This window comes from Urocitellus parryii, unplaced genomic scaffold, assembly GCF_045843805.1.
Source record: "Urocitellus parryii isolate mUroPar1 unplaced genomic scaffold, mUroPar1.hap1 Scaffold_43, whole genome shotgun sequence".
Taxonomy (NCBI): domain Eukaryota; kingdom Metazoa; phylum Chordata; class Mammalia; order Rodentia; family Sciuridae; genus Urocitellus; species Urocitellus parryii.
The window spans coordinates 3,004,667-3,076,755 of record NW_027553833.1 but is presented as its reverse complement, the minus strand read 5'-3'; the positions used below and the strand labels follow the sequence as shown (position 1 = coordinate 3,076,755).

The 72,089-nt window shown below is 38.0% G+C and overlaps 1 protein-coding gene and 1 long non-coding RNA gene across 2 annotated transcripts; both read left to right on the top strand.

Annotated features, from left to right (window-relative positions):
* The first annotated feature begins 31,727 nt into the window (after nt 1-31,727).
* Nucleotides 31,728-36,728, top strand: LOC144252444 (uncharacterized). The gene is made up of 3 exons (XR_013342999.1): nt 31,728-31,880; nt 34,757-34,843; nt 36,676-36,728. It is a non-coding gene; the product is annotated as an uncharacterized LOC144252444 (long non-coding RNA).
* Nucleotides 36,729-36,737: 9 nt separating this feature from the next.
* Nucleotides 36,738-61,497, top strand: LOC144252443 (transport and Golgi organization protein 1 homolog). The gene is made up of 25 exons (XM_077794763.1): nt 36,738-36,973; nt 38,399-38,602; nt 40,767-40,912; nt 42,862-42,993; nt 45,238-45,259; nt 46,183-46,271; nt 46,512-46,589; nt 46,676-46,786; nt 48,016-48,087; nt 48,266-48,370; nt 49,015-49,137; nt 49,236-49,341; nt 50,362-50,417; nt 50,506-50,596; nt 50,768-50,906; nt 55,104-55,205; nt 56,066-56,126; nt 56,242-56,277; nt 56,354-56,421; nt 56,541-56,641; nt 56,823-56,960; nt 57,941-58,017; nt 58,143-58,214; nt 59,606-59,756; nt 60,678-61,497. Exons 2-25 carry the CDS (start codon nt 38,401-38,403, stop codon nt 60,995-60,997), a joined length of 2,598 nt encoding a protein of 865 aa, XP_077650889.1. The 5' UTR covers nt 36,738-36,973; nt 38,399-38,400; the 3' UTR covers nt 60,998-61,497.
* Nucleotides 61,498-72,089: the final 10,592 nt, after the last annotated feature.

Sequence of the window (72,089 nt, the reverse complement as noted above, 5' to 3'; positions counted from 1 at the left end):
TTTTTAATTATCAATATGAAGTCTTGAACCATTCTGTGTATGGCAAAGCCAAATGGTTAAAAATAAGTGATTGTAGAAAAAAAATTATACTTAACCTTAGGATTATTAAAATGTTTCAGTTTTAAACATTTTAATGAAAACTTCTCTAAATTATTTAATTTCCTATGTCATAAGAAATTAGTGAATATTCACTTTTTAGTGAATAATTACCTTTGAAATGACTTTGTTATTGGTGCAGGTGGAGGTAGTGTCTGGATCTTGATCCTATTTTTGGAAATAGTTTGAGTATCAGTTTCCCTTTGTAGAAGTTCCCTTCTATAGAAGAAGAGTACAGAGAATTATGGCTATATCCCTTTCTAGGGAGAAAGAGAAAGCTCCCTTTCTAGGAAATGGTTTTATTCAAAGGAAGAATATAAGGGGAATGAAGGGAAGGGAGGGGAAATGGTAATAGGAAGACAGTAGAATGAATCAGACATAATTTTCTTTTATTCATATATGAAGACATGACCAGTGAAACTCCACCTCATGTACAACCACAAAAATGGGATCCTAATTAGAATAAGTTATACTCCGTGTATGTATAACATGTCAAAATACACTCTACTGTCATGTATACCAAAAAATAACAAATAAAAATGCTATTTAATCTGAAAAATTAACATGTTATCTTGCTTGGGCAAGTAATTTATTGGCTCCATTGTTTCTGTCAAAATTCTTTGGTTATCTCGACATTTTTAAAGTTCATCAAAAAATCATTTAAAGAATTGGTTAATAATGACTTTTATGGGTAAATCATGCAAGATATTACAATTTGTGTTGAATTTTTGCATGAAGAAAGAAATAGGATTTTGACTATTTTTTCCGTTTCTTAATTTTGATTCACTCTCTTTTTGGGAATCATGGGGTAATACCTCTTTATATATAGTTTTTATGTAAGTGCACTCTTATTTATCCCTAGATATGTGAACTCTATGAAATGATATTTTAATATATTGAGGTTAGTAGAGCTCAAGTAGAAATAAATATTTTAAAATTAATTTTTAAATTGAAATCAAGCATTGAGGTTGCATTTTCATATTCACAGTATATTTTAAAGGACCTGAAACCATAACAGAATTTTTTATGTAGATTTTTAAAGTATTCATATAAGTAGCATACATTTTATTTATATTATTATCTTTCAACAATCTATTTAGAACTAATCCATATATAAATTTGTAATCCATATATAAATTTGAAGTTTCTTAAGTCCAGCTAACATTGTCTTATAAACCAAGTCTTTATGTTTGTACATGGTACACAGAGAAGAAATGCCTATGCTAATGACTAAATAGGTTGTGTGGATTCTAACCTTTACTGTTCACTATAACTTTCAACATCTAGTGAACTACATTATTTCTAAAAAAAATGAGTCATGAAATTTTCACTAATCGTTTTTAAAGTGATAGCTTGCCTTGTCACATCATGTTTAGTTACCTAGTTTAATTTGTCTGAATCATATAAAAGTTGGTTGCTTTTTCCGGTGTACCAGTTAACTCCCAGTTCCCCTTACAGTGGAGGAGGATGTTCGAGCAATTGCGATCCCAGTGGTGAGGCTGCATGGAACTTATGGCATTGTGACTGCTGATGCCATCTCCCAGAGCTCCTCTGCTGTTCCAGGGGGCATCAGTTATATGCTGCACAGCAGTTCAGTCACCTTTCAGCATGGACAGAACTTAAGTTTTATAAATGTCTCCATCACTGATGGCAGTGAAAGGTTGGTAATCCAGGAAACTGTGTGGGCCCACATAAAACATGATATTGAGATCTGACTCTAACATGCACCCATAATACATGTGCCCATTGAGAAAGAGCAGATGAAAGACTTTAGGGGATGTTGGGCATAGGGAAAGGAGTCCCGGGACCATCATTGTGTATGTCATTTCCTTTCAAATAGAAGAGATAATTTCTATTTCTGGAGACTTAAAAACTCTAATCAGAATGTGGAAACATCCTTCAGTGCACTTCCTTAAGCCTTAAGCAACTGAAAAGAGAGGAGGAAAGTCTAATAACTGTCCCAGGTTATGTAATATTGATGCTGATCATTCATGCTTTCAGTTAAGCACCCTCCTCTTCCATTTGGAGTCTGAATACTGTGCCTTGAATATGTATGATCAATTTGGAAAATGACTAGTTATTTGGATTTTACAAGCATTTTAATATGTTTAGACTCAGAATTGCTCCTTCTCGCTATGCAGTGAATTTGAGGAGCCTTTTGAAATTCTTCTCACTGGAGTTACTGGTGGAGCGATCCTTGGGCGCCACCTAGTGAGCAAAATCACCATCAGCAAGAGTGAATCTCCATTTAGCACTATAAGATTTCTCAATCAAAGCAAAATTTCTGTTCCTAACCCCAAATCCACAATGATTTTATCCTTGGTCCTCGAAAGAACTGGAAGACTCTTAGGAAAGATTCAGGTAGAGTTATTCTTTTTTTTGGTTTTAAAAATAATTTTTGATAGATTGTATATGATTTTGGATTTTCTTCTCCAAATATATATGCTTATTCACAATCAATAAATAGTATTTATTAATTACCTTGTATGGGTACAATGGTTTCTGGATAAGATGAAGTACATAAAAGTGTATTGGACATACATCTATCCTCAAGGAATTCTTGAGAGCAAGTTAATTGTTCTGTTTAAATTTATAACTTCAACAAATATTTTTTTTTATTTTTATGTTTTTTTTCCCGGTACCAGGGATTGAACTCAGGGGCACTGAATTGAACCAAGTGCCTCACACATGCAAGGCAAATGCTCTACCAACTGAGCTACTGAGGCCCCAACAACATTTTCTTTTTAATGGGTGAATGGTTAAACTGTAGTGTGTCCATGCCCTGAACCACAACTCAGTAATAATTAAAAATAATCTATTGATACATATGACAACCAGAGTCACCTCCACATGATCATGCTAAGTGAAAAAAATCCCCAAATTATATACTGTATGATATCATTTATATAATATTCCCAAAATTAAAAAATCATCGAATTGGAGTTTAGTGGTTTCCAAAGATGAAAGAGGGGGTGGCATAGAGTGCAGACAAAAGTCAACTGAAGGATTCTTTGAGGCTGAGGCAGGAGGATCACAAGTTCAAAGACAGCTTTCAGCAATTTAGCAAGGCCCTATTTCAAAATAAAGAATAAAAAGGGCTGGGAACATGGCTCAGTGGTTAAGTGCCTATGGGTTTAATCCTTGGTACCAAAGAGAAAAAGAAAAAAAAATGTCTTGATAGTCTTGTCTATATTGATGCCAGTACCCTGGTCATGATTTATATTATAGTTATGCAAGATGCCACCAATAAGGGTTACTAAATAAAGGGTGTAGGAAATCTTTTTATTATTCTTATAACTGCATGCTAATCTACAATTATTGAAAAGTAACAAGTGTGATTTTAAAAAATCAAAATATAATTTTACCTCTCTGGTGTTTCATTTCATTTGCATAACTTCCTGTTGTTTCATTGCCCTGCCTTTCTTTCTTTCTGAATTTTAGGCATATTGCTAGAAGATAAAGCTGTGTAATTCTGCTTTCCGAGAACTGGCAAGATGAGAACACAGTAATGAACCAAGTCACCATTTTGTTATGATGATAATGATTTTCACTTTACTTAGGAGAGATTAGTGAAGTTAGAATAGTCACTATAACATCCATATACTTTGTTAGGTCAGCATTCCCATATACATAAATACATTCCCATATACATAAATACAGGCAGCATATATTCTACAATATTTAAGTCTTGATGATATAAAGAAGGAATTTTCCATCCTAATTACTTGAAATAATGAAAAGATCACCCATTCTAGTTAAGCTTCCATTAAATAGGCCTATAGCTAAACCAAATTTGAAAACAGATTCTAATCATCTATATTTTAAACCAAATTTGAAAACAGATGCTAATCATGTATATATTTGTGCAATAGCTCAGAGTACACAAGTTCAAGAAACATTGTGAATTTACTTCTTATTCTTATAATGCCTGTTTATTCAAATGTTTCTATATTGACTTTCCAATAGCATACTGCTGATTGTTTGTGCCACATTTTTATAAATATAAGAACATTTTGATTTTTTTACTTCCTTTAAATATTTGAATTATGAAACAAATTCTACCAGAAAACAGTGGACAAAATGTATATATGCAGTTCATACTAATCAAACACCACCACCTCTGTGAGAAATCCAGCTTTACCAGGAATTTAAAACTAGGGGCCATGAACCCCTCTCTGATATAAGAGGTTATCTTACAGATAACCTCTATTCTGAATTTCATGTTTAACTACTCCATTGCTTTTATCTGTAGTTTTACCACCCACCATATGTTTTTGGGGTCTACCTGTTTAGGAAGTTATGCAAATTAAATTCTTGAAATTGTGTTCTGAGGCATGTTGGTCTGAGGCATCCTTATTTCATTCAACAATGTTTGTTAAATAACCATCCAACTTGTTCTGATTTTTGTTATATAATATTCAATGCATATTTGTAGTGTAACCATTTAAAATACAAAAGCCAATAAGCTTTTGAGTAGTTTCCTTCAGTAAGGTTTTTGTTCTATCATTGTTCTGCAGATGATTTTAAAAGACTGTCTTCATGGACTGTTCATTTTTTGAAATAGTTGATTACTTCCTCTTCCCGAAGGATGCTGTTCCCTTTGGGTTTCTAGGTTGAGGTACTTTCCTGCTCTTAATATTACCTCACTGGGAGTTCCTCTCTGATGTAAATGTAGGTGATGATGCCTGTTGGAATCTACCCAGACTCACTCTCCAGGCTATACTATGCAGACCTATAAGTGTTACCTGAAAGCTGAGGACTCCCAAATTTTTGTCAATTGCCTCCCCCTTTCCAGACTCATGTATCTGATTTTTCTTACTTGAAATCTTTGCTTCAGTGTCTGAGGCATCTCAGACTTAATATGTATGATAATTGACTCTTGATATCTCCTTCAACAATATTTCCCCTAGCTTTCCATCATTCATGCAGTTACTTATTCATCAAAGCCAACTGCTAGACTTTATCCTCAATTTTCCTTTTCCTTTAACCCAGCATTGAATTCATCATAAAGTCCTCTTAACTCTATATTCAAAATACATTCCCAGTCTGGGTACTTCAAATCTTTCCACTCCTGGGACCCTAAATCAAGCTACCACTATTTCTCACATGAACTATTGCAAAAACGTGTGCCTTCTTCCTGCCTCTGTGCTTATTTTCTGTTAAAAGACCAATAAAGATAACAGCCTGAACGCTGATGAAAATATTGAATGAAGTGGGCCACTTTCTTGTATTTTCCATGTTTCCAATCATGTGCCCACCCCAAATGACCCCTTCCACCTCTCATGTGAGCTTCCAGTCACGATGGCCTTCTGGTTTCTTCACTTATACTAAGATGGTTCTTACTTCAGGGACTTTGTGATTGCTCTTCTTCCTGCCTAGAATATTTCTCCTGATATCTAGAATATTTCTGCTGAGATCATCATGTAACCTATTTCTTTACTTCACTGAGGTCTTTTTTAATATCAGCTCAAGAGCTTTTGTAACCAGCATTATCTAAAATTGTGCCCTGACCTTTCCCTTCCCGTACTTCATCTATTTTTTGTCATAAAACACCATGTATTAATAGATAATTAATTCCATAGCTCTTCTGTTTTCTGTAAGTCTTCACTAGAATAATAGTTCCTATGAGTGACCTGCTCTTTAATTCTGCATCTATATTTTGCAATCCTGGGCTATACTCTGAGTTTCACAGTTGTTGGCTCAGTTGTAAATAAATGTGAATTCCTTTCATTCTTCCGTGACTAAGTATTCATGCTTAACTTTCTGAATACTTTTTAATAACCAAACTGAAAACATGAGAGATATATGCACTTAGGACCTTATAACACATTCCTGTATTCCTGTATTTAAGTGTGAGCAAGAGACCAGTTTATTCTTCCTTCTCCTTCCTTCTCTCTGCCTCCTCCTTATCCTCCCTACTTTACAACTACCTCTCCAACAAATTTCCAGGTAGGAATGAAATGTTAATATTTCTTTTGTTCCTTCATACGTATGTTCCCCAGCATGTGTAAGCTAAAGCACAACTTTTAGTGTGTTCACCTGGGAGACATTTATGGGGAAAAAGCAACATTTCTTTTCTAGTTCTCTTCTTTGATATGTTCACTCAAAAGAACCTGTCTTTCCAAACTCCATTACTGTATGATGTATGTTTATCTCTACAAATTATTAATTAGATTAGAAAACATATAAAGCCCTATATTGCCCATCAGTTTATTTAACAAAATAGAAATTTATTTTTACAAAATAAAATTTTGTTTATGTCATGTTCAGAGACATCATTGTTTCACTTATATGTTATTGTTTCCTTTGCAGGAGTTGAGGAGTGCTGAAACAATTGGTCGTACTCTCATACTGTTACTGGAAAGGATTTTATGAGAAATGAAGGCACATTGGTCTTTGAACCTGGCCAGAGCAACACCATGTTGGATGTCAACCTAACGCCAGATATAGGGTCTTCAAGTCCATTTCCTAAACACTTTTAGATTGTGCTTTTGGGCCCAAAAGGTGGTGCCAGAATTGATAAAGCATATGGTACTGCCAACATTACTCTTGTCTCTGATGCAGAGTCACAGGTGATTTGGGGCCTTGCCGATCAGCTACATCAGCCCCTTGATGAAGACATTCTTAACAGAGTGCTCCACAACATTACCATGAATGTAGCCACAGAGAACACGGACGAACTGCTCAGTGCTGTGGTGCATCTAATAGAAAAGGTAAGAAAAACTTGCAAATGGAAACACTTGGTTTAATAAAACTTGACAAATTAGAAAACCAACACAAAAGTTGAATTCTATTATATCACATACATAGAATTGTGATAACACTAAACTTCTAAATATAAGAGTAGAATTCATCATACCTGACAATGAACTTTTGTTATGATATGAGGGATGCCTGTTTGACACCCTCAGTATTCAATTTCCATAATCTTGTGCAGCAGAAAAAAATAGTTCAAAGTCTAAAAAGGCAGAACAGATGTTGGAAACTGCAGGCTCTTTCTGATTCTCCAGAAGCTGTTCACTTGTCTTTGGCATTTGATCCTCTATTGTTTTTGCAGTCATAAAAAGAGGACTTGCACCAATGTATAGTCCCACTAGCAATGTATGAGTATGCCCTTTTCCCCACTTGCCAACACTTATATTTGTTTGTATTCTTGGTAACTGCCATTCTGACTGGAGTGAGATGAAATCTTAGAGTAGTTTTGATTTGCATTTCTCTAATTGCTAGAGATGTTGAACATTTTTTCATATGTTTGTTGATTAATTGTATATCCTCTTCTAAGAAGTATCTATTCAGTTCCTTAATCCATTTATTGATTGGGTTATTTGTTTTTTGGTGTTAAGGTTTTTGAGTGCTTTATATATCCTAGAGATTAGTGCTCTATCTGATGTGCTTGTGGTAAAGATTTGCTCCCATTGGAACCACCATTTGACCCAGCTATCCAACTCCTCGATTTATACTCAAAGGACTTAAAAACAGCATTCTACAGGGACACAGTCATCTCAAGGTTTATTATAGCAGCACAATTCACAATAGTTAAATTGTGGAACCAACCCAGATGCCCTTCAGTAGATAAATGGATTGGGAAGCTTTGGTATATATTCATGATGGAATATTACTCAGCATTAAAAGAGAATAAAATCATGGCATTTGCAGGTAAATGGATGGAGCTGGAGAATATAATGCTAGGTGAAGCAAGCCAATCCCCAAAAGCCAAACTGAATGTTTTCTTTGATATGAAGAGGCTTACTCATAATGGTGATGGAGTGGAATATGAGAGGAATGGAGGAAATTTAGAAAGGGCAAAGGAAAGGGATGGGGAGGGAGGGAATAGGGGGGTAGGAATGATGGTGGAATGAGTTAGACATCATTACCCTAAGTACATGTATGAAGACACAAATGGTGTGAAAAATACTTTATGTATAATCAGTGACTTGAAAAACTGTGCTCTGTGAATTGCATTCTGCCATCATGTGTAATAAATTAGAATAAATAAATAATTTAGTTTTAAAAAAAGAGGACTTGGAGTAGGTATTCATCCACATAGTGCTTTTAGTTTAAATTCCACGAAACAGGAACAATTATCCACTGCTTGTTCTCTGTTTCTCTTGGGCACTGGAAACTTTCCCAGAAAAGGAAAAGCTATGGGATGGCCAGATAACTTTAGGCATTCAATTTGGCCTGGACGTGGACCAACTAGGTTTTGTTTTAAACCCATTTATTTATTTACACTTCTGAAAATGATGGAGTTAAATGGAGATATGAGCCCAAGGACATACATGAAAATAGATAAATAAAAAGAGTTAGTACTAGAGGAAAACATGAGAATGTGTGTGTGGGATTCTTACCAAGATATTTTATAGTAGCACATTTACATATTAGTATAAAAAGTTTTGATCACATATGTATGAATTTATTAATACTATATTTCTAACATAGTGACCTTTAAATATTTAAAATGTTTACAGCAGGGACTTAGAATATCATGTCTATTCTATTTTCCATGATATTTCTTAAAATATAAAGCTCAAAGTATAAAAAAAGAAAATTGTTATGTATATAGGTAAGAAGAAGAGGCCATGCCAAGTAGCTTGTAAAGCAGAGAAGTGGTTGTTATTTCACATAGAGAACATTCTAGAAAATAGTGATCTCACTCCAGAAAATAATGTTACTTAAATTTTTTTAAATATTGTTTTTAGTTATACATGGACACAATATCTTTATTTTGTTTTATTTATTATTTTTATGTGGTGCTGAGGATTGAATCCAGTGCCTCACATGTGTGAAGCATGTGCTCTGCCACTGAGCCATGACCCCAGCCCATGTTACTTAAGTTTTCTAATGATGAAATGGCATGGGACATCAGCAAGTTGATTTTTGGCCAAGACAAGGGAAAGCATATATGAGAACAATGTAGGGTAGAGCAGAGAACTTCAGATCAAATTTTTTGTAGAAGATATAAGAAAATTCTGCTGCCCCTTTTCCTCAGTAAGTTATATAAGATGGTTATATACCATTGGTCAAGAATCAACACTGAGGGTTGGGATGTGGCTCAGAGGTAGAGCACTTGCCCAGCATGAATGAAGCACTAGGTTTGATATCAGCACCACATAAAATAAAATGAAATGAAATAAAATAAAGAGATTGTGTTCACCTATAATTAAAAAATAAATATTTTTTAAAAAAGAATCAACACTGATTTAAGTGGTTATCAAATAATATATCTTGATTATTTTGTTATGATTATTTGTGTGCTTTACCAAAAGGAACTTTCTATTTCCTTTTAATATGGGAAAAATTGGGGTACCTCTGAAATTCTTGGGTTATAACTTTTAAAGCTTGTTCTAGATGAATACCTAATGGGTGTTGTGTTCAAACAGAACAAATGGGTTTGGGAACATTTGTTCAAATACCATGTATGGCAGCAATGCTTATTTTAGCATTACTTACGGTAATGACAAAAATTGAAACAAAAAGTTGCTATCGAGGGGGGCCTAGTTCAATAAATTCTGGTGTATTGATGAAATACAGCCATGAATGAACCACACAAAAACATTTTAGCCAATAATGGACCACATTATGGTGTTTCCATAAGATTACAAATTCCTATTAGTATTTTTACTGTAGATTTTCTGTGTTTACATTTGCAAATACTACCATGTGTCACCTATAGTATTAAGTACAGTAATATGCTGTACAGATTTGTAGCCTGGGAGCAGTAGGCTAAACCATGTATCCTGCATGTAGGTACTTATCAGATAGTAAGTACTCTGTGATATTCACAAGGACAGAACTATCCACAATGCATTTCCCAGAACATATCTCCCTTGTTAAGTTATGCATGACTGTATGCCACAAAATAAATATTTCATCTTTTAGACATAGTTATATAATTAGACTACAAGAATAATAAAACAAAGCACTGAAGATATAGATAATCACATATGGATAAGGTTATAAAACTTAACCAATAAAATTAAAGGATGCCCAGTTAAGTTTGAAATTCAGATAAACAACTAAATTTTAAGCATATATACATCATAAAATACTTACTTGCCATACTTCTTTAGCAACCAGTTATTATGTGCTCATCTGAAATTCAAGGAATCCTATACTTCATCTAGTAACCTTTCATATATATCATGTTAAACTAACACTTCAACCTCAGCTTCAGAAGTTACAGCCTAAATCTGCCAGGGCTGAATAGAACTTGGTTACATAAAATCTTGTATTGCAGGTAAAACTGTTTCTAAGTTCTAAGTTTCCAAGTTCTTTGAAACAGAACCCGCCCTACATAATGTTTGTTTTATTTTCCATAATGTTTTTTTTACTAAAATCTCAATATCTTAGATAAGATCACACACTCTAGAAGTGTTATTTATTCATGTTTGCATGATACAAATATTGTCCTAAAAAAAGCAATAGCTTTAAATGATTCATATGAAGACTTCTAGATAAAATCCAACAGTGGGGTTGGGCATATTTTTGCAATAACATGATATTCTCGCCTCTGATTTTCCCACGCATGGTACAGTAAAAATAATTTTAAAAGCTGTCAGTTGCCTTAATAACACTATCAGTCTTTTAAAACCCTGCTGGATTTGATATTACAATTTTAATTTTACCAGATTTAGATTTCTTGGCAATTGGAGGTTAATAAAACATGAGTCAGGAGGCCTAATTTTGTGTTCTGGAAAACTTGAAAGAGCATATGAATAATTTGTTTTGTGGAAGTTTGGTAGACCATCTCCCATTTCCAATGGTTGCTTCTTTTATTTTTAACCCTGACAGGTTTTTAATTTTTTCCCATGGTTGTTTTAAGTCTTCTGCTTGTTTTTAAGTCAATTTCTATAATTTGGATGTTTCTTTTGTATCTGTTTATGTAAAATGTCCTTAAAAAGCCAGACTATTTATTTTTTATCACACTTTTAATATTATGCATTTGATGCCAAGATTATTTTGTACCTATAATTTATAATAGTACTAACTGGCTTAGATTTCAATCTGTATTTTACTGACTGATTTTGTATTTTATAATTGCAATAATTTTAACTAAGTTGTCTGTGACCTGAGTCAATCTATGTTGTTTTTTTTGACAAGCCTGTGGGGGATTTGGGCAGTCAGTGCAGGTATCTGTCAGGAACACCTCCTGGGTTTGGCCAGTCACCAACCCTGTGTTTTGGCTGACTTAAGTTATTTTCTTTCTGAATCAGTTTCTTTCCCTGGAAATGAAACAAAGATCATACTAAGACTTTCCTCAGAGGATTCTTGTGAAGATTAAAGAAGTTAACATAAAGTTCTAAGAACTCTGAAGTGCCCACAATAACCAAGCTTTATATAAATGCCCTTTTTGTTTTATTTTGTGCACTCTACTAAAAGGAATTGTTTCCTTTGAACATGGATAACAGTTTGAAAAACTCTAGAAATTTTGGATCATAACTTTTAGTTCTTAAAATTATGTACCTGTGTCTCTGTTGGCTTCTGGCATTTCATTTTCAGAAATGCCTCATGTCAGATTGAATTTTTGTTTCTCTGTTACTATGTTTTATTTTGATGATTTCTAGTATGACTTTTTAAAAATATTTTTAAAAAATCACTCAGACATTATATGTCTGGTGTTTTTTGTTTTCTTAATTTCCTCTGATTGAAAGTAATCTCTGAACTTTTAGACAGGAGTGTCTCTTTAGCTTATTAAAGAACTTTGGTATTTTTTTTTCTTGTATCTGTTCTTTCGTATGCTTGTGTCTGAGGGATTTGTCCTACTTGTCTGTTACATTTTCTTTGAGTTCTAGGAGAGTTTCTTGAGCTTATTTTCCATTTGTTATGACCAGTTTGCTTGTTTCAGTGTCCATTTGTTATGACCAGTTTGCTTGTTTCAGTGTCCAATCAGCTGTTCTTTCATCTTCCTTTGTAATTTCCTCATTCTTAAATTGTTATTCTGTTCCTTTCGTTGTATTTCCCCTGTGGATTATTCTGCATTCTCCCTTCCTATCTTTGAGGTGGCTACTATATATTCAGATCTTGAGTTCTTCTTTGAGTTTGGAATGTTACTAAGTCACACACAAAAAAATATGGAGAACTCCCTCATGAGCTCCTTTAGCAGGAGAAACGGGTTAGTCATTTCAAGGCTAATATAAGTTTATGTGCAAGTTGATAATGTATGTTGGCAGGAAGAGCATAATGTAGAATATAGAGAAAGTGATGACTTGGAGTTTAAAAAATTAACAGGAACTTATTAGATATATTAAAATAGAACAAAATAAGTCAGTGGCTTCATACCATTGCTTAGGTATTAGTTGAGATGCGGGCTCCTTCATTCTGGCAAGGAAAAACCATGAAGGTGATTTTCCCCTCTATTTTTCTTAAGACTACATTTAATGAATAATGTAGTCTTCCAAAGTAGGAAGGGTCATATTTCTGAAAAAGACAAGGATGCCAGGTGGTTTTGAGTACTATTGGTTGAAAATAATTTCTTGATTTGATTATTAGAATTTAATGACATGTGGTAGCTTCTGTTCATTGAAAAACAGACAAAAATAATCCTACTTCCATTATAAAAAAATATTCTCTAGGCATTTATTTCTTTATATGCTAGTCAAAAGAATGTATGTTTTGGGGGGTGGTGTAAAAATGGGACTTGTTTTAATTCATCAGGCTAACTATTGTAGTTAAGTGATCCAGGTGACCATTTGGGCTATTAAAGATTAAATAGAAAATATTTTGGCTATTGTGTCTTTTTAAAAATTAAATGTTTATTTTTGCATTTTAAAGCGCAAATGTATGTATTTGAAATACCAGTTTCTCTTAAATGCTTCATAGGTTCATGTTTGTAAACATTAACAACTGTTAATATAGATTTTATGTAGTATGTAGATGACATGTAATTTAAGAAGTTTATTTTTGAAGTATATATTTTTATACTTGAATTTTTTCTAGATAACTGTTGAAGGAAAAAATCAAGTTTTCAGTACCAAAAGCAGAACTCTTTTCTATGAGATTCTTTGTGCTCTTGTTAATCCAAAGTGCAAGGATACAAGAGGATTCAGCCACTTTACAGAAGTGACTGAAGATTTTGCCTTTTCTCTGCTGACTGATGTTACCTGTGGCTCTACTGGTGAAAAGTAAGTATCTTCTAATACATCAATAGTACCTTACATGCATTTCTTCACTGTTTACCAAGCAACATGTGATGCAAATTGACATTGACATGATATAACTCAAAATTATTTGGCCAAAGCATTGTACCTGTTTGGCAAATTAAGCAAATTGTTTGAAAAAAGCCTAACAGTTCCATGAAGAAAAATGAATGAGTACTGTTAGCAATATATTCTTATTATTTCAAAGTGTGTTTTAAAAGTTGTAAACAGCCATGTCTCCAACTTTTATGTATTCAATGAATAGAAGATACACTCTGAATAGGACCAAAAAAAGGGGAGCTGATTCTGAACTTTAGGGGTCTTTTTTATTAATATCTTTATTAATTTTATTTTCGTGTGGTACTAAGGATTGAACCCAGTGCCTCACACATGAGAAGTGAGTGCTCTACCATTGAACTCTATAGCCCCAGCCCTGGGAGTGTTTTGATATGCTACTACTTGTGCTTCCAAAGACAGCTCTCATACTCTGTTGAACTTCGGGCTGGAGTGTCATGGCAAGAAGCTAGCCAGAGGAGAACGAAAAAATAAAATACAGTGCATTTAGGGACCTAAAAAAATGTTTTATTTTGTTTGACAACGTAAAAGTGGCCGATAATAGAACATGCCTGGAAATTGAAATTCAACTTGATTTTCACAGAAAAAATAGGATCTAGAATTATATTTCAGAGGGATAGTAACAAAAACAGCATGGCATTGGCACCAAAATAGGCATTAAGACCAATGGAATAGAGTAGAAGACATAGAGACAAATCAATGTAAATAAAGTTTTCTTATAGTAAGATAAAGGTGCCAAAATATATGTTGGAAAAAAGATAGCCCTTTTAACAAACAGTGATGGGCAAACTGGAAGTCCATATGTAGAAGAATGAAACTAGACTCTTACCTCTCACCCTGCACAAAAATTAACTGAAAGTATAACAAAGAACGAGGAATTAGACCAGAAACCCTGCACCTGCTAGAAGAAAATGATTTCCTTAACAAGACTCCTAAAGTGCAAGAAATAAACTAAAAATATCAATAAATGGGATGGTATCAAATTAAAAGGTTTCTGCTTCAAAGGGAAACAAGAGCATGAAGGGGGAGCTTACAGAATGGAGGAAGATCTTTCCTACCTGCTCCTCAGGATGTTAATATCCAGAATATGCAAAGAATTCAAAACACTTAACACCAAAAATCCAAATAACCCAATTAATAAATGGGCAAAAGAATTAAACAGATACTTTTCAAAAGAAGAAATACAAATGGTCAACAAATAAATGAAAAAAATGTTCAATGTCTCTAGCAATTAAGGAAATGCAATCAAAACTACATTGAGATTTCATCTAATTCCAGTCAGAATGGCAATTATCCAGAATAAATTATAAGTGTTGGTGAGGATGTGGGGAAAAAGGTACATTCATACATTGCTGGTGGGACTGCAAATTGGTGCAACCACTTCAGAAAACAGTGTGGCAATTCCTTGAACAACTAAGAATAGAACCACCATATGACCCAGCTTTCCCACCCCTCAGTATATGTCCAAAATATTTTAAATCAGCATACTATAGTAATGCAACATATTCATGTTTATAGGAGCACAATTCATAGTAGTCAAACTAAGGAGCCAACTTAGATGACTTTCAATAGATGCATAAATAAAGAAAACGTGGTATATGTACATAATTGTGTACAGATACACAATACTCAGCCATAAAAATGAATGACATTATGGTGTTTGCCGGTAAATGGATGGAACTGCAGTAAGACAGACTCAGAAAGTCAAGAGTTGAATGTTTTCTCTGAAAGGTGGAAGCTAATAGAAAATAAGGGATTTTAAAAAAGGAGAAAGAGAAAGGGGAAAAAGTAAGATGAATTTCATCAAAATATAGGAGACATCAGTAGAGTTGAGATTGAGAAGAGGATTTAAAAGGAGGAAGAGATGGGAAATGGGAAGAACAGTGGAATGAGTATGACTGAGGTTTCTTATGAGCATGCATGAATGTGGCATGGTGGTTCCTGGCACTGGGTGTATTCACAGGATGCTAATTAAAAAAAAGTAAACTCTAAATGGATTGAAAAAGAATAGGTGGAGTAGAGGGAGCAGAGGTGGGGAGTGCTGGGGACTGAATTGGAGCAGGTTCTGTTCCATGCTTTTGTGATTATGTCAGGGTGTATCCTGGTGTTGTATGTGACCGAAAAGAATAAAACAACAATAACCATTATTTAATGAGTGACATCTGCTTAAGACTAAGTTTATGTAAACCTTTTAACAATTTTATTATTTATTCTCAATGAATGCTGTCATCAGTGTTTATTACATTGAAATTTAGAGATATTCTGAAGACTACATTTAAAAACTCATATAATAATTTAAATCATCTCTTTATTTATAGATACCTTTATGAACTCTGGCAGGTTAACTAAAATTCCAGTTGAATACCTAAAACTTTTAATGTTAGTTTTTAAGTCCCAGGACATGCAAAGTTAAAAGAGATGGTTAATACAGACATAAAAAGGTTTGTGGTAGCCTTTTTATCAGGGAGAGCAAGATATAAATAATAACATAAGTGATCTTAACTGTACACCTCTGCTCTAGTCTTGACATAGTTTTGCATTAAAGAATATGAGTGGATTATAATATTGAATATTATAATATTGAAATTTATATAAGGTTCAACTTAATCCTCACCAAAGGTTTTATACACACACACACACACACACACACACACACACACTATATTTTAATATAGTTCTTTTAAATGTTTTTGTTAGTTCATTGTAACCCATAACAATCAGTTCGTTTTGACACAGTCATACATGCATGGAATATAATTTGCTCCACTTTAATCCCCAGTATACCTCCCCGCTTCCCTCCTCCCATTTTTCATCCTCTATTGTACTGGCCTCCCTTCTATTTATTTATTTTTTCATTGGTCACCAGTCTATGATGAAGTATGGACTCACTTCCAGGGCTACTTGACCCCACAGTCCTGCTTTGTAACAACTCCCTTCCAACCTCATGGATCCTAGGTGTTCAGACTTTCATTCCACATGAGTGCCAGTGGGTGACAAGGTTAAGACAAAGAACCAGCAACCTTTTTCCCTGTACTCTTCCTTTAACCTTGCAGGGTGAGTCCCAGTGTTTGAGGTTTTTATTGAAAAATAAGCAAGGTATCAATAACTTCACAGGTGCCTCATTTCAGGAGGCTTCTTCTCTTTACCACTGCTCCTAGATGTCTATCTGAGACCAATGATTACCAGTTCCTTCTTAGTACCTTTGATATATGTCTTTAATCCTGTCTTCAGAAATCTCTGACATGGATTGCTTATTTGTTTAAAGTAAGTTCCCACTTAAGCTACAGAATGTTTCTGTGTGTGTGTGTGTGTGTGTGTGTGTGTGTGTGTGTGTGTGAGAGGGGTGGGTGGGGGAGGAATCAGATTTGGTATTTTAGAAGCATCATGTTGAAGAGGTTGTTGAAATTAAAGAAGAGGGAAAGCAAGAAATAGGAAAACTAGGTGGTAATTCCAGAGACTTGTAAGGCTGAGGTAGGAGGATGGTAGGTTCCAGTCAAGCCTGGGCAACTTCATGAGACCTGTCTTAAAAAATAAAAAGAAATTAAAAGGAATGAAGGTGTAACTCAGTGGTAGAGTTCCCCTGGGTTCAATCTCCAGTAGGAGGAAGGGAAGGATTGAAGCAAGGGGAAGACTACATAGGGGATAACTGTTGAGTGAAGATGAATGTTCAAATTAATGGAACATAAAAAATGAGAGAGATCACTATTATTTTGTTTTGCTTAAGTAACTCCAAAGACAAAGATAACCATAATTATGCATATCTATATATTGTCTTAAGCAATATCAAGAGCATCTGCTGAGAATAGAAGATGTGGGAATTGAGCAAGGATAATGTCAAAACTGATGAAATTCAGAACAATCACCTGAAAACCAAATAAAACAAATGTCATGGATTGTTTATTGTTAATTCACTGTGACCACTGAGGTTGGTCACAGTGAATTAGTATAGGGGCCATTCAACATTGACAATTGATCAACATATTAATATGCCCCCCACACTTAAGTCTAGGTATGAAGTAGCTTATAGGATTGACCAAGATGAGTGCATTTGAAGGGCATCAACATAAAAGGTTAGGTGCCAAGAAGGGTTGGTTTTTATCGAGGGTGGGGAGAGTCATTGTGATATAATTGTGATATAATGTCGGTTTGCCAAGATTGAAGAATCTATGGTAGTGTTGACTGGTCAGATTCTCAGTAGATTACAGGTCGAGGAGCCTAAAATGTGTCTGTGCAGCAATGGGGGGTGGACTTCATTGGTCTTAGTTGCTTTGTGGCCTGGTCACGGGTTCTGTAGTGGCAGCTATTAAGCGGGGAGTCCCAATGATGATTTAGGAAGCTGAGTGGGGAGACTGTATTGGATTTTTGACAAGTTGTGTGGAGGCATGTGTGGCCGATGGAAATTGAAGTGTTTTCATAGAACACTGGGACCTAGAGCTCTGGATAAATGGTGGGTTAGGTATAGATAATTGAAGGTGCAGATTCAATTGTGGTCATTTAAGCTGTGGAAAAGTTTTGGGTTTTTTTAGAGAAGGGTATATAGTTAGAGGAAAAAGTTATCCTTTGCTCTTTCCTTTTGTTTCTCAAATCTTTCATTTAAAATTCTCTTCATTTACTAGCTTAGGGTGTCTTGGCAAGGTATCATTTAGATCAATGGCCTAATTATATATACTCTACATCTGTTGTGGTCCATGTAACTTAAACACTTAATGCATAAATCTTATACTAATGACCTGATGTTCTCTATAATTTTTAAGGCATGTTTCAGATCTGATTTATCTTTGTTTTTCTTCATTGTTTGCAATGATAATGGGTTCACAGGTTGCAACAGATTCTCTGGGTGACTGGTTACAAATCCAGATTCCTAGGACTGCCAACCCCCTCTTGTGAGTAAGATTTCTGAGTTAGTAAGTCTGAGTATAAACTAGATAGCTCTATTTTAAGCCAAGTTCCAAGTGATTTCGACACATATTGAGGTTTGAAAGTAATTTCATTGCACACAGGATCTTATCATACCTAGGAGATCTTCAAATCTGAACTATTAAATGAATAAAGCCCACTCTTCAGAGCCGTTTTTCTTACCAAATGGTTATATTAGTTCAAATGCTCTTATGGGTTAGAAAGGCATGAGGTACCCTCTAGGTGAAACATGGCTCTTGATATAGCTAAGGTTTAAGATGTTCTTGAATCAAACAGTGCTTCAGTTTAGTGGGGATACCCTTTTCTTACCCTGTTACACCAATACTGATGTGACGAACACAAAAAAGTACATTTTACAGCCATAGATTGTATCTTGATATCCATTAACCAGCTTTAAAAAAACAAAAACAACAACAAAAAAAAACCTTGTTTTAGGTTACAGGGAGGATTAGTCAAGAGGATGTGGAAAGTTTTGTGGAAAAGTTCATAACAGTTAACCATAAAGGAACTGAAAGCAAATTTTACCTAGTGCTCCTGGGCTGGTAATGTCATTGTTATGTATAAAGAGCAGAATCCCAATGTAATACATTTAAGTGGATATATGGTTGTAAATACTCGCCATTTTAGCAGAATCTTTTTTATTTATTTTTTCTTGCAGAAGCAAAACCATCCCTTGACAGTTGCCCATACTTGTCAATACTGGCTCTTCACTGGTATCCTCAGCAAATCAATGGGCACAAGTTTGAAGGAAAGGAAGGGGATTATATTAGAATTCCAGAGAAGTTATTGGATGTCTCAGATGCACAAATAATGGCTGGGAAAAATTCATGTAAATTAGTCCAGTTTACAGAGTATAGCAGTCACCAATGGTTTATAACTGGTAACAATCTTCCTGCTCTGAAAAAAAAGGTAATCTATCATTTTAAAAATTATGTTGTTAGAATCTCATGTTTTCTTTAGCAGACATCTGATAGGAACACATCTCTTTGATCAGAGTTTTGGCAGATACTATATGTGGTGAATTAATATAAGTAGTCTTTCATGTTCATGAACCATTTATAGAATGTTTAGTTTCAGAATAGTTGGAAATGTCTCTTTCCTGTTTTATTGAATTACTTTACTCAATATATGAGTTGTATAAGATATATATATATATATATATATATACACACACACATACACACACATATGGAAAGTAACAAAATATAGCTTTCTCTAATATCCAATTGTATACCTCACTCTTGATAAAGTTGGCAAATTATAGTTAAAGTGAGTGCTGTTAGCTGAATATCACTGAATGAATGAAGCAGAGGTAGAATGTGCATGATGGAAGACCAGTCAGATATCCTGCATTGATAAGTGAGCTCTCTATTAATACTGGAAGAAAATAGATAACTATTATGAAAATGAAATATAGTTTAGAATACGAAATTCATTCTTAACATTGATTCGAAAGTGTCATTGAATTTTCTATTCCTTTTGTTATTACAGGTATTGTCTTTGAGTGTGAAAGATCAGAGTTCACAACTCCTGACTAACAACAATGAAGTCCTCTACAGGATTTATGCTGCTGAGCCTAGAATTGTTCCTCGGACATCTCTCTGTCTCCTTTGTAATCAGGCTACAGCAAGGTACTTATTAACAACTTTTGAAGATTAGAGTTTAGTCCTTCCACACACCAGCACCATTAAACCTATTTTTTTTTGAACTGGATATAGAGGTGGCACTCAGTGACCTAACACCACAGAATAATCTCTACAATAAGACAGAGGAGCATAGGGAATGGTCTAGCATCGTTCAGATAGCAAGCTCAGGCAAGTGATTTAACTGTGTGTAGCACATTTATTTATTTATTATTGCTCCTTTTGTAAAAGGTTGTGACATGAGTCCTGCTCAATTCAGATAACTTTTCTGAAGTCATCAGTTTGTTTGCTGGAAAGGAAGGAAATTCATTATTTGTCTTCCTTTCACCTGGGCTTGTGGTTCAGGAGCTGACACTCTATGTTTAGAGAGAACAGCAGGATTTATAATTCTAGTCCAAACATGTTGGATATATTTTAGGATTAAAGCCAGGTATAGGAATGGGAAGAAAAGCAATTATTTCTTTTCTCTTGACCTAAGGTCTCAAGTTTCTGAGTAGTTACTATCACTCAGATCTCAATCAATGGTGCAGGGCCAGGCAATGCTGGCCGAGAAGGTCTAGGATTGTGTATATTATTGAGTTTTAGCCACAAAAGCTAAAATTATAACTAAATTTAATATCTTTGTTGGGCAACCAACTGTCTGCTGAAACAGCAAAATTTTGGTTAGTCTCTTTCTTTTTCTGTGAAAAAAACATTTTGAAGTGAAATTCCTATGCCTGAAGGCATATCTCAAACCTAATGCAGATGGTCCGTGGCTTAAGATGGTTCAACTTAGTATTCTTCTATTTTAGAATAGAGCAGAAGTGATATACATTCAGTAGAATTCATACTCAAATTTTGAATTTTGCTCTTTTTCCTTATGGATGGTATGTGACATGATACTGTCTCATGATGCTGAGCTGCAACACTAAGCCACGGCTCCTGGTCAACTGCATGATTATGAGGGTGCACTGTGTAGCTAAGCTATGATATGCAGGAGGTTGTATAGGTTAAGTGCAGTTGTAGCTTGTAATACTGTAGACTTATGATGGGTTTATCAGGAGTTAACCCCATCATATGTCAAGGAGCATCATTACATAGTCTGAAGTCCTCAATGTATAATTAGAAATGAAGGTTTCAAGCCCAAATGAAAAGTTTCAAGCTCAAATCCACAGTTGAGGTTATGAAGTTATATGTCCTTAGAAAAGTCATAGACTCAAGATGCATTAAAAGGGAAGGGAGCATAAACCTGTAATCTCTGGGAATGCAAAATGAGCCAAAATTTATAGAGTGAAGCATTTGAAGTACATTGGAAAACATATATAATCGGCTCCAAAAAAAATTTTTTTTTTTAAAAAGGTGAGGAAGGAATCTTAGAAAAGCATACAAGTAAATTATGTGGTTCAAAATACAAGAACTTGTGAAATCATATGGAAGGGCAAGAACTACACATATCATGGCTATGTTATCTCTTAGGATTTTAGAGTGATAGAGAAGAGTGGGTCTGTCTTACATTTATACGCAGGGACTGGTATTACTGTCGGAAGACCAGCTTCTTTGGTACTGGGAATGCTGTGGCAGGTGTGGTTGCATTTAGACTGTTTCTTAAGGTGTCTGGTGGAATTTGTTGGCTCACATCCTGGACAAGATGTTCCCTTTGGTATTCATTCTTCAAAACGTGGTCTGCTTAGGTCTTGAGTAAAGAACACTTAAGTTCAGCAAGTAATTTTTCTTCAAAAAACATTTCAACATCTTAAGTACTGACGAAAGAGGAATAGTGACTATTGTGTTTTGTTCCAGCTGGTTGTCTGACAGTCAGTTTTGCAAAGTGGTTGAGGACACTGCAGATTATGTGGAATGTGCCTGTTCACACATGTCTCTGTATGCTGCCTACACCCAGAATGACAACTTGTCTTCATACAATGAAGCCTTTTTCTCTTCTGGATTTATATGTATATCAGATTAGAGATAGTGTTTTCAAGTCAATAATTTTAAATAATTGTGAGAATGAAGGTCTGTTTTTCCATAGTTTTTTTTCCCCAAAAAACAATGTCAATTGATATTTAGAAAAAATATTTACTACACTTATTTCTGAGTTCAAATAGTATATTTTTGGTTTACTTGTCTTTGTACTTTATACAAATGAAATCATATAGTTCATTTTGGCTTTGACTTTTCCCATTCAATATATTATCTGTGAAAACCATTCATGCTTTACACGTGGGTTGGTCATTTAAAAAATATTTTCCACATTTTTTATTGGTGTATCATAGTAGTACATATTGATGGAGATATTTGTTATTACATATTTGTATGTGCACACAATTAAACAATATAACTTGACCAATATCACTCCCCAGCACTTTTCTCCTCCTTCCCTCCCTCTCTGCCACTCTATGGTTCTTTGTATATGCAAGATATGAATATCATTAATCGTTTCCTGTTGTTTTTCTATTTGTTTTATTCATTAATTCACAAATAGATATTTATGGAGGGCCACTTATACTACAGAGTGAGTAAAAAGTATAGGACTTAGTCCCAACTCCTAAGGAATATATATAACACAGTTTAAGAAGCTAGATAGTAAGAAAGGTTATAATTTGCTGGTTTAGAGGGCAGGTTCTGTGAGATAGAATGTCAGGATTATTTGAGATAATACAGTCAAAGAATTTTGTATTTCAATAGTTAAAAAAAAAACAACCCTACCCTTTGGTTGATTTGTATTCTACAGCTTAACCATTTTAAATATGGCAAACACTGTATTAAAAAATCATCTATCATTATTACCCTATGTACATATAAAATTACATAATTGGTGGGATTCTACATCATGTATAACCAGAAGAATGTGAAATTATATTTCATTATACATGATGTGTCAAAGGACATACTGTCATATATAAATAATTAAAACAAATAGAAATTATTTTAAAAATTATCTATCATTTTCCATATCCAAGCCACATTTTGGGCATTAATAGGAACTTAAATTGTATTAGTACCTGTCAAACTAATCAATAGAATTATTCTCACCTACTATATTAATTATATGGTTGGAAGTCTGAGAATTCCTTACTGTATATTTCTGTCCCCCATCTTCAGCACTTCTGTGCCTTAATTCACTTTTTAAAAGGTCCACAACTCTTTCTGTGAACAATATGTTTATTCTACAGAGAATTCTATTCTACAGAGAATTCAGTTCTATTCTACAGAAAACCCACATCCCTTCTCCTCACTTTATTCTCCTCTGTCTAACCTAAAACAAGTCTATTCTTCCCTAGCCACTTTTTACTTTATTTCTTTCAACATTGAAAATTTGGAAATTTTTCTGGATGATGAATAGGTGCTTATATTTTGTCCTTTTCATAATACTTTTAATATTTCATAAATTTGTAAAAAAATGAATTTGTTTTGTCACCAGCTTCTCTTTGATTAATATACTATTAATATACTTTTCACATTTCTTCTTTTTTCATTGTTTGCTTCACCTCTCAAGAAAATGGCAATAGACACATTTACAGGGGTCATCATTTCTTCCGAGGTAACACAGACTGAAAGATGATATCTTAAAGTGGTCCTTATATGACAGATAACTGGCTGGGCTAGCAATATTCTAAATAGGATTGCTTCAGAAAATTAACATCTTGATTTTTATTATTATAAGTAAACAAGTTACTTACAATGAAATTTTAGTTACAAGTATAAATAGTATAATTTAAATAGTAATACCATCCAATTTATAAGAAAAGACATGTTTTTTAAAAATAGGAAAATTTTGATCACCTCCTTGGCTAATGATATGTGGGAGATCTAACATTCTCTTGACACCAGGCAGTGGTAGCCATCTGCAGCTCCAGGTCAGGCACTGGATCATGAGGCTAACCAACACTTGGGAGTGTCCTGTTGCCAGTATTGTTTGGTTCAGGTATTCAATAAATCACATGAGATATTCAGAAATTTATGATAAAATAGGCCCTTTGTTCATTGATTTTTCCCTAACTATAAACTAATGAAAGGTGTTCTGAGTAGGTCTAGGGTAAGCCAGGCTAAATTATGATGCTAGGAGTTCAAGTGTATAAAATGCATTTTTAGCTACTGTAGTTCCAGCTTATAATGATTTTATAAGGACATATCATCTAAGATTGAGGAACATCTGTATATCAGTGAAATTGTATTTTGATGTAACATGAAAGTACCCTGTTTCTCAGTTTTGAAATGATGTTTATTTTAGATAATACCATAAGTTAATTGTAACATAGAAATGAAAATATCATAAACCTCCTTCCTATCTATCATAAAGCCATGTGCTTATCTATGTATATATGTAACATTTAATTAGGCAAGCAGTAATATATTTGTAGTAAATAATTAATGTAATGAAAATGAGAACCTTGATTCTAAAATGAGAAAATTACATATTTGCTTACCTTATCTGATAATTTAAAAAATCTATATTGAAAAGTTATGAGATTAGAGTAGAAAATGCAACTTAAATTTCATCCCTTAGGATTTAAATATTAAAGGGGGAAGTATCCTGAAAACGCTGAGTAGGACTCTAGTTTGTAGATTTGGGTGTAGAGTGTCATAGAATCTTTCATAGACTTAAATCATTACCTTCTCTCTTTGAAGGGTTCATTTCTCGAAGTATTACAAGACTCCATATGAATGTGAATTCATCTTTTCTTCATATTTCCTAACATTCTTCGTATAGTCAACTTTTATTGTTTTGAGGAAAATCTTTGAGTGTCCAGTACTCTTTCGTTCAAAGTTTTCAAAACAATTACGGTAACTTCTGAGATTATTTCAATGATGTGAGAATAGAATAAGTCTCTATTAGTCTCTTAATTTCCCATATGCCAAATTAACAAATTCTAATATCATTCAGACCCAATGATTTGAAAATTAGGTAAATCATGGAAGCAATAATCAGTTTTTCAAAAATTGCCTTGTCGATGTTGTTATGGTTGAGATATGGGGTGTTCCTCAAAAGTGCACATATGACTCAATGCAAGAATGTTCAGAAATGAAACAATGACGTTATAAGAGGTGTAACTCTAATTAATAGTGGATTAATACACTGATGTAGATTAAGGGTTGTAACTGTAGGCAGGTAGATGTGTTTGAAGGAAATAGGTCACTGGGGTCATAACTTTAGGGGTTTATGTTTTGATGAGCAGAGCTTACTGTGTTTCCTCTGTCATGAACCAAGCAGCTTTCCTCTGCTGCAGTCTTCTGCCATGATGTTCTGCCTCAGGCCCAGAGCAATGGAGTTGACTGACTATGGACTGAAATCTCTGAAACCATGAGCCAAAATAAACTTTTCCTCCTCTGAGTTGTGTTCTCTCTCTCTCTCTCTCTCTCTCTCTCTCTCTCTCTCTTTCTCTCTCTCTCTCTCTCTCTCTCTCTCTCTCTCTCTCTCTCTCTCTTTCTCTCTCTTTGTTTTTAATATTTATGTTTTATGTGGTGCTGAGGATTGATCCCAGGGTCTTACATGTGCTAGGTGAGTGCTCTACCACTGAGCCACAACCCCAGCCCCCTACGCCCTGCTCTGAGTTGTTCTTGTCAGATCTTTTGGTTACAGTGACACAAAGCTGACTAAAACAATGTATAATGGGAAGACACAGTATACACATTTAACGTGTACAATTTGAAAATTTGACATGTTTTCACCTATAGTAATTATCAACACAAATCAAAGTAATGAACATAGATAGTCACTATCCTCAAAAGTCTTCTGTTACCCTTTTTAGTCCTTCACCTCCCATCTCCAGTGAACCAGCAATCTGCCTTCTGTCACAAAAGATGAATTTTCATTTTCTAGAATTATATATATTAATTTTTCAATGACAAATTCCAACCTACTTTGTAAAAGTTACATATTCATTCCAAGGGATTCTTTTATACTTATTTGTGTCCTTTAGACACATTTAGACAAGGCTAGGATGTTAACAGGGCCAAGTGGGTTTCAGGATAATGTCATAGTTATCTATTGCTGCATGACAAATTATACCAAGACATGACAGCTTAAACAACAAATATTTATTGCCTCACAAAATTTCTGAGGGTCAGCAGAAATTTCTGAGACTTAGCTGAGTGGTTTTGGTCTAGACTATCTTGTAAGCTTACAGTTTGTCTACCAGCAAGGCCTGGAGATAACTGAATGATTGCCTAGGCTAGAAATTCTATTTCCAAGACGGCATATTGATGTGACCATTGGCCAGAGGCTCCAGTTCCTTGCCTGCTCTCTTGTCAGAAGGCCTCCAATTCTCATCTTTTGCCCTTTTTATAAGACCATTCAACACAGTATCAGGATTCCCCCAGAGTATATGCAGTGAAGGCTATGACCAAGATGAAAGCCATATTTTATTGGATTACCTAGTCTTGATTACTATCTTTTCTTCCATAGTCCATGTTTGAGACATAACAGCCCTGGTCCATGTAGAAGGGGACCACAAAAGAGTTTTACTAGGAGGTAGTGATATTTGGGGCAATATTGAAGGCTGGCTACCATAATATGTTTGTCTGTATAGTCAATTCCCTTGTGTAATTAGCCTATACGATTCAAACCAGCAGTATCCATTTGCCATAATTTATGAGCTGATTACATAATAGTTTTAAAATTTATTGAATAACAGTTTTCAAAGCACATAAAAGTCATTGCCTTTTATTTGGAAATGGGAAGCTATAGGAAGATTTTGAGCAGAGAGACACGATCAAATTTATATTTAAGAATATCACTCTAGTTGCCATCAGGACAATAGATATTGGGGAAAATGAGGGCAGAAGCAAGGACAGAAGAAGGCTATGGGAATCATTAAGGTGACTTATGATGTGGGTTTGGCCTGTATATTGGCTTAGCAGATGCAGAGGAGTGGTCAGATTCTGGGCATGTTTCAAATGCTTATTTGGAAAGAAGGAAGTCAGAAAAATAAATAAATAAAATGCTATATAATTTATATCAAATTCTAGAAAATGCAAAACAATCTATAACGACAGGAGATGTTTGGAGACAGCCCAGAAAAGGAGAGGGGAGGGATTACAAAGAAGGATGAAATACTCTTTTGATTTTGGTGTTAGTCTCATAGGTATATTCATGTCAAAACTTATCAAATTGTACACCTTAAATGTGCAATTTATTGTAGGTCAACTATATCTCAATAAAATTGTAAAAATAAAGACATAATATTGTCTAATGGAATGGAGTTGGAATGTGAGAGAAAAGAGATCAAAGATGGTTTGTAAGTTTTGGGCTTTGAGCACCTGGATAATGGGAATAAATTGTCATTCTTATTTCTGAGATAGGGAAGACTGAAAGGAGCAGATTTTGAGAGAAAAATGAGTTCAGTTTTCAACATGTTGTTAGAGATGCCTACTAGATACATTTTATAACATAATAAATACATGGTAGAAAAGAAATGAAGAATGACTCAGATAGACAGTTTCTCTCTATGATCCACTGGTTCTCCAGAAAGCGCAGAAGTACACTGGACCAACCGGGACCTCTCATGGCCCCTGTAGACAAATGTTTATGCACACCTTTTTTCCGTCGTTTTCTTTATTTAACATTATGAACATGGTGGACTAGATTTTTTTCTCTAAATTTTAAAGATTCAGTTAATTTGGGGAAACAACTGATGGGTTCATTGTTGGAGGTTGATGAATAACCTTAGCAGAGACTATAGTAACAAGCCCTTGGTCACAGACAAATGAGAATGGCTCCACCCAGGATGGGAGCATTACAGACACTCTTCCTTGGGCTGGCTAGCTTGTGCCTTCCCCCTGTTAACTGTACATATCAGTAATTCAGCTATATTATGATTTAAATCAGATTTTGCTCCTCTTGTCAGAAAGTACAACAATTGCTTGTTAGTTGATAGGTTGTGATGAAAAGGAGTCTACTCCTTTGGCTTGAAACTTAGCTCCATTACTCACTGGATGTGTGACTGCCTCAATTTACTCTAAAATAAGGATTGGAATAGGACCTACTACTACTGTAAGGTACTATTGTTATGAAGATTAAATTAATTGATATGTATAAAACCTTCAGAATAACAACTGGACATAAAGAAAGCGTTCAAGAAATGTTAGCTACTAGCTTTCTTCTCTGACAATCAGTTTTGTCAGTTGGTTCCCACTACGTTGTGGACTTTTTTGGACCAGGACCAGATATCTTGTCTTTTGATTTTCATCCACTCCCACACCATGCTAGGACTTTGTCCAGCGTCTGGCATGAATGGTAGCACAAAATGAAAGTTAAAAATATGCTGTTGAATTAAATGATTTCTTCCCTTATGGATAAAGATAAGAATCTTAAGATCTTAGCCCAAAGACTAATGTCCATCTCTCTGCCCCCATCTGTCCCTGCCTTAAAAAATAAAGCAGGCCACTGTCTCCAGTTTACACCCTCACTCACAGTTCCATTCACCTTCCCCTTTCTTAATCAGAGGGATCTTGGGGTGGGGCTTCAAGGAACCTCTAGGAGTTTGAAGGGGAGGGAGCCTGGAACCATAGATTAGCTGTGACAAGTCAGGGGTGGGATTTGGTAGTTCAGAAAAGGAGGTACCAGACCAGGAATGAGGGATGGGAGTGATGGTGGAGTGGGCTAGTTCAGGATGGACCAGAAATGAGACATTGAGGAAAGCCAGAAAGGGCCAGTTGGCGGAGGGGGGGGGGGATGGGTGGGTGATGACTAGAATCATGCGGAGGGTCGCTTGTGAGGGCACAGAAGCAAAGGCAGGTGATTGGACGAGAAGGAGAGTCCTAGTTGCCAAGGCAGCGACTAGAGGAGAAGGTCTTCAGTTGAGGAGAAGGTCTCCACTAGAGAAGGACGGAGCTCCAGCTCCGTGCAGTTCTCCAGTAGAGTCTGTGGATCGACCCCCAGATATCCCTGCTGACGTGTCACCCGGGAAAGGCTTAAGCCTTCCCGGGCACCACCCCTCCGTGCTTTGCTACCCTCCCGACCCCTGAGCCCCGCCTCCAGCTGCAAACTACTCCACCGTGTCACCGGCTCCCCGAGGTGACCACAACATGGTTGTGGCGCCACTGCTGCTCTTCTGGCTGTTCGTGCTGTGGCCGGCCTGGCGAGTGCCGGGCCAACCGGACCTGATCACCGGCCAGCGCTTGTCGAAGCACAAACTCTGTGCAGATGAGGAATGCAGCAGTGAGTGCGCAGGCGGTCGGGCCCACCCGGGTCTCCTCGGGGGCTCCGATCCCCTGGTCCCCAGCCCCGTGGGCTGGGCTAGGGGGTTCCAGGATGACGGGTGGGGCGCAGGAGTGATAGAGCCTCGGGACCCTGCTGTGTGTCCCCTCCAGCTCTGCCGGAGCCCCAGCCAGCCCACTCAGGTTGGGGGGGGCTTCCACTCCCACTAGTTGCCAGCGTTTTATTTTTCTCTACTGACTGAGGCGGGGGTTGGAAAACAGGATTCCCCAGGGACAGCTCTCAGTTTCTTCCCTTCCAGGATTCGCCTAGGATCTCAGTGGGTGATCTGGTTGTGTGCTGCGTGCCCGGGGCTCCCCACGCTGTAGCAGAGCGCTTTTCTGCCCCCTCCACAGGGACCTGGGCTGGTGTGGTATAAGGGCAGATGCTCTCCAGGGCTCGGTGGCCCTAATCCCAGCGGCAGGTTGATGGTGGGGCTCCTTGGGAAAGGCTCACTGGCCCCTTCGTCCTTTTGCTGCACTGGGGATTGGGCTGGTTTTGCCTTTTAACAGGGACTAGAGTTTAGGCTTGGGAAGAGCACTGAGTCCAGGCATGCAATGTGTTCCAAGGTCTCGGCCCCGACTCTGCTTCAGTCCTGTCATTTCTGTGCATAGAAGCCTCCCTTCATATTTGAGGTAGGGTAGCAGGTGGGCCAATAATCTTTTGCTTTTGAAAGAAGCCAAGGATCTGCACCAGCCACCTGGGAACTGCAGCCTCTTCTGTGCGCAGGAAGCAGACAGAATTGCTTCCCAGTCCTGGATTGGAGGTGGGCAGTGGGGAAGATGTAGCCATTCAGATTCAGATGAAGAGGTTTGTTGCAATAACAATAATAAATACTCCAAGATTTTATAAGCCAATTCAGTTTTAGACTCAGTCGCTAGTGTTGTTGGAACCTCTTTCCTCTATATATTTACTGGCCCAGAATACTTCTTATGGCCTCCCGCTTGGTTTCTAGTAACCTTGCAACTTGATGACCGTGTTGTCCATAAATTGTAAGCAGTACATATTTTAAAATATTCATGCTAAAAAGGCCAAGAAGTTTACCATTGAGCTCTTTATGCCTAAATTGGTGTTACCAAAAACAAATTTTATAATTTGAATTGTTTCTTCCACTCCAATAAAGAAAAAAGATGTCTCCAATATATGTTAAGCAGTTCCTAGAGGTAACCCTAAGGCTGGAGTAAATAAACACTCAGAGAAGCAAAGCAGCTGCCATGATATTTCCTTTCAGTTTTGCTATTCTTTGCTATCGAGCGCTATCCTACGTGGGCTACCTGGACAATCTCATCACTGATGCTTACTCAGTACTAAGACATGGTGTTGGTAAGGTTCAGTGGGGTAACATAACTTGAGAAATGGCCTGTGTCCAAACAGATGTGACCAAACACAACAGGTGGGTCTGTGTTGTGTTGTAGGAAGTAGTGAGGTGTGTATGTCAGGTGTCCTTGTGTGCCTTCCAAATAAGTGCTCCAAAAAAAAAAGAACTAAATAGGTGCTCCATAGTATGCATTATGATGTCACCTAATATATTGCTGATTTGTAAATCCTCTATGACCTAAGGGGGAACAAGAGAAACATTGCCATTTCCACTTGTGATGAGAATTCCCCACCTTAAAGTGTCTCTCACCTTCAACTAGGCCTCTTAATTATATATGAATTAGGATGCTGATAGTTCTGAAAATAGTCCTATTTTAGCTTCAAAAAAACAAGTTACCCTCTCCAAATCTGTGTTTGTTCCTCAGACATACATTTTTATAAAACACACATTCTTGTGTATTTTATTGCTAATTGGCTTTTAGAAAAAGTGTTATTTCCATTTCTTTGTGCTTTTTACATACATCTATTGTCCATTTCGTCTTAAATCAGAAACTGTGTATTTGGTCAACCAAAAGAAAAATGTTGCTTCTACCAGTTTCTAGATCAATTGTGATTCTAGTCCTGCATTTTAAGCATGAAGGTATTGCCTGACCTTTTCTCGTGGTTAAACTTGTTCCTTGTCAGATAGCATACCCACTTTTGATTTTGTTTATTAAACAAAATACGAATGAGGATGTTTTGAAACAATCTTAATGTTGGATATAGTCAACAATATTTGCTCAGAGAAAATACATTTCCTGGTAATTTACCCAGATCCTGAACACAGAGACAGCAACTCTGCTGCAAATGAAACTGACAGTGTTTACGGCTGCATGGTAGCACTTGCAGCCACTTAAAGGTAATGTCTTTTAGCAGTTAGTTCAAGTTAATTAACCCCTTGGGGGTTCCTGGATATTCTAACCTCTTCCCTATTACCTCTGCATGAAGCCATACTTAAGCCTGTCCGTGTCTACATTTGGATTTACATATTTGCAAAATGAAGCTTTTTATGATTATGAAACAGAAAAAAATTGAGGCCTGCAAGAACCAGGAGTTTCACTGAAACCAGCCATGGTTGGTGGTATCCACTTTGCTTTTTATTTCTCAGCACAGAGAAAAATAGAGAAGCTTCCTTTTCCCTTGTCTAATTGCAGGGAATATTGTATTTTATAGCAATAAAATCTCTAAGGATTTTAGATACTTTGAGCAGGTGAATTAAAAATGATTCCAGAGAGTACTGGAAAAACTTGATTTTTGTTCATATTGGGATTCATATTTCCTGATTAGTCAATATGGACTGTGAAAAATCAAATCCTAATGTTTTTCTTTTTTCAATGTTTATATACAGTGTTAATGTATCGAGGTGAAGCTCTTGAAGATTTCATAGGACCAGATTGTCGTTTTGTGAATTTTAAAAAAGGTGACCCTGTATATGTCTACTATAAACTTGCAGAGGTATCACCAGAACTTTGGGCCGGAAGTGTAAGTAAAAGTTTGACAGGTGTTATATTCTTACTTTTGATGGGTTTTTTAGCAGTGTAGATTTAAATGACTGATTTCTTGGGGTCTTTGTAGAGTTAACCTGACCTCTTTGCCAGGCCCTGTGCTCCTAACACGCCTTAGGCCTGGCACAGCATAGAATGTCAGGAGACTTTCTGAAACAGAACTGAACTGGTTGTGGTTGCTACCCCTCACATCAAGTTCCAGAAGGCTCTACACATCATAAAGGTTGTCATGGTGAAAACCTGACAATTCTTAGCTTTGCTGCTTCGAAAGGGAAGGATTCATGGACATTAGAGTTAATCCTGTAAATTAAGTCTGAGATAGTAACTCAGGCATGCATATTTAAAGTTGATTTTTTGTGTATTTTACCTAATCATTTGTGCTGTTTTTACTCTAAAAAAGCAGAATATTATGTTCATTATGTGCTTTTTTTTCCCCTTTTTTTTTTCTTTTTTGCAACTTCTGGATCATCCATTTCCTGCTTTTCCTATATTCTATGCCTGAAGGTTCCCCCAGGGGTTCTACTTCCAGCCAGTTGTATGGATCTTCTGATGAAAGACATGACATTGTTTATATCATGCTTTGATATTTTAAATGGGGAGATTCACTAGGAGTGACCTCATTGAGAGGCTTATGAGTATTGTCCTTTTCGTTTAAAAAATGTGATATATGGATTGTTTACTTAAAATAGTAGCAAGGGTCTTTGATGACTGTAGGAATGTTCCAGTTTAGAGACATTCCGGGTTGCATCCTTGAAAGTTCTCACCCTAAATAAAACACCACACAGCAGATAATAAGAGTATCCCTATGGGAAAACTAGTTTCATTTTGCTGCCATTTCTGATTCTTAGGGAATGATCTTGAAACATGGTGCCTCTAGGTACAAACTTTATATTTAGACAGAGTCCCAGTTGCAGTACTCCATATAAAGAACCATCTGTTGTTTCTTTCAAGTATACCAAATAGGATTGGTAACCTTTAAACTTGGAACTGTTTTTCCATGTACCTAAGTGGCATTTTTCATATAGTAGTCGCCTTTCTCCCCTTCTTTGAGCTTTTGGATAAATGGGCTTGATTTACATTTTCTCCTGTCACATTGTAGCCTGTTAACTATATTCATCCCTAGGACTCTTGCGATTCTGGGTGGCAGCACTCATCCTGTCTTCCTGAGGAGCCCTGCTTTCAGCACCTGACCAGAAAGGATCTTTGCCGACTGATGAGTGTTTGGGTGGCACTTTGTTTGCATTGCTCCTGTGGCATTCATTTGTCTTCTTTGCCTTCAGTCAGGTTGTGTTTTATCTTAGCTCCCTATAAAGTGAAAAACTCAGTTAGGAAAGGACCCCTGTCTAATCCATCTTCCTTTTGAATATTTCCTTTCAGGGCAGTGGCACTTAAGTGCATTTGTTCTGATAGTAGCTTATGCAGAATTTGTTCTCTTGTGGCAGTTCTTTGCTCCCCACCCACAAATCAAATCAACAGCACCTTGGCAGGGATGATGTATGGAAGCAAAATTAGATACAAAAATTATTTCCAGTCATGAGCCTCCATGATTCTGCATCATTTTTTTTTTCATATCACAAGAAATGGGATACCACCCAGTGTGTAATTATGGAGCTTTATATAATCTATGGTCTCAACTGACACAGATTAAGAAGAGATAAATGTGTTTCCTTTCTCCATACATCTCTGGTTTCTTTCCCTTTTCCAAATTTAACCTTAATAGAATTTTCATCACAAGGGAAAAGTGTATTTCCCCTCAGACTCTCCTCTCATGTCATGAGTGTTATACTTAAGAAATTAAAAACTCTTTAGTTTTCAAAATGATTCTCCTTTCGAGTTTTTAGTTTTCATTCTGCAATGTTGTTGGTTTTCTAGAGTCTCAGACTTTATCTGCAGTGATGAAGCTTTTAATTGCTCCGTCTTATCTAATCTTCATGGCAGTATTCTACCACTAATTCTGGCTCTCAGATGGTTTCTAGATGTAACAAGAACATTCATGAATGGGGATATTTTAGAGGTAGTGATAAGATGTCTTTTTTAATTTTCTTTTTTGGGCATTTGATTTGCCTATCAGTTTCCTTTAATTATTGGCAAGAATTTTCTGTTCCTTTTAGTCAGTAGTTAGTAATAAGAGTGTCTTTCTCAAGGGGAACTTTATATACCTTTTGTACACTTTATGTAACTTCATATAATTTAGCTGTTGGTGCTGAAAATAAATGGGGTTCTTTTCTGCAGAGGATTTATTTTGGGTGAAACTGAAGCTTGATATGTGGTTTCATATGCATTATATTGTAATTTTATTTTCTCCCCAAGTACTTGTAAAAGTAGATTTGGAAAAAGCTAGGAAAGCATATACTATCAATACATTTGCTATAGTGGTAATACATTTTAGAGATTTTGTATTGTTTTTACTTATTAATTTTTATGACTGTTGTGTATTGGTTAAGAAAGACATAAATATTGGTTTATGAGCAATGCTACAAAATGTACAGGTAAATTCTTGCTAGAGGGTATTTGGAATTGCATTTATAACCAGCTTTGATTTACATTTATAATATACAATAATCTCCTATGCAGATCTTTTATTTACTTCAGAAGTCTTAACTTTATATGCTCTGTGTTGAGAATTAAGCTAAATGTAAATAAGAAAACTTCAGTGGTTGGAAATGTTTTAACTGTTCTGTACTTCATTTTTATTTGGAATAATAATCTCAGTGTAATTTTTATAGCAACTTTCTTTCTTGGTTATGCCATATACCTATCTCTTATGTGTATATTTCCTGCCACTTCTGATAAATCTCTTATTTATATTCCTTGTACAGAATTTATTTGATATTTGTCTCTTTTGCACTATAGGTTGGCCGTATTTTTGGATTCTTTCCAAAAGATTTCATCAAGGTAGTTCGTGAATATACTAAAGAAGAGCTACAAATTCCAACAGATGTAAGTTATGGATTTCTTTTTTGTTCTCAATTGTAAACTGGCTTATAAATCCATCAGTTATATTCAGTTAACTGCTTCTGAAAGTTTTATAATGTGTTTGGGGGGCAATCTAACATTTGTGTATCAGATTTTCATTTGAAATCAGACTACCTGTAAAAAAAAAAGTTTGAAAGGCATTCAAGGGTGATTATATTATAATCTGAGAGTTGTCTAATATATTGAAACAGATATTCTTGTAGAAGGCTGTTTACTCAACTATAGGGCTTTTCTCTTCTGTTTTATATGTGAAAAATAAATGATTTAATATATTTGCCCTTGGCTATTAAATTTAAGGGGTAAATAATTTCATTTTACAGGCAAAACTCATTGGACAGTTATTAGACATTTTAAGTATATTTAGGTTAAATTAATAAACTCTAACTTTTATACTAGGCTAGAAATATGTACTTACAAAGGTTTTCTTATTCTTAGTCATATATGGGTTCATAGTCATGTTATAGATGTGGAAAAGGGGACCTGAGCGTTTCAGGTGATGTTCAGTCTCAGATCTTTTAAGGCCCCAACTGCTTCCTTTATACAACATTCCTGTATGGTGCTCTGACTTAAATTGATTTTGTGACTGAAAGGATTTCCTGTTCTAGAATTCTCACTTCAGCTGATTATTTTCTAGAGTTTTAAATTGTATAGTAATTGATGCCCACCAACACTGAAACATCTTTGGACAGCTCTTTGTAGAATATGCAAGCTGCTAGGCTAGGACAGTTCTTAGATTAGATGGGCTGAATGGATAAAGTCATCCTGTTTGTTGTTTCTGTTCCTAAAATTTCTTCATAATCTCAGGGGTCATAAAATCACTTCTGTTGCTTGTTGGACTTCATTGTTGGTAAAGAGAGTTCTTGGGATTTAAGCTGTGACAGCAGTTCACTGATTACAGAGAACTCATTTGTTTTGAACTCTGCCTTCTCATTATATTTCCCATTACATGCATCCCTCATGGCTTAGAAATGCATGTGATGAGGAGAGGAAATCACTCATCCCTACTACATTGAACTGCCTCCCCCACCCCCGGAACCCCTGCAGAATATTATGAAGATTTAATTAGGAGATGGAAATTTAAAAAAAAAAATCCATTCATACTATGGCTCCTTTTATATCAATTTGCTTACTAGTGGCAAGAAGGAAGACTAGATAAATATATAGATAGTCCTGAGAGAGATCTTAGTGACTGTGAAACCCTGATGAAGAGAAAGGTGTATACCTTGTTGAATCTTGTTTTCAGTTTGTTCTTGTGGTAATAATAATGTGAGGAGCCTCCTTAATATCATTCTTCATTCCATCAAATGTACTTGTATCTCAGTAAGATACTTTAAAACTGATTCATCTTTCTCAATGCTGCAGGATCTTCCAGTTTCTCCTGAGCAAATGATTAAGAGTTAAATTTCTGAAACATAGGTGTAGATATTAAGAGCTGGAGGATCCTATAAGTGATACCTTGCCTTTCCCTACTTACGTTCAGAGCAAATTGAGAGAGACCCAAGAGTCAGGCAGTTGGAGACCAAGTTGTCACCATTTTTACTCATTATGCTTTTTAAAGAATATGACCCATGTTAAAAAAAGAAAGAAAGAAAGAAAGACTAGACTTTCTAACACTGTAGTCTAGAAAAAGACAGATTTACTCAGCCATAGATGGAGTTAGCCAATGGGGGTTGGAGAAAGGTAATCTGGTTGACCCCAAAGATTCTTTAGAACCAATCCTGAATTTGGGAGCGTGGATGAGTTTGCTTTTGTGACACTTTGTTATTGACACACTAATGGTTTTCTTTTCCTTACAGGAGACAGATTTTGTGTGTTTTGATGTTGGAATAGATGATTTTGATAATTATAATGTAAAAGAACTTCTAGGATTTTTGGAATTGTATGATTCTGCAAATGAAGATTCTGAGAAAGCTATAGAAAAAGTGGAACAATTTCCTGAAGTCTCCCAGGATGTTGAACCTGAACCTAAACCAGTAGAAGCGAACTCACAACAAATTGAAAGTGCATTCTCAGAAAACACTTTGGATCTGGAGGAACAATTTTTGGCTCCGAAGAACCATCCTCATGCAGATAGTCAAACAGATAATGCTCAGGGTGAACAAACCTCATTTGAGCTTTTTTAAGAAATACTACCAGATAAATTGAAAGTGCCAGAAAGTGAAAAAAACAAAACCAGCAACATTTCTCAGAAAGATTAAATGAGAAACTAATGCACAAAAGTAGACCTGTTAACAGTAAACATTTTATGTTAAAATTATAAAAGGGCTTTATTAAACATAATTTCTTAATCATAAAATACCTGTACTAGATCATGTGCGTGTGGAGTGACTAGCATAACCTTTTTTTTTTTTTAGTATTTAATCTCTTTTTATGTGGTGCTGAGGATCGAACCCAGTGCCTTACCTGTACTAGGCAAGTGCTCTACCACTCAACCCTAGCCCTAGAATAACTTTTAATGGATAGCTTGCCTGAATTCCCCTCCCCAGCATTTATCTTTCGTGGATACCATGCTCTTTCCAGTCTCTTGGGGGAGAGGTCACTTATTCTGGTTTTACTCCACTGGATTCTAAGGTCCTTACATTCATATTAATCAAGGATGGAACCAGGATGACAAGCCTTGTAATGTAGTGCTTGACACATAGAAGCCTTTCAATTAAATATTTGTCAAACTGACAATGAGCCAATATCCTGATAAAAGCTTTGTTTCCTGGTTTCATATTTGATCATCTCTATCCATTGTTTTTCAAAATGAAATATTTCAACTGAGAGTATATGATAAGAATTCCAGAAGGACATAAAGCCATTGGAAAATTTACTTCCCAAGAGTGCTAATTTTACCTGATAATTGGGGGAAGAAAACAGTTGTACATTTAATCAAAGCAGATATATTTTGGATAAAGAATGCAAAGTGCAAGTGAATGTTCAGGGTAGAATATGAAGCTGTAAAGAGATAATCTTTGCTCTGGATCCTATTGGTCTATGTCCTGAGCTCAGGAAGGAGATAGGTTCACCATTTGGCTCCTAGGTCACTTTGAACATATTTGAAAGGCACATTAAGCAAGCTAGACTTATGGAATTCCCTTCTCTATACTGGTTCGTTGAGACCAGCACACTTGTAGATGAAAGAGTTCCTGTTATTTCTGAGCAGAATAGACATTTCACACTTTTGTTCTGGACCAGAATTCTCTTCTCCACATTTATTCATGTGGGTGTATGTTGGTTTGCCAAGGGAAGGTAAGTTATTGAAGCCTCTATCATAAATGTATTTGTTTATGAAATACTTTGGATTAAAGGCTTCTTTATAAATTTGACTGTATAGTTCAGTCATCCTTTAAATGGGATGAAAACAATTAACCCTCCCGTATCCTTGCCCAGTTGTTCTCGTGGGCGCATGCCAGGACATGGAGGGCAGTGTTGAGGTATCTGGAGCTGTGTGCTGAGGGGGAGTGCTGATCATTGGGCTTAAGTGGGGGTAGATAGTGTCATCCATCTGGCTCAATGCATTCTTCTCCCTTGTAGAGATGCAGACACCCCATGAAGATGATTTTCCTAAAGAGAACACAAATCGTCTTAATAGAAATCTTCATGAAGAGCCTCCCCTCCTGAGTCATCATTTTAATATGAACCATCCTGAAGAGCCCAGCCACTTGAGTCAACCTGTGACTGAGGACATGGGTGTTTCAGAAGTGTCTAAGATCCCAAATACTGAGAAAGTAGACCCAGGTAAAGCTTGCCAATTTTTATCTACAAAGCAGAGGCATTATCATAATGAAGGCTTTCAAGGACATTTGTTGCCAAAGGTACGAAATAGAGCAGAGCGTGATATAGGTACATGTGAGTTCAAAAAAAAAATCTCTTAAGTGAGAGAAAAGCAAGAATAAAGATGAACAGAAATCAAAAATAGGCCAGAGACTGTAACTCACCTAAAAGCAAATGTTTAGCTATGACTAGCTTGTGTAAACCATTTACAACTAAAATATTATTCTTCAAAGGCCTTATGCTCTAAAACTGTAGTTTTCAACCAGACCAACAGCACCAGAAACTCTGGGGGTGGGACCCACAATCTGTGTTTAGCAGGCCTTCCAGGAAAGTCTGGCCTGGTACAAGTTAGCTTGAATAATCACTGTTCATAGTCTCATAAATTCTGTGTTTTTTCTCTTTTCTTCTAAATGGAATATAATATAGCTAAAGTCCTGTTTTGACTTGCTTCCTGGACATGGTAATTAAACTTTTTCAAATGCAGTCAATGGTCCAGATCTTTATACTATATACTTACAGGAAACAGTACAGAACTGCAATCCATTTTAGATTTACACTTATGAATACTTCATCATAGTGCACAGTATCCAGTGGGAGATGAGAAACAATTTTTCAAAAAAAATCCCCAATAATGGCATCAACAGAATTCTACTTTTGTGTTGCTCACTCTCATTTTATCAGTAAATTAGATGATGACTAATTGTTTTATTTTATCCATCCAGTATGGTGCTATGAAGCCGTAATTACTGTATTTTGTGTTTTTAAAGGTTCTGGTCTGTAAGCATAGCTATAAGCATTATCCTGCACCAGTGCAGGGCTTGGCAGCACTGATCTGAACCCCCCCCACCATTTGCACACACAGAGTGTAGGAGAACTCATAGTAGGGGGGGGATTCAGTTAATGTGAGAAGGAATAACATATCAGTTCTCCCATTTTCCAGAAGACATTGCATCCATATATGAACACTACTGACTTCTGAACTGTCTTTAACTCCATAAGGTTCTGAAAATGAATCACGCACCATTAAGATTTGTTATTTTCATGCTCCAAAACTTTCAAGATTAGGGATAACTTGGCTTACAAAATTAAGAATGAATTATTTCCCTGGCCTTTTAGGTTCCACCACAAAATGATGTCAATGACCTTTAATAGGTAAAATCTTCCCAAATGTCATTTAATGTGTCTCAGGTGCTGAGATGCTGAGCCAATGGGGCAGACTTCACCAGCAGTCAAATTCATAGACCAATAGTGAATGGAGGGTCTGGGGTTGTAGCTCAGTGGTAGAGCGCTTGTCTAACATATGAGGCACTGGGTTTGATTCTCAGCACTGCATACAAATAAATAAAATAAAGGTCCATCAAAAACTAAATAAAAATTAGGCAAAAGCTTAAAAATATAGTAGTGAATAGAATCTCAGGGTTGAGAAAGACCTTAGAGGCAACTGGTCCAACTTCTTAATAACTGCATGTTGGACTCCTGCTGTTTTATCAAACATACCCCAGGCTCATGTAACTCATACTGAAATTCCACCCCTACAAGCTCTCAGGTCTAACTGGAATTCTACCTCATTCACAGAGCCTCAATGCAGGTCTGTACCCAATTCCCTTTAGTCTCTCTTGGTATTACTGTGTTCTTTTTAAATAGCTGTCATCTGTCCATTCAATAAATAATTGTTGAGTATCTCTGCCAGGTGCCAGATACTGTGTTAAGCCTTGGCTCATTCCACCTGCAAATCTGCAAACCAAGATTCCCTCTCTTTCAGCTTTCCTAAAATTTTAAACACAAGTTTCACCAGCACTAAATCCATGTTTTTTGAATGTGACCCTGTCTATATATCTCTGGTTTAAAAATTTTCCTCGAGTAAATATTGTTCTGGTAGCAGTTGTATGGCCATGGAAGTAGTGGAGAGTAGACTGGAGATTGTTCATTTTATAATTGAAGGGTCTGACAGCTCTAATTAGGATTTTGAAGTTTTCTTCTCTGTGTTAATTGTCTTTAGGAGAGCCACATATTCCAGGCACTGTGACTCATATATTTAGTGAAATACTCAATGAATATTGAAACTGAAGAGAGACAATTCTTATTCTATAGCATAAAATAAAATAGCCATTTCCCCTTTCAATTTTAGAGCTACTTATAACAGAAGGTACTCCTGTTGATGCTGCTGATACAGAAAACCAACTAGAGATAAATGTGGAAGAGCCAGAAGATGCCACCCTTTTGGACAGCATACTTTTCTTGTTACATTCATTCTTGCTTTATTTGTCTAAGATGGTAAGTTTGACATAGTTTCTTCAATTAGAATGTTGATTATTTATTAGTTTTTAAGTGGCTTCTGGTCATGAAGTGAAGAACTTAAAATGTCTTTATGAAAATGACTCCTGACCCTTTGAGTAGATAGCTCCTGGAACAAAAGCCATAGGGGTGTGGCTTTAATGGCTACTTGGTTTAGCACATGAGGAAGATTTGCTGTCTACCAAGGCTGGACATTTGCACACCTGTAAAAACTTGGTTCTTCCCCTCAGAACCTTTCATTCTGGCAGGGAGATAACAGCATTCACTTGAAACACAGTAAGATAATGGCAGAAAGAGAGGTATTTATTTGATGGTAGAACATTATTGTCCATAAATGCATTTATTATGGTTGGAAGGGTGATCAATAAGGTCAGAAAGTAGTTGAGATGTGTTTGAAGCACAGGCAAAGGGCAAACAGGAGTCTGACATGTGGTTTGTTGTTGATTAGACAGGCTGGGGTGGAGGACGGTGGGGGAAGCTGGCAGTCAGAAGAAATGTGTTCAGAGAAATGGAAACATGAAGAAAAGGATATTCTCGGAGGGCAGGAGAATGTGAATAGTTGGTGTTGTAAAGTGTGAAGTTGGAGGGGGATGGGCCTGTTGGAGAGGCCAGCAAATCTTAAAGGAAGTCATGAGCCAAAGTAGCATTAGACCATTAATAGTGGGGATCCTTAGAAAGTTTTAAGAATGAAAGGAATTAGGTTAGATCTGTTTCTTAGAAAGAGTCACTTAAGGCTGATCTTTCTAAAGAAAATCATGATCCAAACAAGACATTTAATCTGTCTAGAAGCTTATCTAAGCATTTTAGGACTTACCTCCCCCCCATTGGTATTTGTTGATATTGGACTTTTAGAATTTAATTATAGGAATGAGAAAGCTTTTAGAGGTTGGAGAATTTAATTATAGGAATTATAGGAATGAGAAAGCTTTTAGAGGTTGGAGAATTTAATTATAGGAATTATAGGAATGAGAAAGCTTTTAGAGGTTGGAGGGCCATTGTGACAGTAATCCTCCTCAACTGAAGTTGTTTCCTGTAGGTTGTGTTATTTCAAGGCTTGTGTAATAAATATGATGTTGTTGTTTTCCTTGTAAAATGTATAGATTTTGAAGCCAGGTAGATCTGATTTCAAATCCCAAGGTTATCATTTAGAAGTTTGAGCAAATAACTAAACTTTTGAAAAAAGTTCTCATCTGAAAAATGTAGATAATGCTTACTCCAATCATAAGAATTAAATGATTTGACAAGGTAAAATGTCTGGTGAGGTGTCTGGCACTTTGAAGGGTTTTACCCCCACACACCCCCTAATTCTCATGTAGGCAGTCAGAAGGTGTTTATATAAGAGTGGAATGGAAGTAAGATTTAAAATCTTATACATATATCATCATTGTTTTTATTTGTTGCCATAAAATTAATTAGTTCTTTCATATAGTTAAGTTTTTGTCTTAAATGAATTTTTTAAATTCTAAAAACCAGGTTATCAGAGAAAAGAATGATCCAGAGGGATTCTAGCCAGGTGTTAGACAATGTGATGATATAGGGCCTGTTACAAACTGGAAATGTATGCTCAATTTAAAGTATTTAGATTCGGGCTGGGGTTGTGGTTCAGTGGTAGAGCGCTTGCCTAGCATACATGAGGCACTGGGTTCGATCCTCAGCACCATATAAAAACAAAACAATGTGTCCACCCTAAAACTAAAGATACATAAATAAATATTTTTTTTAAAGTATTTAGATTCATTATACTTGAAAACACTGCAAGAGAACAAAAAATATGAGACTGCCAGTATCCTCTCTCTTGAAGAAGCTATTGGAAAATATTGAGGAGGTGGTTTTCTGATGAGGAGGTTGGTTTAGAATTGCCATGATTCTTTGTGACTGTTTTGTTATAAATTTAAGGTTTCCCATTTTTTCTAATTTGTCTGTTTCAGCTGTTTACTACATTGCCTGATGATACTCAACCTGGGCCTGATTTTTATGGACTACCATGGAAGCCTGTAGTTTTCACTGTTTTCTTTGGGATTGTATCCTTTCTCATTTTCTTTTGGAGAACTGTTGTTGTTGTGAGTAAATTGACTTACTTATACCTTAGCACATAAGCACAAGGATTATTTTATATAGTCACTGCCCCCCCCCTTTTTTTTTTCTTTTTCAGTTGCTAAAACACAAATTAGTGGTTTAAGTCAAACTAACCTTATAAAATAATTTAGTGTGGGTGCAGTTGGTAGAACTGGTAATTCTTACAGCCATCCTAACCAGTAGTTTCATATGTATCAGAAGTCTTAAAAGTGGGATAAAAGATGGGATAGGTTAGATAAATATCCTTTTATGTAGCATATATGTCTAGTAGTCTATCTTAAAGAAATAACTATGCTTTGAAGATTTTGGTAATGTTTTTCAATGGAACAGTGTATTAGATTGAAGACTTAGCACAACATAATTTATTTAGGGGTTATTGTATGTTTGATTAATGGAATAGTAGGCAGATTTATTTATTTCAAAGCTTTGAGGTACAGAAAATGCTCACAATTAAATGTGAAGTGGGGAAAAAAGCAGAAACTAAGATTTAAATGTTGATGAACTGTATGTTAATATAAACACATATAAACAGGGGGAAATGCTGCAAAGAAATACAGTAAAATGAGAAAAAGGAGATGAGATAATTTTTCCAGTCTTTTATATAAATTTTCCCAGATTTTATGATTTGATCATATGTTCAGAAAATACCTTTTTATTTGGAAGTATAGATTATGTGTTGTCCAAAAATCCATTAAATGTTTTGTTCATTAAGTTTTTTTTTCCTGAGCAGAATTAGTCTATGTCTGTGTATGTGTGTACATATATGTATAAGTGTGTGTGTGTGTGTGTATAGGCTTATACATACTTATGTTTGTACTGTAGGTTATTCTGTTTCATAGTTATTTAACATAATTGGAAGAAAATTATTTTAGGTAAATGGACTTTGCATATGAAAATCCTAACATTTAAAGAGGCCAAAAGCATTGGATACAAATCTTTTCAAAACTGAGTGTTCTTTTTTCTGATTTCTTAATTATTTCAGACATATCATTGTTAAGATAAGTTTCCTCTCCTTGTACAGTTGAGAGTAAAATCTCTTAAAAAGTATTCCCTTCTTAAATAGAAGAATCGTTTGCCTGGATTCCTGTGAGGAATTTTCTAATCTCATTGAACTTTGTCTCAGCTAAAAGGAAAAAGGAAATAGAAGGATAAAGAGAAGGGAAAAACATGAAACCATTTTATATTTCTCTCTCTTGTTTCTTTCATTTCAAGAACTGCGGTACCTGTTTCTCTTTTCACTAGGTTATGTGGGATCTGGTTCCTAACTTGTTGCTCCTCAGTTTCAGCATTTGACTTTGGAACTTTAGTCCCTACCTTAGATGACTGCTTTTATGCTACTTCCCATTTTCCTCTGTTGTCATTTTGAGTAAAAGGTTAGCAAGGCTATGACATTAAAGAAATGTTCATTTATTTCTGTGTTGGAGTTTTCTGAATGCAATTTCCTATTACGAAGATCCCATGGATGATCCATGGACACATCTGAGTATCCCATCACCATTAATAACATAAGTTTGAAAGGACAAGTAATATGCTAAGTTACAAAGAAATTTAGTGATGTTTTAAAAAAAATTCTGCTTAGGTTTTATTATCAGGCAGTTTATTGCTGTCTTTTGGAAATGATTGTTTTTGTCCTTTCCAGAATATGTTAATTGTCATTTCTCTTGTTGCTTGTGCATTTTCTTCTAGCAGTCTTCCCTTTCAGATTTCTTGCTATATATTTAGTGGTTTGCAGAAATAAGATGATGTAGCCTCTTAGTTTCTAAATTCAGCCAATAGCCAAATTTAAATTGGAGTTCTAAGATGTTTTCTGGTGAGTGAAAGTGGCATATCTTAGTACAAAGATTATGCCTTTAATATTGTTTCCTCAGATTCCTTTTGAATAGTCATTGTTTCTAGACTTTATCCTGGTTATTTAGAATTGTCAAGTAAATGATTTTGAAGACACACACACACACACACACATATACACACACACATCTTTACTGTGAAATAAGGTACATATCTTAGTGTTTTTATGTCAGAGGCTATTTATGAAATCTCACTACCAATTAAATTTAAAAGGCTTGTTAACTTGTTAACTTTACTTATTTTTAATCCTATAAATTATTATCCTGAACCAGAATGTTATTAAATTCTCACTTGGTTATGATTCTGACTGTTGTTTTAGGAATGCTGTTTCTATTGAGCATATGTTTGACATCAAATTTAATCTTTTTTCTCTCTTCTAGGTAAAAGATAGAGAATATCAAGGTAAATTTTTAGGTTTCTTAAACTTGTAATAACCCTTTGTATTGGTGTTTGTTGTGTGTTTTATGTATGTTAGAAATAGATACAGTGACTTTTAATGTCTATTATCTTTTTTACCTCCTGAAAATTTTACTATTCCTAGGTTGCTAGCATGGATAATAGAGTAGATGATGATGGTTCCAACTCTGAGATAGGAGATAAAGAGGAGGAACAAATTGTGGATAGGGAGATGATGATAAGTTTTAATTTGGGGCAGATTAACTTTGAATATTGATGTAATGCAGATGTATTACATTTGAAGAGTATTTCTATGCTAATTATTTAATCATGCATTAAGTAATTGAGTAGATAATTTAAAGAATGGTAATGTGAATCAGTATGTTTTCATTTCTGTTTTTCTTTGCAAAGAATGAAATGATTCCATTTTCTGAAAAGAAAGTGTTTTGAGAAGGGAGGAATATCAAGCTACAACACTTTACTGTATTTCCCATCTGTGAAATAAGCTTAAATTGAAATATCATTTTGGATGGGAGGGGTACCTGTGATTGAACTCTGGGGCACTCTACTGAGCCACATCCCCAACCCCCTATATTTAGAGACCAAGTCTCACTTAGTTGCTTAGTGTCTCGCTCTTGTTGAGGCTGGCTTTGAACTTGGGATCCTTCTAGCTCAGCCTCCTGAGCCACTGGGATTACAGGTGTGCACCACTGCACCCAGCAAAATATCATTGTTCTTATATTTTTCTTAAATTTTAATAATTTTTATACTCTTATTGCTAATAAGCATAGATTGCTTTTTAAAAGCATAATAGTTATGCTAAGAAGTATTTCCTCATAGTACCATATAACATGTCTTTGCTTTTAGTAGATTGAGTAATTGAATTTCATTTAGTGATTGTAATAATCTTGTGTATTTCCCCCTTTTAGTCATTGAACAGCAAATTTCCAAAAAGATGAACAATTTCATGAAAGAAAATGAAGAACTAATGCAGAAATTGTCAAATTATGAACAGAAGGTATAATATTTTTTTTGTTTCTTTCTCCCTTGGTTCTAGCATGAATCATTTCTACCTGTTTTAATTTTAAAATCGTATTTTAAAATTTTTGTTTCATTATTTCCTACAAATCATCCAAATTCTAAACAGTCATATGTATTAAGTACTGCTTTCTTCTGGAAAGGGTCACTTGTCTGGAAGTAACTTGTATAGTAGCACTATAATTTGTGTATCTTAATTCTGAATGTTTTATTTACATAGATGAAGGAATCAAAGAAACAGGTCCAAGAGACCATGAAAAAAAATATGATTCTTTCTGATGAAGCAACTAAATATAAGGTAAAAATCCCTTCTTTGGGGGGAATTACATTCTAAACTCAAAAGTAAATGTAATGAGTGAGTAATATTGATACCTTTTTTTCCAGGATAAAGTGAAGCTTCTTGAAAAAGATAAAGAACTTCTGGATGAGAAAGCTAAAAGTCTTCTTGTTACGTTAGCATCTGAGAGAGAACAGAATGCTAAGAATCAGGACTTGGTAAGAGTTTCGCTGCTAAGTGTTACTGCAATTTGGCTTTTGAAATATTTTGTTAAATTGGTTAAGTTGAACTTAGTCCAGCTGTTAACTAAAGTAAGATTAGGAGTCAAGGAAGTCGAACCCACTTCTGCCCATTTTGTGGAACTTTTAAGTACTGATACAACAAATTATTTTTATGGGCCTAGGAAATATTTTTATTCTCAACCTTGGATAATTTTCATATTGCTTTGCTCTGCCCTTGGAAACATGCAGAACAAGTAAAAAACTATTGTCCAGTTGAACAGTATTTGTTTACTTTTTACTTGAAAGAGTAATGAATTAATCAATTTTCTGTACTTAAAAAAAGTTTACTTACATACTTCATTTTCAATTTCTATAAGTTTCTGTAATTACATAAAAGTTGCAAAAGATAGTAGAGAGTGTGTTCTGAAATATCCTACCCCCAAGTAAGCTTGATCACCCAGCTGAGGTAGTATTTATCAGATTTCTCCACTGTAAAAATTCTTTCCAATCCTTGTCATGTTGTATTCTTTGGAAGTTACCATGCACAGCCCACAGTTAAAGTATGAAGAGTTACAAGCCCAGGATGCAGCTCATGGTAGAGCACTTGCCTAGCATGCATGAGGCCCAGGATTCAATCCCAGGCATTGCAAACAAAGATTGCAGAGTTATGTCCACTTCCTTAAGGAGCAAGTATCTTTATAAATTTTTTGGAATTCTTCTGTATGTGAGATTAGTCTATTCTTCCTTAAATTTTATCATTTTTTACTTCAGATAAGAAAATTTTAAAAATGATCTTGGGAAATTTTTTTCTCTATCACTAGAAAAAAAATTACTAATTTGAACTGGTTTACTTGAAACAGTAATTAATTATAGTTAATTTTCTATGCTTTAAAACATTTTATTTACTTATTGCATTATGATTTTCTATACTTTGACCTTTTTTTTCTGGTTATCTCACAAACAGTAAGGTTGTGGATGCCATGAAATATTTATGACTTCATTTTCCCTCATCTCTTTCAGTTCTTGATTTTTTGCTTAGTCCAAATCTGGATCCCCCTGCATTTACCTGAAATGTAATGGGATGGCTTGACAAAAATTTTGTTGTGTTTATCTTTTTTAGTATATATATGTGTGTACACACACACACACATATATATATATATATATATATCAGTATTTCTACTGAAATCCTAATGCATATTTTGTGTTCTGTTTTCCCCTGGCAGATAATGGAAAATAAGAAATCTATAGAGAAGCTTAAAGATGTCATTTCAGTGAATAATTCTGAACTTTCAGAGGTAAAGCTGCCAACTCTTGCTATCGGATATTAATACTACATCTTAATTTGTTGCGGACCAAAAATTTGAGGTGTGCTAAAATGTGCAAAAAATGAGAACTATATGATGTCTGGTTTGGGAAAGTATAACTTTGTTTTTTCTTTGGAATTAATTCACTAACTGTAGTGTTTTGCATTAGCTTCAAATTATCCTTACTGAAACTAAGCTTCATGAAGCGAAGGTGAAGTTGGAATGCAGGAAGCTTCAGAAAGAAAATACCATGCTTAAGAAGGAGAAAGAGCAGGTAAAGAAAATTTGATGTCATACATAATGTAAACTAGAGAAGTGAATATCATTATCTTGTATCTTTCTTGGATCTGTTTCTGAGGTAAGGAATATTCATGTAGGACCTTTTCTAGATATGCAAAGTTTAAACAATGCTCCCCAAATTGAGTGCATATATATGTTCTCCATCTGTTTTGGATTTTTGGATTATTGCTTTTCTTATCAAATATCAATCAGTTATTAACTTGCATAGCCTCAAAGAAACTTTTTAAACCAGAAAATTAAGTATTTTATGATCCTGTTTTGAGTAGTTACTGATTCACCAGCCAAGGGAAGATTACATGATAAGGAATCTAAATTTAGGAGACAGTCATATGTGCCCAGCCATTCCTGCTGGAGGTAAATTATTTGAATTGACAGCAATTTTCTGGGGAATGCAATAAAACAGGGTCAACTTCCTGATAGCTCTGATGTTCTTACTGCAGCTGTGAGAGTTGGGGCCACTCTGCCCTCTTCCTTAACCAAGGTCTCAAACCCCTCGATTGACGGAGTCCACCGAGGAGTATGGCTCTCTATTTCTTTGTCTAAGTCTTGTAGTCCTAATGTATCCAGTGCAGAAACCCCTACCTAACCCATATGAATTCATGTGTTTTGACTTTTCAGTTGCAGCAGGAAGTCAAAGACTGGAGTACATCACATGCTGAGCTCAGTGAACAAATCAAATCATTTGAGAAGTCCCAGAAAGATTTACAAGTAGCTCTTAGTTACAAAGATGATACTAATAAAGTAAGTTTATACTCCAAATACATGTTTCATCTCATGAATTCTCCTGAAATCTTCTGAATTAAAATCGAGAGTCTTCCAACCTTTTGCTTCTTTTCTAGGCTTTGACTAATTACATCACACAGTTGAATCGGTTACAATGTGAATCTGAATCTGAGGATCAAAGTACAGATGAGTCAGATGAATTAACCAATGGAGAGGTAGCAGGTGAGATCAGTCTCTGGGAAGTTGAATCCTTTTTTGCTTTCCTGTCTTTAATTAAGTATACAGATGCCACTTTTCAGCTGGCTGAATTTCTTCTTAAGCTTCAGGGTTGTAGACACATCACTGGATCTATAGATATGTCTGTTGCATTGGCAGAGGTGGGTTGCTGGGGTATAATGTACCAATAGGCATGTGAAGAACACTGACTTTTTCTATCCCATTGAAAACTAGTAAGTACAGTGCAGCTACAATAGTCACATCCTATACCTCTAAGTATTGAACATTGTACAGTAAGAGAAATTTATTTCTTAACTTATGCAGATGATACTTGATTTTGATACTCATCATCTCTATGGCTCTGTGGTTTTAAGGTCCACAGTCAGTCTTAAGAGTCCGGAGGCAGTTGGAACCATAAACTAAGGCTGTGAGAACAGAGGCTAGAGACTATCAGAAAGCTAGAGAGGGAGTGTAACAGTGTTTACTGATGAGGAAAATATTTCCAAATGTTTTCTCCCAAGTTGGATATTGCTTACATAGCAAGTATTTCAAACCACACCTGGTAGTAGATTCAGGGAGAAAATGTAGGATTGAATCTTTCTAAACAAGACACTTACTTACTTGCCCAGGTGAAGATAGATCTGAGAGAGAAGAAAAGCTTTTATCTTACAAGAATAGCAGAGATAACATTTTAGTTGTGCAAACTAGAAATTCACCTTTTTTTTGTTTTTAAGACAGACATAGTACTTCTATTTATTTTTATGCTGAAGATCAAACTCAGTGCCTCACACATGCTAGGTGAGCACTCTACCACTGAGCCACAACCCCAACCTGAAATTCACCTCTCTTTTTTTTAAAATCTAAGCTTGCAATTCTCTTAAAAGTCATTAGTCTAATCAGTTTAATTATTTAATTGATTTTTTTTTCTTCCGGTGTTTGAACACGATCATTCTTTAGTTTGGGGAAGTTAGGAGAATATAGAGTTAAAAGTAAGGAAAGAAAAAGCTAAAGTCTTTTGTTTTTTAGGTGATCGGAACGAGAAGATCAAAGATCAAATTAAGCAGATGATGGATGTCTCTCGGGTATAGTTCTTTGTAAGAGTCCCATAGTGCCTGTGAATTCTTCCTGTGCCTCACTTTTAAGAATACCTCTCTTTTCTGCAATTTTTAGACACAAACTACAATATCAGTAGTTGAAGAGGATCTAAAACTTTTACAACTTGAGCTAAGAGCCTCGAAGTCCACAAAATGTAATCTAGAAGGTGGGTTCTTCTTGAGAAGAAATTACCATGTTGGAAAGACTTAAAATTTTATTAGAAAGATAAAGAATGGCTTCTTGCTTTCATGCTTCTTACTTTTCTTGGCACTACTCCCTCAAACAAGTTCTTAAGTCCTTGTACACATATAGAGATAAGCTGTTTTATCCTTTACAGACCAAATAAAGAAATTAGAAAGTGACTGCAATTCACTACGGTCTTCTAAAGTTGGACTGGAAGAGGAATGCAAAACTCTTAGGCAGAAAGTGGAGATTTTAAATGAACTCTACCAGCAAAATGAGGTGGCATTACAAAAGTAAGATTTTCATTGTTTGTTATTGTTATCACTGTGTGAACTAACAGATAATTTTATCTTTTCTTAAGATTATTTACAATTTCTTCTAGTTGTAATAAGTAGAGATTTGTCTTTTTTCCTTTGTGTTTTGTTTCCTATAAGTTGCATTTTTCTTTCCATCGTCAGTCTTAAGAGTCCTGAGGTAGTTGGAACCATAAACTAAGGCTGTGAGGACATCGTAATCAATTGTCAAATTCATATGAAGGCAGGAAGTGGTAAACTGGTATTAACAGTCACTGATGTGGAAATACCTCTCAAAGATCTAGACCCTTTCTATGATCCCACTATTTATTTTAATTACCTTTCATTGTGATCAGTTATGTAATTCTAATGTTTTGAACTTGTATCTCTAACTCTGGACCTTTAAAAATACTGAGTGATTTGGAATGACATGTTTTAGTAGAATAAAAACTTCAAAAAGGAATAATATTTACTTATTGATGGTACAAGTTTTGGACTTGAATATCTCAGATGTTCACACTAAAAATTGAACTGTGGCAAGGACCTTAGGAGTTATGATTACAGAAGTACTTGTTTGTAGTATATATTTATATATTAATCTTCTCAGTGTGGAGCTAGTTATTTTTTGAAAGTTCATTTGAAGTTTTTAATCCACAAAAATACTTGAATTCTCTAAAAATAGGTTTTTTGTGTCAGATTTTATTTATTTGCACCTGATTTTACTCTTTAGCATTTATATATATATTCTTTTATATAATATATATAATATATAATATATATATATAATGTATTATATATATATATATATATATTCTTTTATATAATATATTCTTATTAATTTTCTCTATAGCCACTTGAGTGGACTTTCTAAAATATAAGTCTGTCCATGTCAATATGTGCCTGTGGTTTATGAAGAATTTGCTTTCTATTTGATGACCTGTTCTTTTTTTTCTTCCTTGTATCTTTTTAATAGTTTAAATATTTTTAATTATTTTCCTCATCCCCTGTATAAGCTTGATGTAATCCTAAATTATAATGGAATTATAATTATATAATTATAATTATAATTTTATTCATCTTCTCATAATTTAAAGGCCATGGTATATATTCTGGATTTAATAAAAACCTGACATAGATTAATAGGTTTATTATTTTTTTTTATGGGCTTTAAGTAGCTCCTGAATCTGATAACTGTTGTGGCATTGTATGTTAGTACTTCATATACTGTGAACTCCACAAGACATTCATTCAATTTATACACATTTAAAGTTTCTGTAGTTCTGCATTCTACACTGTTGGTTTCTTATTTGAAATTATTTTCATTCTATTTGAACATTGTCCTTTAATGATACATTTGATTATTGTATCAAAGTAGTACAAGGATAAATAGAGAATAGTATTTTATCCACTAAATATTGCTACCTTTATAATCTGTATTAGGTTGACATGAACTTCATGATTAGAGTTAAAACCAGTTTCCATTTTTAAAGGATCTTTCTTTTGGCTACTGAATTTTGACTGTTACTTAGTTTTAGCAATTTAAAAATATCCAATTAATTACCATCTGTTTTAAATTTTTTCTTTAAGGAATCCATTATCATTGTTGTTTGGTCTTATCCCTCCCCTAGTTCCTGTAGTCATTTCTCTGTTTTTTTTAACAGTTGTATTGGGAAGTGCCTAGGTGTAGTTTTCCCCACCCCACCCACTTTTCCTCTTGCAGTTATGTTGCTTGGGACCATTAAACATTTCTTGAATTTTCGAGTCTTTTTCTAAATGTTGATTTTACCTCATTCTCTCTTCTGATTATAATAATGCATATTAGAATTTGATTTCCCCTGCCTCCTACATTCTGGATTTACTTCTTCTGGATATTTTCTTCTGACCTATCTTAAAAGCGCTAGGATTTATTTTACTTCCCAAATCTGCTGCTAAAATCATTCATTGAGTTTAGGATTTTAAAAAGTTCAGGGTTTAAAATATTATTTTAGTTGTAGAGGGACATAATATTTTATTTTATTTTTATAGGATTTTTTTAAGAGAGAAAGAGAGAATTTTAATATTTATTTTTTAGTTTTTGGCGGGCACAACATCTTTGTTTGTATGTGGTACTGAGGATTGAACCCGGGTCCCCACGCATGCCAGGCGAGCGCGCTACCGCTTGAGCCACATCCCCAGCCCAACACAATATTTTATGTATTTTATGTGGTGTTGAGGACTGATCCCAGTGCCCCACACATGTGGGGCACATGCTTCACCACTGAGCCACAACCCCAGTCCTATTTCAGTACTACAGCTCAAACCCAGGACATTGAGCCATGTGCTCTACTATTGAGCTACCTCCACAGACTCCTTGCTCTTTCTCATAAGGGACTAGTGTCTTACTGCTTTCCAAGCTATCTTTAATCTCATCATTCTGCCTCTGCCTCTTGAGTATCTTCTACTGTAGGTAGGTCACCACACCCAACCTTTTCTTGGTTTTATAGTTTCTAATCCTTTGACAAAATTCATAATCTTTTTTTTCCTCTTTTGTGGTGGTGGGGTTTGAACTCAGAGCCTTGTGCATGCAAGGCAGCACTCTACCTACTAAGCTATATTCCCAGCCCTGAAATTCATAATCTTGACTTTACTTTTTTGACTGTATAAAGCACAGTGATTTTAAAACATGTGCAGATAACCCCATTAGGTGGTTTCCTTTTCTGTGGTATTTTTTCTCACAGAATTTTGTCTTATGGAGTGCCTGGTCAGTTTTGATTGGCTAACATTGTTGTGATAATTATAGATGAAATTTGAGGACTAAGATGAAGTTATCTTCTTATAGAAAAGTGTTGAGGTTACTTGAGTAAGATTGTCACTTTAAACTTAGTCAGCAATTAAGATAATTCAAAAATGACTTGTCTTTTCAATGTTTCAGTATTATTCCTTTTGGATTTTTTGCCTGTTCATCACTTAAGTGTGCAGTATTTTCTAATCTAAACTCAAAGGCTAGGCCTTTTATTAAGGGTCCCTTTATTTGTAGCCCCAAACACTTGTTTTTTCCTCTAAGCCCAAGAATTGGATGAAGGCTTAGTTCAGACTCATTATATCTTTGTGTTATCTTCAATATGTGGGTAAACCTAGGAGAGAAGTACCTTAAAGTGCCAGCCTTACTTGTAATTCTGAGATTCCTTTTTCTAATGGATCTTGGCCACATCCATATATCTCCACTGCCTTTTTAGCTTGGATCCCTTCAAACACAATTTTATATTCTTATAAAGATGTTTTGATTGTTCTTAGTGCTCCTCAGACTAACTCTTTGATAATTGGAAACAAAATTCTCTCTGTCCTTCAAGATTTAGTTTTCTCCATATTCCTTCTTAAGCCAGTGGGGAAAATTATTATATTCCTTTAGGCATCATTTATACCTGAAACAGTGAACTCTTTTATTCTTTAGCATCTTACAAGGTAACTAGTATATTATAGCCACTCATAAAATACTTGCTGAAGAATTAAATGAGAAGCTATATAAGAATATATAATCCCCTTTTTCTATTTGGTATCAATAATCCTTTTTTACTATAGTTCTTCTGATTTATGGAAAATTAAGTTTCAAGTTAATTATCTTTTGAATTGGAACTATGGCTAAAGAGGGTAGTACAAGGATAGCAGAAAATAGTATTTTTTAAATCATTAAATGGGTCTACCTTTGTCTCAGTAGATGAACATCTTGAGTTTCATGATCAGAGTTAAAACTTGTCAGTAGATAATACTCTGATTGTGGGTCAGTTTGGCTTCTTTTTCTGGTTGACAGACATTATCAAAACTCAGATTGGTCTTTTTGCTTAATTACAATTCTTTTGAAATAGATATCTAAAGTGTTAAAAATGTTCTGTGGTTAATTGCATAGCTAAAAGACATATTCTAGAAGATTTTATGTTAGGTTGATCAGTCCTGATCTTCCAAATTGAAGTAAAGTGAGTTTTTATTATCTTACACACAGGAGACTTGCCCTTGGGGCACATGTTGTTTTCACATTTATTTTATTTACTGGTAAGTAGAGAATTAAGAGGAGAAGTTAGAAAATGTAAGTGATTTGCCAGAGTTTGATTTACGAAATTGCAGGTTTGAATTTCTATTTTATGTGCCTAAGCATTTTATAGAATTGTGGGAAGTGATATTCACAAAGAGAAACTTTTGATTTGATAACTGGCTTTATTTTAGGAAACTAAGCCAAGAAGAATATGAGAGACTAGAAAAAGAGCAGCGGCTGTCAGCTGCAGATGAAAAGGTGGTTTCCTCTGTACAGGAAGTTAAAAATTACAAGTGAGTTCAGTTTCTAAAGGAGGGTGTCAATGTCTAATGAACTAGTGTTAGCTTTCTTTTTAATCTTTTTTTACATTATGTAGATAGAAGAAAATAGCATGTAAGTATAAATAACGAGAGGATATGAATAAATTCAATTCACACAGGAGAAAAAAATAAATTTCAACTTAACAAATGAAAAATGTTAACAAAAATTTACTTATACCTAATGGGCAAGACCATAGGGAACTTGGTCAATGCAAACAGTTCTGGGGGGTTTGTATGTTGTAGTAATTCTTTAAGAAATCAGTTTGCTGTGTGATTTATCAAGACCCACAAAAGTGTGGCATTTGATAGACCTTGGAAATCTTCTATGGATATAATTTGAAAAAAAGAAAAAAAGTTTTAAGGAGGAAGATATTTCTAACAGAATTACTTGAGAACACACTGATGAACAGTTAAGGAAATTGTAAGTTATCATTCAGAATCTCTAGCAATTAAATGATAAAGAAGTTATTAGTATTAGGTTCTTATTTTATCTATCTATTTATTTATTTATTTATTTTTGATGCTTTACTACTAAGCTACATCCTTAGACCTTTTTTTTAACTTTGAGACAGGGTCTCAGTTGCATAGGTTCCCACTTAATTGCTGAGACTGACCTCGAACTTATGATCCTCCTGCCTCAGCTTCCCAATCATTGGGATTACTGGCATGTGGCATTGCACCTTGCCTGTAGTATTAGTTTTGATCACACTGGATTCATATAACTATAGAAATGTTTTTCTTATGTATGATAAAGTCTTTAAAAGTATAGCTGATGGAATAAAGGGAAAATGGTCAGAATGTTTCAAATGTTATTCAATTGTTGTAATTCTTAGGCGGAGAATTGAAGAGATGGAAGAAGAATTACAGAAAGCGGAGCGCTCATTTAAAAACCAGGTAGTAATTAATACAGTCCTGTAGTTGCAGAATTCTTTGATATCTAATACAGACAATTATAGGCTATTATAATGAGTCCCTAAAAACATATTTTTTAATATGTTGTCTTTTTCAGATTGCTATGCATGAGAAGAAAGCTCATGATAATTGGGTAAGATTTTTTCCCCCTTTTCTTTATTTTGTGCATAGCCTACCGCAACTGAATTTGAATATTTTCTCTTTAATAGCTCAAAGCTCGTTCTGCAGAAAGAGCTGTAGCTGAAGAGAAAAGGGAAGCTGCTAATTTGAGACAGAAGTATGTGATTTTGATATCTTACTATATGTTTTATAGTGTTTTAAGGTTATGCTAGATATTATCTATGAAGGAATAGATTGCAGTTTCATAATTCAGCCCATTCTTTCTCAATATTCAAGTCTATTGGAAATGACCCAAAAGATGGCAGTGTGGCAAGATGAACCCGTGATTGTAAAACCTATGCCGGGAAGACCAAATTTACAAAATCCTCCTCGGAGAGGTAGGGGGCACTTTGTAAAAGGAGCTATTTTATTTCTTGGTGCAGAATGTATGTAAATTACTTTTTACTTCTGTGTGTAATGGTTATGAAATAATCTGAATGATTTGCTAAAGCGGGAGGTGAGGGTTGGTGTCAGCGAGAAGGCTGCCTTAAAGTAATAACATGGCATTGTTGTCTTTAGGTCCACTGAGCCATAATGGCTCTTTTGGTCCATCCCCCGTGAGTGGTGGAGAATGTTCCCCTCCACTGACAGCAGAGCCAGCTGAGAGACCTCCTTCTGCTACTCTTAATCAAAAAGCTATGCCTAGAAACGGATTTGGTGAGCATTCACATGTTGCTTTATAGTAAACTACTTCAAGGTTTTGGTTTTTTTTTTTCCCTTTTGAATATTCTAATGAAAACATAGAATTTGGGCCTGTACAATATATAGAAGATAATTTCTTACTTTATCTTAGTGAATGTTTTCTGTAAAATCTGTTCTAGAATAGAAAACATTTTTTTTTTCCTGGAGGTCCCTGTATTGTTTTTTTTCTTTTAAATTTTACACTGTGAAGTGTAAACCTTTATCTTTAAATTAAATCTCTATGGTGTTCCTTTCCCAAATATTATAAAAGTAGCCTTAAACTTTATGTAGCATACATATTTCCAACATGAAATACTGAGTCTTATTTCCAATTCTAAATAGGACTGTAGTCTTGGTAAGATTGGAAGTCAGGTTATACAGACTAAAGAAAAGCCAGCCTACACATACTTCAAGTCTATAGCTTAAAGTTTAGGACCAGTACTTATTAATCTGCTGTTCTATCAACCCAAGGCAGTTCTTTATTTTACTTAAGTCTCTTCATAAATTGTGATTTATATATTGGGCAACCCATTTTTTTTAAAAAAATATTTTTAATTGTAGATGGACATGATATCTTTATTTATTTTTTAAATGTGTGCTGAGAATCAAACCCAGTGCCTCACACATGCTAGGCAAACACTCTACAACTGAGCTATGACCCCAACCCCTGGGAAACCCATTTTTCATGTTGCTTTCTAGTTATTGTTGAATCCTGACCTGACCTGTCCACCAGTGATTTATTTCTTCTGAAAAATACATACAAGGGCTCTGGTCTTTCTTTCCCAAGGGTCAATGGATGGACCTTTACCTCGTACTGGTCTTCTGAGGCATCTGGGAAACCCGTTGCCTCTGGTAAAGGGACCAAGTAACTTCAAAGAATCTGTAATTGTGGATGGATGATTTTTATTCTTTTCATGTTAGAATTAAGTCTGAATCCATTCTTTGATCTCTAACAGACCCAGGATGTGGTCCAGCTCACATGAATAGCAGTTCCAGAAGTTCTTCTCCAGCTAAGGTGACGAATGAGGGTGAGGTAAGTTCTGTAGTTACTGTGAATCATGTGGTCATGCAGGAACATGTAGCTTTCCTACAGTACTTGCTCTTTGCTTTATCCTTCTTTGTGTTCTATTTGTACTATCCCTTTTGTTTCTTAAAAAGCAAACTGTTCCCCAAGAACCTGAGACCCCCTCAGTCTCCACAATTACTTCTTTGACTGAGCATCCAGTTGGAGTAAGTACTTAGAGGTTGAGAACTGAATTGGGTTTTATTCTGTGCATTTCTGGGAAGGATATTCAGAGCATGACACTGATCTTGTTTGCTTTAAACTGCATGCAATATTGAGCTTACTTTTCTCATTAACTTGGGAATGTTGCTTAAGTGTGTACAACTATAATGAACTATAGAATGTGAAAAGTTATCACTCTAACTTTATATGGTGTTTTGTGTTGAATGTTCAACACAAAACACCATATAAAGTAAAAGTAAAGGCAAAGTAAATTCATTATAAATTATATAATTCATCATTTTTATTTTTGTTTGGAAGAATGTTATTTAAGAATTCCTTCATTTGTGCAAACCCTATTTTGAGTGATTTGAATTAGATTGGTATCAGATTTTCTGAAAGTGAAATACTGTTTCAGTGAAACAATGATCATCTGAAATGACCTCTTGAGCCAGTCCCAAGAAATGGTCTCATTTGTTCACATAAGTGTATTCTCTTGTAACTGTGTTGCTATTATATCCGGTAGGTCTTCTGCAGCTCTATAATAAAATAAATTTTTAATTGTTTAGTTTCAAACCCACTACTCATAGGAAATGATAAATCAATATCTCAAATGGTGTACAGTATATAGCACTGTGATGGAAAATACTTCTCAAGTTCCAGTGTATATATATTCCAGGAATATACATCTCTAGAGAAATCTAAGGGCACCTTAGATAAGACCCCAAACCCCTTTGTAGTAGAAGATTTAAAAGAGAGCAAAGACCCATTGTTAGAGAGGAGTAGAGGTGGGAAAAGCATGGCTTGGAGGCAAACCTGGGATTGAGTTCCTTTAATATGCAGTGTGGCCTTCAACAAATTATGATATTCCATTTGCTTTTGTTCCCTCTTATTTAAAATAAGACAGTCTACTTAAAGATCTCAGAGGTTGAATAATATATGAAAGACTGACTGAAGATACTCTGAATAGTAGCTATTATTACATGGGTAGAGAATGGATTTTTCATTTTATTCTGTTCATTCTTAATATGGAAGTAATGAGCTATTGTGATGAAAGGGAAGTGATGGGGAGGGGGGACTCCCTTTGAAATAGATTGTAGTGAATACAGCATGACATACTTGTCAGAAATCACCTCTGTTAATAACCTCTGCCAGTCCTCTTGCCTTTCCCTTTCCTGTGCAGATATAATCAGTAACAAACTGCTCCCTCTTGTGGCATCCTTCCAACTTCTGTAAGCTGTCGGTGGGAATACACAGGAGGGGTGGGTAGTTTTGTTGCACTGATGGTGTTCTCTGGACAGGTGCCTGTTTTGGGTTTTAGCTTTTATCAGTGTTGATACTTTGTCTTAATACATAGGAATTTTAAAACTTTTAACTGCTTTCAAATCTTAAATTGCAGGTTCATATGGCTATGAAAGGGCCCCCTCCTTTCTCAGGGGTACCCTTCATGGGACCCCCGATGGGACGGCCTCCACCACCTCCCATTTGGTATGGACCACCACTTCAGCTCGGTGGGCCTTTTGGGCCTCGGCCAATTCCTCCACCATTTGGTATGATGATCTGAACAGTAGTGATTGACTTATAAATCACATTCATCTTTCATTTCTATTGCTTGCTAAAACAGTTGGTTGCTATCTCAGGTCTTTACAATGAAAGGATAAAGCTGAGTACATTTTAACTTTTCCTCCAGTTTTCTGGAACATATGGGACAGTACATAATCTTATACTGAGATAGGCAATAGCTATCTCTCATAGACAAGGATAAGGGGCTATATACAGAAAAGCCAGAAATATTACTTCTGCAGATGTTTGTTGAAACTCTGTTGATATGCACTGCAATAGATGGAAAGGTGGATGAGACACATGCCATAACTTAAAATTTTGTCACAGATATGAAAATCCTATAACATAAAGTTTGTAATCGCCCATAATGGAAGCATAAGCAGTAGGTTATAGAATATAGAAAAGTCAAACCCTCCTTATCTTGAGAAAAGTCAGAGGGAAGTGTTAAAGAGGAGGATTTAACAGTGACCTAATAAATATTGCTGATTTAATTAGGTGGCTGTGGAAGGCCTTTTCCAGGAGGGCATGCACCTTGATTCTGATGGCATGTGTAAAGTCCATGCTGAAACACTTCATGAATTTTTAATGGATACAGTAATAAATAGTGGAATTTCCTTTTATCAAAATTTCTTTGATGTAGTAAAGTTCTTATTTCATAATCTATCATCTTGTCATGGTAATATAGTACTTCCAAATATAAATGGAGCTCTTGTGAGATAGAAATAATTCTGCAATAATATAGTAGGGAAAGAAAAAAGACAAGCCTGGAGCTAGGTAGAGCCATGTTTAAATCCTTAATATGTTGCTTCATGGCTGGTTGGTCAAAGGCTATAACTAAACTTGTTCCATCTCAGTTTGCCTCATCTGGCAAGTCAGGATGTTCACCAGACTTCCTTTTTATTTTCCAGGTCCTGGTATGCGTCCACCAATAGGCTTCAGAGAATATGCACCATGTGTTCCACCTGGAAAATGGGATTTGCCTTTTGACCCTCGTGATTTTTTTCCAGGACCCGCACCAGCACCATTTAGACCTTTAGGCTCATTTGGCCCAAGAGAGTACTTCATTCCTGGTGCCCCATTACCACTTCCAACTCATGGTCCCCAAGACTATGGGCCACCACCTGCTGCAAAAGACTTAATGCCTTCAGGCTTTAAAGATGAACCTCCATATACACCTAATTCTCAGATTAGTGAGGGCTGTTCACAGGCCTTAAAACAGGGCCCATAAAGTTAACCTCTGACACTTAGTCAGAAAATGGACTATAAACTATTCATCAAGTTAAAGGATTATTGGCTTCAAAATATAAAAGTTTATTTTAAATGGTTTATGTTTTTAGAATGAAGCTGCCTTGGTGCAGTATACATTTTGAGCCAAAATATTTTCCCCCTAAATATCCCCCACTTAAGCTAGAGTATCCTTCCAATTTTAAAATGTGCAATAAGGAATACCTTTGTTTTAGTTAATGTAGCATATACAATTGCTAAATGATTTAGAATGTCATAATTATGGACATTTCCTGTGGAAATGCTTTAAGAACATGTATTTCCATTATCCTATTTTTAGTGTATTCCAGTTGATAACAGAGAAATGGTGTTTTATAAGCTTGATTTTTTTCTCTTTCAATATCTGGTCGCAGAGACTGTTACGCTAAAAATGTTTACTCAAAGATCATAAACTTCATTTTCCTTCTTGCTGAAGTTCTTTGTTGTAATAGTTCATAAAAAATGTTTATTAATATTTCCCAAGTGTCTGTTGATTCATTGGAGACTTTGTGCCATTGGGAAAGCATGTCAACTCACTCTCAGAATCCACCCCTAGGCCTCAGAAGCAGCAGGGTCAGGCCTGCTTGGGGTTCTCCACTCAGCCCAGCTTTCCAAGACCCCTGTGTCCCTGCCTGCTGGAGCTTGGGGACCAGCGGCTAGGGCCTGTGGGCTGCCCACTGCTGCCCTGCAGCTTGGGAAGTGGTAGCACGCCTCTGCTCTCCTGCTGCCTCCTGCCACAGTCTAGAGAGCTCTCTGAGCCATCCTTACACCTGGGAGCCACTGCCCATCTTGGGGGGAGACTGACCCCATGCAAGATGTAAATAGCAACATTCTCAAATACCTGGGGAGGGCCGAGGGGCCTGGCGGGAGGGGCTGCAGGGTAAGGCCAGGAAGGGACACTGCTGTGAGGCAGGTGCAGGGAAGGGAGAGAGGAGGGAGGGTGCTGGGGGACTGGGTAGGGCAGAACTGGTAGGGCCAACACCTGGAGGGCCAGAGCCTGTGTCCCCACTCCCAGCTGAGGGGCAGAGGGTGCTGGGCTTGGGGCGAGGAGGGACCACCACGAACCCAGCTTAGGTGTATTCTGAGGGCGAGGTCGGCACAGAAGCTGCCTGACACAGCCAATGCCCGGGGAATTGGGGGAGGTGAAGACAGGTGCTGACTTCTCTCCCAATCACCAGGCCTGATGGGAGCAAGGCTGCCTTTTGCTGGGTGAGTACTGAGGGGGACCCTGCCTGGGGCTGGGGGCTTCCTGGGATCCTCTGGCCCTCTGTGGAGCCAACTCCCAAGTTCAATGCCTGCCTGCCCAGATGGGTGTTTTTGAGGGGACAAAGATGGCTTAATTGTCTGGAGACAATGGATGTCCCATGAGATCCACTCTGAAGTGCAAGATTCAGCTGGCTCCAGTGGACTCCTGCTGTTGACCTGCACCCCTGGGAGCAGTCTACCAGCTGCCTACAGTGGTGCCTCTGGGGACAGGTTGCCCGTTCTGGCAGGGACCTCCCACCAGGGAACATGAGAGCCTGTGGTGCCCTGGCTTCCCCCTGTCCCCAGGAGCTGGTGTCTCCTGGGTGCCTGAGTCAACACCCATCTCAATCCTGTCCCACTGTCCTGGCCATGAGGATATTTCATCTCTGGTGGCCACTGCTGTGACTCCTGGACTGTCCTGTTGGCACCAAGCCTACTTCTCAGAAAGCAGTGGGTGTACAAGAGACACCAGGAACAGGACCACGGGGACACCCGGCCCACAACCCATGTGAGATGGAGGCTGAGATGGTGGGGCCTTTCCAGGACCCCCCCCCACTGCCGTTCTCTCCAGGAACAACCTCCAGCATGCCCAAGGCCGTCCACCCACTTCCACGGCCACGGGGACTGGCCTGCGTGGAACATGCCTGGCTGGAAACCTGCTGTGGGCTCCTGGGGAAAGCATCATGTCCCACTGAGCAGCTGGGACTCCTCGGTGGGCAGTGAGGTGACTGCTGCTGTGTGGAGGGGCAGGGGCCGCAAAAACGGGGGTGGGGTGAGTTACCATTCGCTGAGCGCCATCCTCCTGTCGTAGACACGGATGGAACCGTCACCAAGGCCAGCCACAATGAGCGAGCGGTGGGAGTCGCAGGACAGACTTGTCACGCAGCTGTCGGCGCCCGTGGGGATGTCCTGGCCCAGACAGAGAGGGCTGAGATGGGGCACCGCTACCCCAAGCCCACATGGGCCTCACCTCCCTCCCTGGGGACTGCGGCCTTTGCCTCCACCTGCCAGAGGCCATCGCAGGCTGAGGAGCTCAGATGGGAGGGAAGGGCAGGGGCACATGGGACTCGGTGCAGCCAGATCTGCCTGAACACCTGCCCTGCACCTGCGCACTGGCCAGGGCAGGCTGAGCTCCGGCAGCATCCTGGAGGCACCCAGGGCCACCTGGCTATTGGCCAATTAAACTTCCCAACACCATCTCCCTCTTTCCTGAAGAGAGACAGAGTACACTTTGGCAAGGAGAACTCCTATTAGCTACCCCTGAGGACTCCTGATCAGTCGAGGGAAGAGCGGAAGCGTGGACCCTGCTTCCCCTGGTGGCTGCACACAGCAGGAGGACTGGTGAACGCCAGCAGGGGGAGCTGCAGGCAGCAGATGGGCCTGTGGGGGCAGGGAGGGACGCGTGCTTTCCAACCCCAGTGGGGACGCTGCGGGAAATCTGCACATGTGGACTCTGTGTGAGGGGCAGGCCTTTGCAAGAGCCCCCCCACTTCTCCCTGCACCTGACTGCCCAGCTGCGCGCCTGCCCCAGGAGTTGCACTGCGGCCACATGTGCGCGTGCCCCTGGGCTGCAAAACCTGCCTCCTCCACACGGAGCAGCACAGCGCTGCACGGGAGTCTGACCTCCCCCACTTGCTCTTCCCTCTGAGGGTCTTCCAACCCGGTCCAGAGAGGCAGCTGCCATTCAGACGTCTGTGAGGCACTCCACCGACAGTCATATTAGCTATTCCCTGGTGGAAACCACATCTCAGGCCACATCTAAGTGTGTCCTCTCGCGCAGTAAGCAGCCCCGGAGGGGAGCTGTGGGGCCACGTGCTCTGCACCACATACTTTCTCCAGCTGTGGTTGCCTTATAACAAAAGGGAGGGAAACTGAAGAGGAAGTGTCCATGCAATCTGGCCGGTGTGGTCGGCTGCCTGGGCACCAGGCAGGCTAAGGTCCAGGATGAGGGTCTGTGGGGACTGGCACCTGGTGAATGCTGAGAGAAGCAAGGAACCCAGAGCACATGAGTCACCCTCTTTGGACCAGAGACTTCTCCCAGGACGCAGCTCAGCCTGGGTCCCGGCTGTCCTGTGGTGCCACCACCTCATCCTCCTGTGCCCTGGGCCTTCCAGCTGCTCCTACCGCCTGCTTCCAACCAAGGCACCATAGCCTCGTGCAGCCTGGGCCCCACCCTCTGGCCACTGTCCTCTTTTCTTCAAATAGCCTCTGTGGAAAAGGAGAACACAGGTAGGAGAGCCACAACATTGCTGGGACCTGGATGTCCCTGGAGGGAGGGCATACCTGTCCCCACGTGGAAGTCATGTGACAAGGTACCAACCACATAGCATGGGGTGGGGGAAGGTGGGCTTGATGGCACCTTGTGCAAGGCCAGAGCCCCACGTCTAGGTACACCTGGACAGCCAGTTTGCAACTTGAGAGACCCAGCTGAGTAGAGATGTGGAAGTCCTCTAGGACAGTGCTGATGTCTGTCCATCTGCCCTACAGAGGGAAGCAAGCCCTAGGTCCTGGGCAGCCAAGCCTGCAGCGTGGAGGTCTTGGTGGAGCAGAGGAAGGGATTCTGGAGGGGAGGCTGCTGTGCCCAGGTGTGTGTAGCTCGCTGAGCAGGAGCCATGGGGGCACCATGCGCCAGTTCAAAGTGTGCTTGTGCCCTGCTCACCCTGAGTACTGGACTGGGAGACACTGCACTCCCCAGAAGGCAGAGGTCCGATCCCTGCTTGACGAATCCTGGACACAGGCCTTGGATGTGTGTCCTGATACACAGCCTGACCAAAGAGCTAATTCTTTCCTTAAAACAGGGAGACAAGGCAGGACAGAGCAGAGCGTGGAAGTCAGACCAGCCACCCGCATCCCAGGCCTGGTAGTGGAGAGCCAAGCCTCGCCCTGCGTTGCCCTGGAGCACAGCTGTAGATTTGGTGCCTGCCAGCCAGTGGCTAGGCGCCCAGCTTTGTGGCCAGCCCAGAACTGACCTCTGCGACTTGGGGAGCTCTGCCTCTGGCTTGTGCCTCTGCCTGGCCACCTGCCCCAGCCTTGGGGATGCTGCTCTGTATACCTCCTTGGTTGCTCCAGTTAATGAATAGTAACCACTGACCAAAGGCTCAGGTCAACGTTCACAGGCCGAGGCTGGACCATCACACTGCTCTCGGGGCCAAGGTGGTGGGACAGTCTCGCCCTGGCAGCCTCACGCTCCACCCTGGGAACGGACCGGGGCCCTCCCTGACTGACAGGGTGTGGAGGATGGTCTGGTTCTGCCTGTGTCTTCTCAGAGACCACTGCTGTCCTGTGGCACAGCTTCTCACGTACGTGGGAGGGTGTAACCAACCACTGGGACAATGTAGCGAGGACACCCCCGGCCCCACACAGAGGAGGGCCTCTGGTCTTTCTTTAGGGTTTCAGAGACGGTAGTTGTGTTGCTCTTTCCCTGACACCTGCCCCAGCCCTGTGGTCTAGTTTAGTTTTCTCTGGGGAGATCGGACACTGAGTCTCCATATAAAACTTTTACAGAGGTCAAGGTTGAGTTTTCTCAACCATCTTGAGTTTTCTCACTCATCTTCCCTTTATCTTGAACTTTTAATGTAAGAATTCTTACAAAACACTAAGATGTGAGTCCAGAAGGTTCCCTGGCACATCCCTCCAACACCCTGTAGGCCCTGTGGCCCGAGGACAGGCAGCTGTGACTCCACATTAAAGATGGGCAAGGACAGAGAGCTCTGGAAGGCAGGTCTCCCTGTGAACCTAGATTCTGCAGCTGACGACCCAGAAACACACTGGCTATGGGAGGAGTGAGGTTCTACTTGCTTATAATTTGTCTCAATAGCAAGGTCCAGAGAGAAGGGGCTCATTTTGATGTTCTCTGCAGGAGAGAAGGGCAGGGACAGAACTGAGAGAACCAGGAGAGGCCCCACACAGACAGGGGCTGGGAAGAGGACTCAGATGGGGCTGTGGAAATCACAGGCAGGAGGAGGAGCAGCCAGTGGTGGGCCACAGTAACCTCACCTGGTGTCACCAGGGTCAGAGGGCTGTGCTCACAGGTGGCCATTCCAAGATGCACAGAGGGCTCTGGAAACTCAGGCCTGGAAAGGCTGACCTGGTGGTCCTCCCAAACTGCTGGATGGTGCAAAGCCACGCCCAGAGCTGCTTTGGTGGCTGCCGATCTCACCAGCCTGGGCAGCCCACCACACTGGTCCTCAAGAACATGTGACATTTGCTGCTCAGGGCCAGTTAACCACAGTGTGTTTCCAAGCCACATTCAGCTTCACACCAGGACAGGTGTGACCAGAGCTCAGGGCCATACCCAAGACTCAAAGGCACTCATAACCCTGGGCCTGTAAGCCTCATGGCTATCAGGAGAGGCCACCTACTAATGAACTGGGGACTCTGATGTGAATGGGTGGCTGGTAGGGAGCTGGTCCAGAGGCCTTGGAACAGTGACCCCTGCAGCTCTGGACTTCCTCCCCAAAGAGCCCAGACCCACCTCGTGTGGTGGGCAGCATGTCTGAGAGCCCCTGCCATGCAGTCACCATCTCTGGGTTCTTCTCCAAGTCAGCAAAGTTCTTCCACACCCTGATGGCGCCATCATCTGAGAAGGAGAGAGGGGGACATGATCCTCTGCCCTGTGCTGGCCTCGCCTGCACCCCACATGGGGGTCAGATCCCTGTCCTGGACATCATGCTCCACCATGCCCAACAGTGGGCCCTGCACAGGGCAGCCAGGCGCTCTGGACACCTGTCCCCATGCTCTCGCAGTGTGGGACTCCGTGCTCACTTCCTGTCGGGCAACTGGGGAAGCTGGCAGCAGGGCAATGGGACCTGTGGTCTTTGGGCATCTGGAAGCCACAGAGCTTCTCTGGAGCCGGCTTGGGATCCCTGCAGGGGAGCTCTGTGGCCTCCAGCTTGTCCCCGGGGTGGGAAGGAGGACTTGGTGGAAGCTGGGAGATGGGTCGGGCCTCACCTTCTCTGTTCTTCCCCTTGAGTACTTCAGTTGCTCATCTTGTTCAGACCCATTCTCTCCAAAACCTTTAGGCCTGCACCTTGTCCCCACCTGCCTCGGTGCTCTGCGCACACACCAGCCTGAAGTTGGAAGGGAGGGTGTCCCAAGGGGCTCTCACACAGACACAGAAGGCCCTCTGCCTTGCAGGTGCCCTCAGCATCCTCCAGCAGACAGGCAGGGGGTCAGCTGTGTGTGGTGAGCCTCCCTCCCCAGGACCCACTCTTTGGCCTCAGTACTGAAGGTTGGCCTCCTCCACCTGTGTGCCTGGCTCTCAAGGCCACCTTGCAGTGAGTGCCCTGCTCTGTGACTCCCCACAGGGGTCCACTCTTAAGGAGCCCTCCAGCCTTCTTGCCTTTGGTGATAAGAGATGCTCATGTCTGAATTGTGCAGCCCCTCGGCTGGGCCTTGCTGGGCCCTGCCCACGGTGCCGACGCCTACAGGGAAGGACTGGCTTTGGACATGGGCTTCCTTCTACCAGGCTGAGATGGCTCTTCTTGGAGGAGCAGCTGCTAAGGGACATTTCCTCATGGTCAGGTCAGTCACAGGGAACCCATAAACACTTCAAAAGAGATGTCACTGACAAGCAGCAGCCTCGGGAGCTCAGATGCTCAGGTCCGGGACCAGGACAAGACAGGGCGGAGCAGCCCAGGGCGGGTGAGCCTAGATGCCTGTCTCCTCCCTCCGCTACTGACACCTTCCTACCCACACAGCTTGACCTTGGCTTCTCGTTAGCAAGAAGGCATCACGGAGTCAAATTTTTCTTTTCTTTTTTTTTTTTAGTTGTAGATGGACACAATACTTTCATTTTACTTATTTATGTATTTTTGTGGTGCTGGGGATCAAACCCAGTGCCTCAGACGTGCTAGGTAAGCATTCTACCACTGAGCTCTAACGCTAGCCCCCATGGAGTCAAATTTAAAGTGCCAAATGAAATGACAGCCAGGGGACTGGGGTTGTGGCTCAGCAGTGGAGTGTTTGCCTAGCACGTGTGAGGCCCTGGGTTGATCCCCAGCAGCACATAACAATAATAAATAAAATAAAGGCATGTGTCCAACTATACCTATAAAATAAATATTAAAAAAAAAAAAAGAAATGGCACCAGCCTAGGGTGACTAGCTTGGAGAACTACTGCTCTACAGTAAGAGTAGGATGATGATGTTTCAGGCCAAAATAAAAACCAAGAAAATCTCCAGTGTGAGATCCACGGCCACCGCTACCTGATGGGCACCCTTCCAGAGAAGCCTAACTTGCAAAGGAAGGGGGCATGCAGCCCTGGGCCATCATAGCCAGGCAGTGAGCTGCCGCCCACTGCGTCTCCCAGGAAGGCCAGGGGGCAGAGGCTGGTGGTGGGATGTATAGGTTTCTGCATGAACTTCTTAGGTTCCTCTGTGGGTTGCTGGGGTGTGCTCCTAACTTTATGAGAAGCAGCCAAATGTCCCCCAAGTGCCTACACACCCGTGTTAGCCAAGAAGGGGCACGCCAGTGGCTTCCCATCCCTGGCTAGTCCAATCTTACCTTGAGTGCAGGTCGGTTCTGCGGTGGTCCTCCGTGTGATCATCTGCCACTTGTGTGTCTCACCTGGGCAAGGACCATGCAAGTCTTTCGCCACCATTCTTTAACTGGGCTGCATTTTCCCAGTTGTGGGATTCTGAGAGTTCTTATGCATACCACATGCAAGTCTGTGTCAGACGTATGCTTGGCAGTTTTCAGTCATTGCCTGTCTTTCCTTTTCTCAATGGTATGTTTCAAAGCTAGTGTTTGATTTTGATGGAGTTCAATGTGCCACTAGATCGTGTGGCTTATGCCTCCTGTATCTTAATGCAAAGTCAGGAAGGTTCTCTTGTTCCTTCTAGAGGTTCTAAGGTCAGGAGTCTTGCAGTTGGGGTGTTCACTTTGTGTAGCTGGTGTGCAGGGGTGAAGTGTTGAGCGAAGCCCTTTCTTGGGACATAGCACTGCTTGCTGAAAACTTCATTGAACGGCACTGTTTTCACACATTCCTTGAGAGTCAACTGAACATGTCTGTGCAGATCTACTTCTGGGCACCCAGCAACAAAATGGGACAAGTAACTTCCACTCACAATTTAGACGGCTATCCAGAGAATCATGCTGAGTGGGAACAGAGCCAGTCCCATATGTATGATATGATTCCATTTATAAGACACTCTTGATATGACAAAGCTATAGCAACAGAGGACTTCTAGTGATTTGGGGGGCTGGGAGCGGCATCTATCAGAGGGCAAGGAGGGATCTGTGTTGGTAGAACATTCTGCATGGATGCCAAAATCTGAGCTGTGATGCTACAGCAGAGTTTTTCAAGATATCAGCACTAGAGGAAACGGGGTAAAGGTATATGGGGTCTCCATCATTTTGCATACTGTAAAATCTGCAATCATCTTAAACAGTTCATTTAAAACAGAAGAGTACTCAGTCTTGCCTAACTGAAAACCTACCCTTAAATCCTTAGCTCCAGGTATCTGAGAGCCTGGATGAAATACGGACCACAACACATGGATTAACTATTACTTACAATGTTGTACTCAAGTTCATTTTTTTAAAAGTCCACTAAATTCATGTTTCTCTTTGCCCCACCCTAGGAATGGGCCCATCTGCCTTCAGAAGCTGACTGAAGCCCAGCTGGACCTAGGGATAATTGACACCTAAGGAGCTCTCGATGACGTCACCCACCACCTGCATTCACCTAGTCGTGCAGATGTTCCTGTTTGCAATGGACCATGCGCTACACAGATGGCCATGAGGAATGCAGCCAACACCACAGGAGTTTACCTTCCAGAATAACAGGGAACAGTGTCATTAGCTACTCTGCTCCAGAGACAAATTTCTCCTTCTTTGTCTCTTCCATCTAAAGACTAGCCTATTATTTTGCTTAATAATATTATCCAAATTTATGAAGACTAAGAAAACTACTTTAACCACTTTTGCAATACAAATACATTTTATAGGTACTTCAAGGATGTTCTCACAAAAGCAACTCTACCAGCATTTAGTATGTATACAGCAAAGCTCAGGAAAGTTCAGTTTCTACCCATATTTACCATACAATTCTAAAGAAGTAAGTCTTTTCATCTCCCCACTTACCTTCCACTCACCCTTGGTGACTACACCTACATCACGTGTCACAGGTCAGTTGGAAACTTCAAGCAGTGATATATGTGTCAGTATTTGCTCTTTTGTCTTTTACCCTTTAGTTTTCCCATTCTCTGTATTTTAGAAAGAGATGTCAATCCAAAAGAAAAAGGTAACTGGGTGCCTGCCCAGAGAGGACCTAACACAGCACACCTAAACTGTCCCCAGGAAAAGACTGCATGCAGAGTGGACCCTCGGCTGGGGGCTGGGTGCTGGCAGCCTGGACTTCTGGGAGCTCCGACCACCTGGTGATAAGAGTGGCTCACTGGGCCTCAACCATCTGTACAAATAATATGATCATGCCTTCTGGGAGCCTAGTGTTTTGGTATCTGCCAGATAGAGAGTGCTCCCAAGACCAACACCCAACAGAAACACTGGGGACTAATTCTCTAAAGAACCACTTGGTTGGCAACACGTCATATATGCTGCCCTAACTTGTTCCAGAGGAATTAAGCCTGTCTGGTGGAACTCCCTAGGAGAGGGCACTTGGAACTTTGTGCCTGGCATCCTACAGACCTCAGCCCACACCCCTGTTCCCTTGACTTGTTTGCTTCCGTGTTCTTTCACTGCAGTACACCTCAGCCATGAGTACCCATGGTGAGTCTAGCACAGCCTCTGCTGAATCATCAAAGCAGGGGGAGCCTGAGGGATTCAACACAGCTCCACATCTGCACAGCCAGATGGTAACCAACTTTCTCCCTTTTTAACCCAGGGGATGCACCAGCCACCACCAATTACAGGCTGCCTGACAGACAGCACTGGGTCAAAAACATACCTTTCCACCAGTCCCAACACTCAGTGCCTGTTAGTACTTGATTACAGGCTGAGCCTTCCACTAGAGCTGATGCTCTCAGGCTAACAACTATCTATGCCGAATGCTCCTCGTCCTGAGCTCTAGCTCTTTTGCCATCCCTTATAGATTCTAAGAAAAATTAGATTTTAAATTATTTTCAATTTTACTCAAGAAAGTTCATAGGTCATATTGTGTAAATAAAAGTGAAATTATTCTTGTTGAATGAAGTATTTTCATCACAAAAACAGCGTGATGAGGGAGGCAGACCACAAATCCAACCTCCACAGTGGTTCCTACTTTTCACTGCACATCAGGGAAACCCATACAAGTGGGGAAAGGAGCAGGTGCAAAGCATAAGCCTGGCATAGTCGCTGGATGGACAACCCAAGAAACAACCACAACATTTTCAAGTTAAAAAAAAAAAAAGTAAACTTCCCTTTGCTTTGGTAAACCTGTGACATGGGCCAGATCTCTGTTGTACTCCATAACTCTCAGGCCAACCTCTGAGTTCATGTAAATTACATAACAGAATCAGCACCATTAGGATTAAAATAGCATGGGGCTTTCCTCCAAAATGCTTCCTCACTCAGCCAGAGATCCCAAATACAGACACCATAACACCATCCTAAAGGATAAAATAATAAAAGGAAACAGTTACACAACTTTAGAAATTTTAAAATGTCAGATGGACATCCTTCTCATCACAACAGAGAATTGCTCAAATGGCCCTAGCATCAGCCATGACCTCATGCATACATAACGTGCTCACCCACGCCCACAATCCTGGATAAATAGCTACTAAGACATCTGAAACAACAAGAAGTTGGAGCTCTATGATGCCTGCCTGAAGAACCAGGGGAAATGGAGCCTCAGGGCACCTGCCAAC

What these genes read in the sequence shown, in the direction of transcription:
- LOC144252443 (XM_077794763.1), top strand. Translation starts at nt 38,401, where the DNA reads ATGCAGACACCCCATGAAGATGATTTTCCTAAAGAGAACACAAATCGT. An exon ending in TTAAGAAGGAGAAAGAGCAG is followed by an intron (nt 48,371 to 49,014) that starts GTAAAGAAAATT and finishes TTGACTTTTCAG; the next exon opens with TTGCAGCAGGAAGTCAAAGA. An exon ending in TATGCCTAGAAACGGATTTG is followed by an intron (nt 56,961 to 57,940) that starts GTGAGCATTCAC and finishes GATCTCTAACAG; the next exon opens with ACCCAGGATGTGGTCCAGCT.